General features: G+C 43.6%; 1 long non-coding RNA gene across 1 annotated transcript in view; it reads right to left on the bottom strand.

The window, feature by feature from the left end:
• Positions 1 to 70,603: 70,603 nt before the first annotated feature.
• LOC123050698 (uncharacterized) overlaps positions 70,604 to 72,089 on the bottom strand; it is a 3,215-nt gene continuing 1,729 nt past the window's right edge. Inside the window, exons 2-3 of the long non-coding RNA XR_006423820.1 lie at positions 71,906 to 71,969; positions 70,604 to 71,235 (exon numbers count right to left, since the gene is read on the bottom strand). This is a non-coding gene — a long non-coding RNA (uncharacterized lncRNA). The remainder of the gene's footprint in view (positions 71,236 to 71,905; positions 71,970 to 72,089) is intronic.

Below are 72,089 nucleotides of genomic sequence, written 5' to 3'. Positions count from 1 at the left end.
CATATTTCAAGCGCTACTACTAGGGTTTTCCCTAGTAGTGTATTCGCGGGACTTTTACTCTAGGCTTCACCACATGGGCCGAAAAAATGCTGAATCGCGGGATATTTTTTGGTTTGTTTGGCCTGGCATTTTTTGGTGCGCCAAGACTATGTGCCACGCTTATCGCGAGCCCATAGCGGCAGCTAATCTGCGCCAGTCAGTGCGTTCCCATATTAAAAAAGCAGGTATATTTTTAAAACTTGAAAAACATATTTATGGTGTTCATTTAACAATATTAATTTTGTGATAATAAACTGTATTAATATAATGCGTATTTACATAAAATTATTCATGCATATTTGTATTTCATAATATTCATGTAGTTGAAAAATGGTTCAATTTTTTGGGAAAATGATCATGCAATTCAAAATAATGTTCACATATTTTAAGAAATGTTCTTGTAATTTAAAAAATTAAAATTTTTACTCCAAAAAAATGTTTGTGTAAATAAAAATGCTTCTAATAACTTCAAAAAATGTTGACATATTTTTAAAAGTGCTCATAATGGTTTCAAAAATTATAATATGTGTCAAACAATGTTCACACCTTTTTTTAAAGGTTCACGTAACTGAGAAAACACTAAAACTGGTTATGTATTTTAAAACGATATACACATAATTCTAAAAACCATGCACACATTTTAATGAAATATTCATGTAAACTTATAATTTTTTCGTGTATGTTCAAAACAATGTATTTATAAAAAAAATTAAGAAAAAAAGGAAGAGGAAAAAAAGAAAAAGGAAACAATAAATAGCTAAAAGGGAAAAACAGACAATAGAAGAAGAAGAAGAAAAACGCGGAGAAAACATCAAAATCCTAAAACAAGAATCTAGCTGACTACCAGTCGCCCACAGGGTTTAGCGAATAGTGGCCATCGGATCGTTTTGCTTGATGCAATCCGGGCCGTCGGATCTCGCCCTGGGAGGAGGCCAGGAGGATCGACGGGAGGAGGCCAGGCGGATCGACAAGAGGAGGCCAGCCGGTGGAGGCGCACCATCGCCACCAGCTAGCGCGTCGACGGGAGGAGGCCAGGTAAGAGCATCTACAACCGTACTTTGCAAATCCGACCCCTTCATTTCAAAATTTATTATTTTATTCATTTCAAAAAAAATCCGACCCCTCAAACGCTCGCAGACACTGACCGGTCATGCCTCAAATTAGCCACTTTGCATCCGCCTCTCTCATATTTCAACCTCTAGATGCATACAAAGCATGCAAAAGAAATCTTACATACTACATACTACGTACTACCCTAACTACTCTTCATCATCGAAGATGTCCACAATGAAGGTGTTGGGCGCCGGCTGGACGGGCGTGTAGGAGAGCTCCAACTCATCCTCTTCCCGCTCGACCTCATCCATGTAGGCGAGCATCTCCGCCTCCCCCGCGGCCTGCTGTGCCTCCATCTCCTGCCAACGACGGGGTGTGGCCTCCACAGAAAAAGGTGGGACATAGCAAAATACGGAGACCAAGGACTCACCGTCGGTGCTGGGTTCCCGTGGCTGTAGGGCGCCTTCCCGAACTGCCACTTCTCCTTCATCCCGGCCTTCGAGATGTCGTTAACCCGACCGGCGACCTGGTCCTGCGTGCACGTACTGATCACCATGACCATCACCATCTTCTTACTTGGTCACTAGTATTCACCTCAACTTCATTTTCTTGGCTACACTAGTAGAAAACAGGGCTATCGTCCCAGCCGGATCGTAGCAATAGTCCCGATCGCGTTACGAACCGGGACTAATGTGAGCATTACTCCCGGTTCGAGCCGCGCAGGCATCAGTCCCGGTTCGAACGGGACCTTTAGTCCCGGTTGGAGACACTAACCAGGACTGAAGGATTTGCGACCGGCTTCGAACGGTTCGAGCCCCTTAATTTAGTGTCGGTTGGAGATACCTACCGGGACTGAAATTTTTTTCAACTTTTTTTTCAAATTTCAATTTTTTTCTCCCAGCCCTTTAGTCCCGGTTGGTGTCTTTAACAGGGACTAAAGGTCTATCTTTAGTCCCGGTTGGACGTACTAATCGGGACTAAAGCCTTTTACCACATTAAACTTGGAAAAATCATAACTAAATCATCCTAATTCAGAAAAATACAAATAATATATCAAAATTTGCAGAACAAAAAGATTTATCCAAAGCAAGATGGCTGACGCAGGAAGATGATCTACCGGCGGCGAACTTGCCATAGCTTATAATGTACAATTATATATCCATGCATGAGCTGCCATTTTAAAAAAATTCTTTGTTGAAAATGGAATATATCAGCTAGCTATTTGATTATTTAAGCTCAAAGCATCATACTTGAGATGAGTATTTAGGAGCAGCAATACATAATACCACTTGGAAGAAAACGTACGCATAAGATAAAATTTTGAAGATGAAAGTTTAATGCCCACTAAAGGCTTGATTGTTGAGATAGTGAAAAATTTACGAGCAGGTGCAGTAGCATTGTCGAGAAAGTCAATAATATATTGAATCGAACGGCAAGAAAGTAAAAACAAACTAATGGCAGTTGTTCAACTTCAAACAGCGGAAGAAAATTGTATTTAAGTAGAGAAAGATTGTGCTATGGCACGTTGAAAGGAGATGAGAAACCTATCCATTCATGTATTTTTCAAGATGGTATATATGCCTCGATCTAGATAAAATCGAACAAACAACTTGAAGAGTGCTTCCATGCTTCACTAAATGAAAACTGACATTTTCTTGAGGACGAATGAAGGTTCAAAAAATAAACCATGATGCATGAAGTCAACTTTACCTCTGTTTCACTAACAAAACAGGTTCTCTTTGACTAACAAAATCCAATGAACAAATCGGTCGATATGCTTGCTTCACTTTTTTTACTTCCTAAGTGAATTACTACTAGTGGATTTCTACCACTAGGATGGATGTTTGTTAACAAGAGCAAATAGCACAAGACAAGAGCATGTATATATACTGGAGGAATCAGAAAAATCGAGATGAGATGCCACAGTGCACACAGTAGGGGAAGGAAGGAAATTGAGATGGGGAAAGCACCTTGATGGGCCGGAACGGTGACCATGGCGACATTCGAGGTAGAGGCGGTGGTTCGGTAGGTATTTACGGGAATTTTACTCTAGGCTTTGTTGGGGATCGTAGTAGTAAATCAAACAAATTCCTACGTGTCACCAAGATCAATCTAGGAGATGCTAGCAACAAGAGAGAGGGAGAGCATCTTCATACCCTTGAAGATCGCTAAGCGGAAGCGTTTCAAGGAACGCGGATGATGGAGTCGTACTCGCAGCGATTCAGATCGCGGAAGACCCGATCTAGCGCCGAACGGACGGCGCCTCTGCGTTCAACAGACGTACAACGCGGGGACGTTTCCTCCTTCTTGATCCAGCAAGGGGGAAGGAGAAGTTGGGGAAGAACTCCGGTAGCACGACGGCGTGGTGGTGGAGCTCGTGGTTCTCCTGCAGGGCTTCGCCAAGCGCTACGGAGGAGGAGGGGTGTTGGAGAGGGGGAGGGCTGCGCCTGGGATGAGGTGCTGCTGCCCTCCCACCCCCCTCTATTTATAGGGAAGGGGGAAGGGGGCCGGCCCTTCTAGATGGGATGTAGAGTGGGGGCGGCGGCCAGGGGGAGGGGGCTTGCCCCCCAAGCCAAGGGGGGCGCCCCCTTTAGGGTTTCCCCCCCAAACCTAGGTGCATGGGCCCTAGGGGGGAATGGCGCCCAGCCCACTTAGGGGCTGGTTCCCTTCCACATACATCCCATAGGGCCCTCCGGGACAGGTGGACCCTCCCGGTGGACCCCCGGAACCCCTTCGGTGGTCCCGGTACAATACCGGCAAACCCCCGAACACTTTCGGTGACCGTATGACGACTTCCTATATATAAATCTTCACCTCCGGACCATTCCGGAACTCCTCGTGACGTACGGGATCTCATCCGGGACTCCGAACAACATTCGGTAACCACATACTATTTCCCATAACAACTCTAGCGTCACCGAACCTTAAGTGTGTAGACCCTACGGGTTCGGGAACCATGCAGACATGACCGAGACACTTCTCCGGCCAATAACCAATAGCGGGATCTGGATACCCATATTGGTTCCCACATGTTCCACGATGATCTCATCGGATGAACCACGATGTCGGGGATTCAATCAATCCCGTATGCAAAACCCTTTGTCCATCGATATGTTACTTGCCCGAGATTCGATCGTCGGTATCCCAATACCTTGTTCAATCTCGTTATCGGCAAGTCTCTTTACTCGTACCGTAATGCATGATCCCATGACCAACTCCTTAGTCACACTGAGCTCATTATGATGATGCATTACCGAGAGGGCCCAGAGATACCTCTCCGTCCTACGGAGTGACAAATCCCAGTCTCGATTCGTGCCAACCCAACAGATACTTTCGGAGATACCTGTAGTGCACCTTTATAGTCACCCAGTTACGTTGTGACGTTTGATACACCGAAAGCACTCCTACGGTATCCGGGAGTTGCACAATCTCATGGTCTATGGAAATAATACTTGACATTAGAAAAGCTCTAGCGAACGAACTACACGATCTTGTGCTATGCTTAGGATTGGGTCTTGTCCATCACATCATTCTCCTAATGATGTGATCCCGTTATCAACGAAATCCTATGTCCATGGTCAGGAAACAATAACCATCTATTGATCAACGAGCTAGTCAACTAGAGGCTCACTAGGGACATGTTGTGGTCTATGTATTCACACATGTATTACGGTTTCCAGTCAATACAATTATAGCATGAACAACAGACAATTATCATGAACAAGGAAATATAATAATAACCATTTTATTATTGCCTCTAGGGCATATTTCCAACAGTCTCCCACTTGCACTAGAGTCAATAATCTAGTTACATTGTGATGAATCGAACACCCATAGAGTTATGGTGCTGATCATGTTTTGCTCGTGGAAGAGGTTTAGTCAACGGATCTGCGACATTCAGGTCCGTACGTACTTTACAAATATCTATGTCTCCATCCTAAATATATTCACGAATGGAGTTGAAACGGCGCTTGATGTGCTTGGTCTTCTTGTGAAACCTGGGCTCCTTGGCAATGGCAATAACTCCAGTGTTGTCACAGAAGAGAGTCATCGGGCCCGACGCACTGGGAATAACTCCAAGGTCGGTGATAAACTCCTTCACCAGACTCCTTCCTGCGCTGCTTCCGAAGCAGCTATTTATTCCGCTTCACATGTAGATCCCGCCACGACGCTTTGCTTGCAACTGCACCAGCTAACTGCCCCGCCATTCAAAATATACACGTATCCGGTTTGTGACTTGGAGTCATCCGGATCTGTGTCAAAGCTAGCATCGATATAACCCTTTACGACGAGCTCTTCAGCACCTCCATAAACAAGAAACATATCCTTAGTCCTTTTCAGGTACTTCAGGATATTCTTGACCGCTGTCCGGTGATCCATTCCAGGATTACTTTGGTACCTCCCCACCAAACTTATGGCAAGGTTCACATCAGGTCTGGTACACAGCATGGCATACATAATAGAGCCTATGGCTGAGGCATAGGGGATGACACTCATCCTTTCTCTTTCTTCTGCCGTGGTCGGGCTTTGAGCTGTGCTCAATCTCACACCTTGCAATACAGGCAAGAACCCCTTCTTGGACTGATCCATATTGAACTTTTTCAATATCTTGTCAAGGTATGTGCTTTGTGAAAGACCGATGAGGCGTCTCGATCTATCTCTATAGATCTTGATGTCTAATATGTAAGCAGCTTCTCCAAGGTCCTTCATTGAAAAACACTTATTCAAGTAGGCCTTTATACTTTCCAAGAGTTCTATATCATTTCCCATCAATAGTATGTCATCCACATATAATATGAGAAATGCTACAGAGCTCCCACTCACTTTCTTGTAAATACAGGATTCTCCCTAAGTCTGTATAAACCCAAACACTTTGATCATTTCATCAAAGCGAATGTTCCAACTCCGAGATGCTTACACCAGCCCATAGATGGAGCACTGGAGCTTGCATACCTTGTCAGCATTCTTAGGATCGACAAAACCTTCCGGCTGCATCATATACAATTCTTCCTTAAGGAAACCGTTAAGGAATGCCGTTTTGACGTCCATTTGCCATATTTCATAATCATAGAATGCGGCAATTGCTAACATGATTCGGACGGACTTCAGCTTCGCTACGGGTGAGAAAGTCTCATCGTAGTCAACTCCTTGAACTTGTCGATAACCCTTAGTGACAAGTCGAGCCTTATAGATGGTCACATTACCATCCGCGTCAGTCTTCTTCTTGAAGACCCACTTATTTTCTATGGCTCGCCGATCATCAGGCAAGTCCGTCAAAAGTCCACACTTTGTTTTCATACATGGATCCTATCTCGGATTTCATGGCTTCAAGCCATTTGTTGGAGTTCGGGCCCGCCATCGCTTCTTCATAGTTCGAAGGTTCACTGTTGTCTAACAACATGATTTCCAGGACAGGGTTGCCGTACCACTCTGGTGCGGAACGTGTCCTTGTGGACCTACGAATTTCAGTAGTAACTTGATCATGATCATCATCATTAACTTCCTCTCCAGTTGGGGCAGGCACCACAAAAACATTTTCCTGTGCTGCGCTACTCTCCGGTTCGAGAGGGGTCATCTCATCAAGTTCTACTTCCTCCCACTCATTTCTTTCGAGAGAAACTCTTTCTCCAGAAAGGATCCATTCTTGGCAACAAAGATTTTGCCTTCGGATCTGAGGTAGAAGGTATACCCAATAGTTTCCTTAGGGTATCCTATGAAGACACATTTTTTCGATTTGGGTTCGAGCTTTTCAGGTTGAAGTTTCTTGACATAAGCATCGCATCCCCAAACTTTCAGAAACGACAGCTTATGTTTCTTCCCAAACCATAATTCATACGATGTCGTCTCAATGGATTTAGACGGTGCCCTATTTAAAGTGAATGCGGCAGTCTCTAAAACATAGCCCCAAAAGGATAGCGGTAGATCGGTAAGAGACATCATAGATCACACCATATCTAACAGAGTGCGATTACGACGTTCGGACACACCGTTACGCTGAGGTGTTCTAGGCGGCGTGAGTTGTGAAACAATTCCACATTTCCTAAAGTGCGTGCCAAATTCGTGACTCAAATATTCTCCTCCACGATCTGATCGTAAGAATTTTATTTTCCTGTCACGTTGATTCTCTACCTCATTCTGAAATTCCTTGAACTTTTCAAAGGTCTCAGACTTGTGTTTCATTAGGTAGACATACCCATATGTACTTAAGTCATCAATGAGGGTGAGAACATAACGATAGCCACCGCGAGCCTCAACGCTCATTGGACCGCATACACCAGTATGTATTATTTCCAACAAGTTGGTTGCTCGCTCCATTGTTCCGGAGAACGGAGTCTTGGTCATCTTTCCTAGGAGGCATGGTTCGCATGTGTCAAATGATTCATAATCAAGAGACTCCAAAAGTCCATCTGAATGGAGTTTCTTCATGCGTTTGACACCAATATGACCAAGGCGGCAATGCCACAAGTATGTGGGACTATCATTATCAACCTTACATCTTTTGGCATTCACACTATGAATATGTGTAACATCACGTTCGAGATTCAATAAAAATAAACCATTGACCAGCGGGGCATGACCATAAAACATATCTCTCATATAAATGGAACAACCATTATTCTCGGATTTAAATGAGTAGCCATCTCGCATCAAACGAGATCCTGATACAATTTTCATGCTCAAAGCTGGTACTAAATAACAATTATTGAGGTTTAAAACTAATCCCGAAGGTAGATGCAGAGGTAGCGTGCCGACGGCGATCACATCGACCTTGGAACCATTCCCGACGCGCATCGTCACCACGTCCTTCGCCAGTCTCCGCTTATTCCGCAGCTCCTGTTTTGAGTTACAAATGTGAGCAACCGCACCGGTATCAAATACCCAGGAGCTCCTACGAGCGCTGGTAAGGTACACATCAATTACATGTATATCATATATACCTTTGACGTTACCGGCCTTCTTTTCCGCTAAGTACTTCGGGCAGTTCCGCTTCCAGTGACCGTTTCCCTTGCAATAAAAGCACTCAGTCTCAGGCTTGGGTCCATGCTTTGGCTTCTTCCCGGCAACTGACTTACCGGGCGCGGCAACTCCCTTGCCGTCCTTCTTGAAGTTCTTCTTACCCTTGCCTTTCTTGAAACTAGTGGTTTTATTCACCATCAACACTTGATGTTCCTTTTTGATCTCCACCTCCGCTGATTTCAGCATCGAATATAACTCAGGAATGGTCTTTTCCATCCCTTGCATATTGAAGTTCATCACAAATCTCTTGTAGCTAGGTGGAAGCGACTGGAGGATTCTGTCAATGACCGAGTCATCTGGGAGATTGACTCCCAGCTGAGACAAGCGGTTGTGCAACCCAGACATTTTGAGTATGTGCTCGCTGACAGAACTATTCTCCTCCATCTTACAACTGTAGAACTTGTCGGAGACTTCATATCTCTCGACTCGGGCATGAGCTTGGAAAACCATTTTCAGCTCTTGAAACATCTCATATGCTCCGTGTTGCTCAAAACGCTTTTGGAGCCCCGATTCTAAGCTGTAAAGCATGCCGCACTGAACCAGGGAGTAATCATCACTACGTGACTGCCAGGCGTTCATAACATCTTGAGTTGCTGGGAATTCGGGTGCGTCACCTAGCGGTGCTTCAAGGACATATACTTTCTTGGCAGCTATGAGGATGATCCTCAGGTTACGGACCCAGTCCGTATAGTTGCTCCCATCGTCTTTCAGCTTGGTTTTCTCTAGGAACGCGTTGAAGTTGAGGGCAACATTAGCGTGGGCCATTGGATCTACAAGATAGATTTGTAAAGACGATTTTAGACTAAGTTCATGATAATTAAGTTCATCTAATCAAATTATATAATGAACTCCCACTCAGATAGAACATCCCTCTGGTCATCTAAGTGATTCATGATCCAAATCGACTAGGCCGTGTCCGATCATCACGTGAGACGGAATAGTCATCAATGGTGAACATCTCCATGTTGATCGTATCTACTATACGACTCATGTTCGACCTTTCGGTCTCTCGTGTTCCGAGGCCATGTCTGTACATGCTAGGCTCGTCAAGTCGACCTAAGTGTTTTGCGTGTGTAAATCTGTCTTACACCCGTTGTATGCGAACATTAGAATCTATCACACCCAATCATCACGTGGTGCTTCGAAACAACGAACCTTCGCAACAGTGCACACTTTAGGGGGAACACATTCTTGAAATTTTGTGAGGGATCATCTTATTTATGCTACCGTCGTTCTAAGCAAATAAGATGCACACATGATAAACATCACATGCAATTCATAAAGTGACATGATATGGCCAATATCATCTTGCGCCTTTTGATCTCCATCTTCGAGGCGCGGCATGATCACCATCTTCACCGGCATGACACCATGATCTCCATCATCGTGTCTTCATGAAGTTGTCTCGCCAACTATTACTTCTACTACTATGGCTAACGGTTAGCAATGAAGTAAAGTAAGTACATGGCGTTTATTATGACTCGCAGGTCATCAAATAAAATAAGACAAATCCTATGGCTCCTGCCGGTTGTCATACTCATTGACATGCAAGTCGTGATTCCTATTACAAGAACATGATCAATCTCATACATCACATATATAATTCATCACATCCTTTTGGCCATATCACATCACATAGCATACCCTGCAAAAACAAGTTAGACGTCCTCTAATTGTTGTTGCATATTTTACGTGGCTGCTATGGGTTTCTAGCAAGAACGTTTCTTACCTACGCATAGCCACAACGGTGATATGCCAATTGCTATTTACCCTTCATAAGGACCCTCTTCATCGAATCCGATCCGACTAAAGTGGGAGAGACAGACACCCGCTAGCCACCTTATGCATCAGGTGCATGTTAGTCGGTGGAACCTGTCTCACGTAAGAGTACGTGTAAGGTCGGTCTGGGCCACTTCATCCCACAATGCCGCCGAATCAAGATAAGACTAGTAACGGTAACAAATTGAACAAATCACCGCCCACAACTACTTGTGTTCTACTCGTGCATAGAATCTACGCATAGACCTGGCTCTGATACCACGGTTGGGGATCGTAGTAGTAAATCAAAAAAATTCCTACGTGTCACCAAGATCAATCTAGGAGATGCTAGCAACGAGAGAGAGGGAGAGCATCTTCATACCCTTGAAGATCGCTAAGCGGAAGCGTTACAAGGAACGCGGATGATGGAGTCGTACTCGCAGCGATTCAGATCGCGGAAGATCCGATCTAGCGCCGAACGGACGGCGCCTCCGCGTTCAACACACGTATAGCGCGGGGACGTCTCCTCCTTCTTGATACAGCAAGGGGGAAGGAGAAGTTGGGGAAGAACTCCGGAAGCATGGCGGCGTGGTGGTGGGGCTCGTGGTTCTCCTGCATGGCTTCGCCAAGCGCTACGGAAGAGGAGGGGGTGTTGGAGAGGGGGAGGGCTGCGCCTCGGATGAGGTGCTGCTGCCCTCCCACCCCCCCTCTATTTATAGAGTGAAAGGGGAAGGGGGCCGGCCCCTCTAGATGGGATCTAGAGGGGGGCGGCGGCCAGGGGGAGGGGGCTTGCCCCCCAAGCCAAGGGGGGCGCCCCCTTTAGGGTTTTCCCCCCAACCCTAGGCGCACGGGCCCTAGGGGGGAATGGCGCCCAGCCCACTTAGGGGCTGGTTCCCTTCCACATACAGCCCATAGGGCCCTCCGGGACAGGTGGACCCTCCCGGTGGACCCCCGGAACCCCTTCGGTGGTCCCGGTACAATACCGGCAAACCCCCGAGCACTTCTGGTGACCGTATGACGACTTCCCATATATAAATCTTCACCTCCGGACCATTCCGGAACTCCTCGTGACGTCCGGGATCTCATCCGGGACTCCGAACAACATTCGGTAACCACATACTATTTCCCGTAACAACTCTAGCGTCACTGAACCTTAAGTGTGTAGACCCTACGGGTTCGGGAACCATGCAGACATGACCGAGACACTTCTCTGGCCAATAACCAATAGCGGGATCTGGATACCCATATTGGTTCCCACATGTTCCACGATGATCTCATCGGATGAACCACGATGTCGGGGATTCAATCAATCCCGTATGCAAACCCTTTGTCCATCGGAATGTTACTTGCCCGAGATTCGATCGTCGGTATCCCAATACCTTGTTCAATCTCGTTATCGGCAAGTCTCTTTACTCGTACCGTAATGCATGATCCCATGACCAACTCCTTAGTCACACTGAGCTCATTGTGATGATGCATTACCGACAGGGCCTAGAGATACCTCTCCGTCATACGGAGTGACAAATCCCAGTCTCGATTCGTGCCAACCCAACAGATACTTTCGGAGATACCTGTAGTGCACCTTTATAGTCACCCAGTTACGTTGTGACGTTTGATACACCCAAAGCACTCCTACGGTATCCGGGAGTTGCACAATCTCATGGTCTAAGGAAATGATACTTGACATTAGAAAAACTCTAGCGAACGAACTACACGATCTTGTGCTATGCTTAGGATTGGGTCTTGTCCATCACATCATTCTCCTAATGATGTGATCCCGTTATCAACGACATCCTATGTCCATGGTCAGGAAACCATAACCATCTATTGATCAACGAGCTAGTCAACTAGAGGCTCACTAGGGACATGTTGTGGTCTATGTATTCACACATGTATTACGGTTTCCGGTCAATATAATTATAGCATGAACAACAGACAATTATCATGAACAAAGAAATATAATAATAACCATTTTATTATTGCCTCTAGGGCATATTTCCAACAGGCTTCACCACATGGGTGAAAAAATGCTAAACGGTGGGACATTTTTTTGGTTTTTTTGGGCTGGCATTTTTTGGTGAGCCAGGACTATGTGCCACTTAACGCGAGCCCATTGCGGCAGCTAATCTTTGCCAGTCAATGCGTTCCCACATTAAAAAAGCATGTATATTTTTTTGAAAACTCGAAAAACATATTTATGGTGTTAATATAACACTATTAATTTTGTGATAATAAACGGTATTAATGTAATGCTTATTTACATAAAATTATTCATGCATATTTCTATTTCATAATATTCATGTAATTGAAAAATGGTTAATTTTTTTGGGAAAATGATGTTTACATATTTTAAGAAATGTTCATGCAATTCAAAATAATGTTTACATATTTTAAGAAATGTTCTTGTAATTTACAAAGTTAATTTTTTATTCCAAAAAAATGTTTGTGTAAATAAAATTGCTTCACATAACTAAAAAAATGTTAACGTATTTGTAAAAGTACTTATAATTGTTTCAAAAATTATAATATGTGTCAAACAATGTTCATACATTTTTTAAAGGTTCATGTAACTGAGAAATCACAAAAACTGGTAATGTATTTTAAAACGATATACACATAATTCTAAAAACCGTGCACACATTTTAATGAAATATTCATGTAAACTTATAATTTTTCCATGTATGTTCAAAACAATGTATTTATAAAAAAATTAAGAATAGAAAAAGACTGAGGAAAAAAAGAAAAAGGAAACAATAAATAGCTAAAAGGGAAAAACAGACAATAGAAGAAGAAGAAGAAGAAAAAACACACGAAGAAAACATCAAAATCCTAAAACAAGATTCTAGCAGAGTACCGGTCGCCCACAGGGTTTAGCGACTAGTGGCCATCGGATCATTTTGCTTAATGCAATCCGGGCCGTCGGATCTCACCCTAGGAGGAGGCCAGGCGGATCGACGGGAGGAGGCCAGCCGGTGGAGGCGCACTATCGCCACCGGCTCGCGCGTTGACGGGAGGAGGCCAGGTAAGAGCATCTACAACCGTATTTTGCAAATCCGACCCCTCAAACGCTCGCAGACACTGACCGGTCATGCCTCAAATTAGCCACTCTGCATCCGCCTCTCTCATATTTCAACCTCTAGATGCATACAAAGCATGCAAAAGAAATCTTACGTACTACATACTACGTACTACCCTAACTACTCTTCATCATCGAAGATGTCCACGATGAAGGTGCTGGGCGCCGGCTGGACGGGCGGGTAGGAGAGCTCCGACTCATCCTCTTCCCGCTCGACCTCATCCAGCTGGACTTGCGGCCTGCTGTGCCTCCATCTCCTGCCGGTGACGGGGTGTGGCCTCCGCAGAAAAAGGTGGGACAGAGCAAAATACGAGGACCAAGAACTCACCACCGGCGCCGGGTTCCCGTGGCTGTAGGGCACCTTCCCGAACTGCCACTCCTCCTTCATGCACGTACTGATCACCATGACCATCACCATCTTCTTACTTGGTCACTAGCATTCACCTCAACTAAATTTTCTTGGCTTCACTAGTACAAAACAGGGCTTTCGTCCCAGCCGGATCGGAGCAATAGTCCCGGTCGCGTTACGAACCGGGACTAATTCCCGGTTCGAGCGGCGCAAGCATCAGTCCCGGTTGGAGACACTAACCAGGACTAAAGGGTTTGCGACCGGCTTCGAACGGTTCGAGCCCCTTTAGTCCCGGTTGGCATCTCCAACCTGGACTAAAGGTCTATCTTTAGTCCCGGTTGGAGGTACCAACCGGGACTGAATTTTTTTTTCATTTTTTTTTCAAATTTCAATTTTTTCTCCCAGCCCTTTAGTCCCGGTCGGTGTCTTTAACCGGGACTAATGGTCTATCTTTAGTCCTGGTTGGACACACCAACCGGGACTAAAGCCTTTTACCACATTATACTTGGAAAATTCATAACTAAATCATCCTAATTCAGAAAAATACAAATAATATACCAAAATTTGCAGAACAAAAAGATTGATCCAAAGAGAGATGGCTGATGCAGGCAAATGATCTACCGCCGGCGAACCTGCCATAGGTTATAATGTACGACTATATATCCATGCATGAGCTGCCATTTTAACAAATTTCTATGTTGAAAATGGAATATATCAGCTAGCTATTTGATTATTTAAGCTCAAAGCATCATACTTGAGATGAGTATTTAGAAGCAGCAATACATAATACCACTTGGAAGTAAACAGATGTACGCATAACATAAAAGTTTAAAGCTGAAAGTTTAATGCCCACTAAAGGCTATATTGTTGAGATAGTGAATTTTTTTCGAGGAGGTGCAGTAGCTTTGTCGAGCAGTCAATAATATATTGAATCGAATGGCAAGAAAGTAAAAACAAACTAATGGCAGTTGTTCAACTTCAAACAGAGGAAGAAAATTTTATTTAAGTAGAGAAGACTGTGCTATGGCACATTGAAAGGAGATGAGAAACCTATCCATTGATGTATTTTTCAAGATGGTATATATGCCTCGATCTAGATAAAATCGAACAAGAAAACTGACATTTTCTTCAGGACGAACGAAGGTTCAAAAAATTAACCATGATGCATCAAGTCAACTTTACCTCTGTTTGACTAACAAAACAGGTTCTCATTGACTAACAAAATCCAATGAACAAATGGACCGATATGGTTGCTTCACTTTTTTTACTTCCTAAGGGAATAACTACTAGTGGATTTCTAGCACTAGGATGGATGTTTGTTAACAAGAGCAAATAGCACAAGACAAGAGCATGTATATATACTGGAGGAATCAGAAAAATCGAGATGAGATGCCACGGTGCACATAGTAGGGGAAGGAAGGAAATTGAGATGGGGAAAGCAACTTGATCGGCCGGAACGGTGACGACGGCGACGTTCGAGGCAGAGGCGGTGGTTCGGTAGGTATTTACGGGACTTTTACTCTAGGCTTCACCACATGGGCCGAAAAAATGCTAAACAGTGAGACATTTTTTTGGTTTTTTTTGGGCTGGCATTTTTTGGTGAGCCAGGACTATGTGCCACTTATCGCGAGCCCATAGCGACAGCTAATATGTGCCAGTCAATGCGTTCCCACATTAAAAAAGCAGGTATATTTTTTTGAAAACTCGAAAAACATATTTATGGTGTTAATATAACACTATTAATTTTGTGATAATAAATTGTATTAATGTAATGCTTATTTACATAAAATTATTCACGCATATTTCTATTTCATAATATTCATGTAATTGAAAAATGGTTCAATTTTTTGGGAAAATGATCATGCAATTCAAAATAATGTTTACATATTTTAAGAAATGTTCTTGTAATTTACAAAGTTATTTTTTTATTCCAAAAAACTATTTGTGTAAATAAAAATGCTTCTCCTAACTTGAAAAATGTTGACGTATTTTTAAATGTGCTCATAATTGTTTCAAAAATTATAATATGTGTCAAACAATGTTCACACATTTTTTTTAAAGGTTCATGTAACTTAGAAAACACAAAAACTGGTTATGTATTTTAAAACGATCTACACATAATTGTAAAAACCGTGCACACATTTTAATGAAATATTCATGTAAACTAATAATTTTTTTGTGTATGTTCAAAACAATGTATTTATTAAAAAAATTAAGGATAAAAAAAGGAAGAGGAAAAAACAAAAAGGAAACAATAAATAGCTAAAAGGGAAAAACAGACAATAGAAGAAGGAGAAGAAGAACAGGAAGACGAAAAACTCAGAGAAAACATCAAAAATCCTAAAACAAGAATCTAGTTGAGTACCGCTCGCCCACAGGGTTTAGCGACTGGTGGCCATCAGATCGTTTTGCTTGATGCAATCCGGGTCGTCAGATCTTGCCCTGGGAGGAGGCCAGGCGGATCGACGGGAGGAGGCCAGGCGGATCGACAAGAGGAGGCCAGCCGGTGGAGGCGCACCATCGCCTCCGGCTTGCGCGTCGATGGGAGGAGGCCAGGTAAGAGCATCTACAACCGTAGTTTGAAAATCTGACCCCTCAAACACTCGTAGACACTGACCGGTCATGCCTCAAATTACCCACTCTGCATCCGCCTCTCTCATATTTCAAGCTCTAGATGCATACAAAGCATGCAAAAGAAATCTTACGTACTACCCTAACTACTCTTTATCATCGAAGATGTCCACGACGAAGGTGTTGGGCATCGGCTGGACGGGCGGGTAGGAGGGCTCCAACTCATCCTCTTCCCGCTCGACCTCATCCATGTAGGCAAGCATCTCCGCCTTCCCCGTGGCCTGCTGTGCCTCCATCTCCTGCCAGCGACGAGGTGTGGCCTCCGCAGAAAAAGGTGGGACATAGCAAAATATGGAGACCAAGGACTCACCACCGGCGCCGGGTTCCTGTGGCTGTAGGGCGCCTTCCCGAACTGCCACTCCTCCTTCATCCCGGCATTAGAGATGTCGTTAACCCGGCTAGCGACCTGCTCCTCCGTGCACGTACTGAACACCATGACCATCACCATCTTCTTACTTGGTCACTAGCATTCACCTCAACTTCATTTTCTTGGCTACAATAGTAGAAAACAGGGCTTTCGTCCCAGCCGGATCGAAGCAATAGTCCCAGTCGCGTTACGAACCGGGACTAATGTGAGAATTAGTCCCGGTTCGAGCGGCACAGGCATCAGTCCCGGTTCGACCGGGACCTTTAGTCCCGGTTGGAGACACCAACGGGGACTAAAGGGTTTGCGACCGGCTTCGAACGGTACGAGCCCCTTTAGTCCCGGTTGGTATCTCAAACCGGGACTAAAGGTCTATCTTTACTCCCGGTTGGAGGTACCAACCGGGATTGAATTTTTTTTCAATTTTTTTTCTCCTAGCCCTTTAGTCCCGGTTGGTGTCTTTAACCGGGACTAAAGGTCTATCTTTTGTCCCGGTTGGACGCACGAACCGGGACTAAAGCCTTTTACCACATTAAACTTGGAAAGATCATAACTAAATCATCCTAATTCAGAAAAATACAAATAATATATCAAAATTTGCAGAACAAAAAGATTGATCCGAAGCAAGATGGCTGGCGCAGGCTGATGATCTACCAGCGGTGAACCTGCCATAGGTTATAACGTACAACTATATATCCATGCATGAGTTGCCATTTTAACAAACTTCTGTGTCGAAAATGGAATATATCAGCTAACTATTTGATTATTTAAGCTCAAATCATCATACTTGAGATGAGTATTTAGGAGCAGCAATACATAATACCACTTGGAAGAAAACAGATGTACGCATAAGATAAAAGTTTAAAGCTGAAAGTTTAATGCCCACTAAAGGCTTGATTGCTGAGATAGTGAAAAATTTACGAGCAGGTGGAGTAGCATTGTCGAGCAGTCAATAATATATTGAATTGAATGGCAAGAAAGTAAAAACAAACTAATGGCAGTTGTTCAACTTCAGATAGAGGAAGAAAATTTTATTTAAGTAGAGAAGATTGTGCTATGCCTTAATGTATTTTTCAAGATGGTATATATGCCTCGATCTAGATAAAATTGAACAAACAACTTGAAGAGTGCTTCCATGCTTCACTAGAAGAAAACTGACATTTTCTTTAGGACGAATGAAGGTTCAAAAAATAAACCATGATGCATCAAGTCAACTTTACCTTTGTTTGACTAAGAAAATAGGTTCTCTTTGACTAACGAAATCCAATGAACAAATCAATCGATATGGTTGCTTCACTTTTTTTGCTTCCTAAGGGAATTACTACTAGTCGATTTCTAGCACTAGGATGGATGTTTGTTAACAAGAGCAAATAGCATAAGACAAGAGCATGTATATATACTGGAGGAATCAGAAAAATCCAGATGAGATGCCACCGTGCACACAGCAGGGGTAGGAAGGAAATTGAGATGGGGAAATCACCTTGATCGGCCGAAACGATGACGACGGCAACGTTCGAAGCAGAGGCGGCGATTCGGTAGGTATTCGTAGGACTTTTACTCTAGGATTCACCACATGGGCCGAAAAATGGTAAGCCGCGGGACATAATTTTGTTTTTTTGGGCTGGCATTTTTTGGTTAGCCGGGACTATGTGCCATTTATCGCGAGCCCATAGCGGCAGCTAATCTGCGCCAGTCAATGCGTTCCCACATTAAAAAAGCAGGTATATTTTTTTGAAAACTCAAAAAACATATTTATGGTATTAATTTAACACTATTAATTTTGTGATGATAAACTGTATTAATGTAATGCTTATTTACATAAAATTATTCACGCATATTTCTATTTCAGAATATTCATGTAATTGAAATTTTTTGCCATTTAGGTCATATTGGTGTAAAGCGCATGAAGAAACTCCATGCGGATGGACTTTTGGAATCACTTGGTTATGAATAATTTGATACTTGCGAACCATGCCTCAGGGGAAAGATGACTAAAACTCCGTTCTCCGGAACAATGGAGCAAGCTAATGACTTATTGGAAATAATACATACCGATGTCTGCGGTCCGATGTGTGTTGAAGCACATGGCGGTATCATTATTTTCTGACCTGCATAGATAATTTGAGTAGGTATGGGTATATTTACTTAATGGAACACTAGTCTAGAATATTTGAAAAGTTCAAGGAATTTCAGAGTGAAGTGGAGAATCATCGTAACAAGAAAATAAAGTTTCTACGATCTGATCATGAAGGCGAATATTTGAGTTACGAGTTTGACCTTTATTTAAAACAACGTGGAATTGTTTCACAACTCACGCCACCTGGAACACCATAGCGTAATGGTGTGTCCGAACGTTGTAACCGTACTTTATTAGATATGGTGCGCTCTATGATGTCTCTTACCTATTTACCACTATCGTTTTGGGGTTATGCATTAGAGACAGCTGCATTCACGTTAAATAGGGAAACATCTAAATCCGTTGAGACGACACTGTATGAACTGTGGTTTGGCAAGAAACCTATGTTGTCGTTTCTTAAAGTTTGGGGGTGCGATGCTTATGTCAAAAGGCTTCAGCCTGATAAGCTCAAACCTAAACCGGAAAAGTGTGTCTTCATAGGAGACCCAGAGGAAACAATTGGGTACACCATCTACCACAGATCCGGAGGCAAGATCTTAGTTTCCAGGAATGGGTCCTTTCTTGAGAAGAAGTTTCTCTTGAAAGAAGCGAGTGGGAGGAAAGTAGAACTTGATGAGGTAATTCTACCTTCTCTTGAATTGGAAAGTAGCACATCACAAACAACTGTTCCAGTGATGCCTACACCAACTAGAGAGGAAGCAAATTATAATGATCATGAAACTTCAAATCAAGTCCCTACTGAACCTGGTAGGTCGACCAGAGCATGATCCGCTACAAAGTGGTACGGTAATCCTATCCTGGAAGTCATGTTACTAGACCATGGCAAACCTAAGAACTATGAAGAAGCTATGATGGGCCCAGATTCTGAGAGATGGCTTGAGGCCATGAAATCTGAGATAGTATCCATGTATGAGAACAAAGTATGGACTTTGGTGGATTTGCTCGATGATCGGCAAGCCATAGAGAATAAATGGATCTTCAAGAAGAAGACTGACGCTGATGGTAATGTTACTGTCTACAAAGCTCGACTTGTCGCAAAAGATTTTCGACAAGTTCAAGGGGTTGACTACGATGAGACTTTCTCATCTGTAGCGATGCCTAAGTCTGTCCGAATCATGTTAGCAATTGCCACATTTTATGATTATAAAATCTGGCAAATGGACGTCAAAACTGCATTCCTTAATGGATTTCTTAAAGAAGAGTTGTATATGATGCAACCAGAAGGCTATTGTCGATCCTAAAGGTGCTAACAAAGTGTGCAAGCTCCAGCGAGCCATCTATGGACTGGTGCAAGCATCTTGGAGTTGGAATATGCGCTTTGATGAGGTGATCAAAGCATATGGTTTTATACTGACTTACGGTAAAGCCTGTATTTACAAGAAAGTGAGTGGGAGCTCTGTAGCATTTCTGATATTATATGTGGATGACATATTATTGATTAGAAATGATATAGAATTTTTGCATAGCATAAAAGGATACTTGATTGAGAATTTTTTAATGAAAGACCTTGGTGAAGCTGCTTACATATTGGGCATCAAGATCTATAGACATAGATCAAGATGCTTGATAAGACTTTCCATGACACTACAAGAAATACGTCAACTTGCGACCATCACTATTGGTCACTGAATGGTCATTGTTTTCCATTTGGGACCTTTTTCTGACCAAAAACAGATGGTCAAAAGCCAGCCGTCGTAAACTGAAATTAACGACCTTTCTTCTGTAATGGTCGTAGACGTTTACGACCAAAAAAGGTCATAGATTCAACGACCAATTATTTTGGTCACTAGCAATCCGCCCACACCACGTCAGATCCACCGTGGCAAGCTGACGTGGCAGAATTACGACCAAATGAAAAGGTCATAAATTAGAATTGGCCCGGTCCAATTTGGTGTCTTACATGGGCCGAGCCCAACAATTCAGCCTTTTTATATATATTTTTCTTATTAATTTTGGTCATCTATATGGGCCGGGCCGAACTATTCAGCCTTTTTGTTTTCTACAATGTAGCGTTTTCTTTTTGGGCCTCAAGCCTTTTACAGTCCATTTCCTTTTGGGGCCTCGGCCTTTTTACAATCCTTTTTCTTGGGGCCTTTTACAATCCTTTTTTGGGCCTCGGCCTTTTCACACTCGATTCACTTTTTGGGCCTTTGCCTTGTTAGTCCAACTCATCAGTTTTCTATTTCTCACATTTTCACAGTACACACATGACAAATATTTCAAATGAAACAAACTGAATTCTTCAAACGATAGCCAAAATTAGCCTATTAGTGCCTTTACGTAGTGTTCATACAACTAGATACACTATAATTAGCTACGGAGTATAACTAGAACATGAGGCAGATTGATAGAACATCGTCTTCCTCCAACTTGTGAACATCGTCTTGCAAAATGTCATGTCATTGCAAGGTGCATCCATCTTGCAAAACGGATCAAACACAAATAGTAAAGAAGATTAGACAACGAGACATAATCGGAAGACAATACAAACACATGAAACAGTAAAGAAGTTTGTTTTGCTTACTGCTACCTAAGCATAGAATCAGTGGCATAAGAAGCAACATCATGAACATTTAATCAACAGTGGCACAAGCATAAGCATTGAATCAGCAGTAGCAGCACAAGAATGAGCAGTAGCAGCACAAGTAGCACCACCACCAGCACAAGTGCACACCTATTCAAGCAAGTAGCTAGCAGCACAAGCATTCAAACAGCAGCAGCACTGTCACATGCCATATCTTATAAACTTAGGCAAGTGTTCTCAGGTTATCCTTAACATCACGCACTAACTTTGGTAATTAGCAGCAAACAATACATATTAGTACAAGGCTAGGCAACCAAAACTACTGAAACTACAGATGATCCTTTAATTAACTAGAAAATTTCATTAGGTTTTTGTTAAAGGAAAAGTTTCATTTAGTTCCAGCAAGCAAATGATTGAACAACAAGTTGCAGTTACTTGGAGTAACATTTGGTTTTAATTTACTTGGAGTAGTGTCTAGAGCAAGAAGAGATAAGAGGGTACTCTAGTACTACAGCAATCAATCCACTAGGATTACTCCAACAACACTACATCATCTTGTCACATTAGCATTACTCCAACAGCAGCAATCCGCTAGCATTACTCCAACAGTACTCAGACAAACACCACACCACAAGCAAGATGACCACATGAGCAAGATTCAACAAAACAGCAAGCAGAAAATTAAATTTTCAGTTATGGAAGCAATACTCCTAGACTGCTGCAAAACTACTCCTACTGGAATGCAAATCACTGCCCATTAAATGGAATATAACTACACTACTTTTTTATGAGTGTTACAGATTCTTCAGTGCCCTGTTATCTCATGCAAACTTTAGTACATTCATCAGAGAAGAAAGTGCTCTACATATGAAGAAAGTGAACTGAATTTCAATGTTCACAGAGTACAGAGAAGGAGGAAGTGAAGAAAGTGCTCCAACTTTAACAATAGCTACTGGAGTACTCCATTTGAAGCTACTGAAGCTACTCTAACTACTCCATTTTACTCTAACTATTCCATTTTGGAGTAAGTATTAGTAACAAAGATGCTACTCCAACTACTGTATCATTTTGGAGTATAGGATATCATTTTATTAATTCAGAATTGGGATGGTCATTTTTATTCTGTAGCTACTCCTTTTTATTAGTTCATAATTGGGATGGTCATTCTTATTTCTCTGAAAACAAAACAATGAATCACACTACAAGCTGCACATCATTGTTATCACAAGAGTCACTAGTAGAAAAAGGGCCTAATGTGAAGCACATTAGTCCTGGTTTGTAACTGAACCAGCACTAATGTGCTCATTAGTGCCGGTTCCAACGGCTAGGCGGGCGCCCATCATTAGTACCGGTTCGTGGCGAACCTTTAGTACCGGTTCGTGCCACGAACTGATACTAAAGACGTGGTGGCACGCTTGTGTCAGGATGGGGCCCCACCAGCACCTTTAGTACCGGTTGGTTATACGCCAACCGGGACTAGAGATGCACCTTTAGTACCGATTCGTATAACCAACCAGTACTAAAGGTCATCCTATACAAACCCTTTTATCGAGCCTGAGCACTCTATTCTTCCCCTTTCCCCTCTCCTCTGTTTTCTTCCCCTTCCTCTCGGGCTCACACTCCATTTTTGCCAAAATTTAGCAACTTTGTCCCTTCATCTCTCATTGCTAGATTAGCTCTTACAATGCTCTTAAGTATAGTGATTTGTGGGTTTTATTTTGGGAGGAATTATATGTGGTAGTATTTGATTTATATGCAGTTTGAGGTCAAAATAACTCTTAGTTTGCATATGTAGGTGTGGTTTACTTAGTGCCTTCCCATCTCCATCCTAACCACCATCGATCGCCCGCACCGTCCCGTCGCCGGCACCACCTTGTGGTGAGCCTCTTGTTCTTATCTTTTTTATATAAAAAAAATCATGTTTGTGTGATTTAGATATATAGTTACTCGTATAATTATCTTACCCGTATGTTGTTTGTTATACATAGTGCCATGATTTTGATATCCGTCCCCGTCGGCCCTCGTCCGGGTTATGATTCGGATGTGGTATATTCTCTTTTATAACTATTTGTTGCATTTCGTGTTTATGACAAATTATGCCCTTCAAGTTGACATAGATATTTTTATCTAGGAGGTATGTGAACCGGAAATTCCAACTGACCCTATTGTCGAGAGGTTAAATTTAGTTGAAAGAGAAAACGAGTATTTGAAAGAAAAATTGAAAATAATTGAGGGGGAGAAGATGGAATTGGAGTTGCATGTTGCCGATGTCGTCGATGATCACAAGATCAAGATGGAGAAAATGCGCTTGAAGATTAGAAAGATTAGAAAATATGCCATTGATAGTGAGGCTTGGTATCATTATGCTGTTGGATCAATTGTTACCTTAGTTGCGATCTAGATCGCATTTGTTGTTGCATTTAAATGCTTTACCTGGAGAGTTTGTATGTTGTTTTATTAGAATAAGTGCGTAGGAACTTTATGTATGAACTTGTATTAATTTGGTCTATTCGGTGTTGTGTAATGTAGATGAGCCGGCAATGGATGTATGATGACCGATGCTCTCCCGTGTTCGTTAATGGCGTGCATACTTTTCTGCTTGTGGCTGAGTCAAACAAGCGGTCGGATGGTTTTATGCCTTGTCCATGTGTCGGCTGTAAGAATGATCAGAATTACTCTAAGTTAAGAACCATTCACGTCCACCTGTTTGAGTCCGGTTTCATGCCCCACTATAATGTTTGGAAAAAAGCACGGAGAAAGAGGGGTTATGATGTAAGACAATGAAGAAGAAGAGGACGAAGATAGCTATCCTGGCCATGGGTTCCCTGAATACGATGGTACAACAATGGGGGAAGAAGCTGAGCCGGCACTGCGAGAAGAAGCTGAAGAAGAGGCACCGGATGAGCCCGCTGATGATCTAGGTCGGCCCATTTTCGATGCAAAGAGAAACTGTGCAAGTGAAAAGGAGAAGAAGAAGTTGCAGCACATGTTAGAGGATCACAAGAAACTGTTGTACCCGAATTGTGAAGCTGACAAGAAAAAGCTGGGCACTACACTGGAATTGCTGCAATGGAAGGCAGAGAATGGTGTATCAGACAAGGGATTTGGAAAGTTGCTGATAATGTTAAAGAAGATGCTTCCAAAGGACAATGAATTGCCCGAGAGTATGTACGAAGCAAAGAAGGTTGTCTGCCCTCTAGGGTTAGAGGTGCAGAAGCTACATGCATGCCCTAATGACTGCATCCTCTACCGCGGTGAGTATGAGGATTTGAATGCGTGCCCGGTATGCGGTGCATTGCGCTATAAGATCAGCCGCGATGACCCTGGTGATGTCGAGGGCGAGCACCCCAGGAAGAAGATTCCTGCCAAGGTGATGTGGTATGCTCCTATAATACCATGGTTGAAACGTTTGTTCCAAAACAAAGAGCATACCAAGTCGATGCGATGGCACAGAGAAGACCGTAAGAAAGACGGGAAGTTGAGAGTACCCGCTGACAGGTCGCAGTGGAGAAAAATCAAGAGAAAGTACACGGAGGACTTTGCAGGTGACACAAGGAACGTATGGTTTGGTCTAAGCGCAGATGGCATTAATCCTTTTGGGGAGCAGAGCAGCAACCATATCACCTGGCCTGTGACTCTATGTATGTATAACCTTCCTCCTTGGTTGTGCATGAAGCGGACGCTCATTATGATGCCAGTGCTCATCCAAGGCCCTAAGCAACCCGGCAACGACATTGATGTGTACCTAAGGCCATTAGTTGAAGAACTCTTACAGCTGTGGAATGGAAAATGTGTATGTGTGTGGGATGAGCACAAACAGAAAGAATTTGACCTAAAGCCGTTGCTGTTCGTGACCATCAATGATTGGCGTGCTCTCAGTAACCTTTCAGGACAGACAAACAAGGGATACCACGCATGCACGCACTGTTTGGATGATACCGATAGTATATATTTGGATAATTGTAGGAAGAATTTGTACCTGGGACATCATTGATTTCTTCCGAGCAGGCATCCCGTAAGAAAGAAAGGCAAACATTTCAAAGGTGAGGCAGATCACCGGATGAAGCCTCGCCACAGTACTGGTGATGATGTACATGATATGGTCAAGGATTTGAAGGTAATCTTTGGAAAGGGTCCTAGCGGACAATCTGTTCTGAATGATGCTGACGGACGCGCACCCATGTGGAAGAAGAAATCTATATTTTGGGACCTGCCCTATTGGAAAGACCAAGAGGTCCACTCCGCAATCGACGTGATGCACGTGATGAAGAATCTTTGCGTGACCCTGCTTGGCTTCTTGGGCGTGTATGGGAAGACAAAAGATCACCGGAGGCACGGGAGGACCAGCAACGTATGCACGGAAAAGACGGCGTACATCAGGGTCATGCCAGCTATGCTCTTACCAAAGAAGAGAAGGAAATCTTCTTTGAATGCCTGCTCAGTATGAAGGTCCCGTCTGGCTTCTCGTCGAATATAAAGGGAATAATAAATATGGTAGAGAAAAAGTTCCAGCACCTAAAGTCTCATGACTGCCACGTGATTATGACGCAACTGCTTCCAGTTGCATTGAGGGCGCTTCTACCGGAAAACGTTCGATTAGCCATTGTGAAGCTATGTGCATTCCTCAATGCAATCTCTCAAAAGGTAATCGATCCAGAAATCATACCAAGGTTAGAGAATGATTTGGTGCAATGTCTTGTCAGTTTCGAGTTGGTGTTCCCACCATCCTTCTTCAACATCATGACGCACGTCCTAGTTCACCTATGCGAAGAGATTAACATTCTGGGTCATGTATTTCTACACAATATGTTCCCCTTTGAGAGGTTCATGGGAGTCTTAAATAAATATGTTCATAACTGTGCTAGGTCAGAAGGAAGCATCTCCAAGGGCCATGAAAATGAGGAGGTCATTGAGTTTTGTATTGACTTTATTCCCGACCTTAAGCCGATTGGTGTTCCTGAATCACGGCATAAGGGCAGACTGGGTGGAATTGGCACGCTAGGACCGGAACAAATAATATGTATGGACGGGCATTCTCTCACTCAAGCACACTACACAGTTCTACAAAATTCTGCCTTGGTGGCTCCGTATATGGAGGAACACAAGAATTTTCTATGCTCCAAACACCCGGAGCAGTCTGACGACTGGATTACACGTGAACAAACGGGGACTTTCGTCGGTTGGTTGCAGACACGTGCCATGCATGACGCCGCTATTGAAGATGACCTGTACTTGCTGTCCCAGTTACCATCTTCAAATATAATGACTTTCAAAGGGTATGAGATAAATGGGAATACATTTTACACGATCGCCCAAGATAAGAAGAGCACCAACCAAAACAGTGGTGTCCGCTTTGATGCAGCAACCAAGAGGGGAAAGGACACATATTATGGTTACATAGAGGACATATGGGAACTTGACAATGGACGTGGTTTGAAGGTCCCCTTGTTTCGGTGCAAATGGGTCAATATGACACGAGGCGGGGTAACGAAAGACCCACAGTACGGAATGACAACAGTGGATCTCGACAATCTTGCGTACGCGGACGAACCATTCGTCCTAGCCAATGATGTGGCGCAGGTTTTCTATATGAAGGACATGTCTACCAAACCGAGAAAAAGAAAAGATAAGGAAGCGAATACATCATATGATCAGCCAAAGCGCCACATAGTTCTTTCAGGGAAAAGAAACATCGTGGGAGTGGATGACAAGACAGACATGTGAGAAGATTATGAAAAGTTTGATGAAATTGCTCCATTCAGAGTGAATATTGACCCGAGCATCCAGTTAAATGATGCAGATTGTCCATGGTTACGGCGCAAAGGGACACACGCGAACAAAAAGTTTCACACCCAAAGATCCCACTCTGGGATGTGATCGGCTTCACTGTCATCACTTTCTTCTCTAGTGAGTTTCCGGACTTGTATATCTGGAAAGTCCCACTTTGGACAAACCGTAGGGAATCTTTGTAATAGTTAGGGTGCTTATGTGTTTTGGCATTTGAAACGTGTACTTTTGTGCTTCGGACAAACGTGTACCTTTCTGACATCATTGCTATTTTTCAGCTCATTTACTGATTTTTTTTAGAGCTAAATGACCCTGAAATTGAAAAGCACTACAAATGAACTCTGAAAAGGTTGAAAGTTGGCATGGTATCATCATTTCACCCACATAGCATGTGCAAAAATGTAGAGAGGGTTACGACAAAAACTGGATGCACTTCGTGTACAAAATGGACAATCTCTTTCGAAGTATCAGGGTTTCGAACGAAAAATCGTCTGTTACAAAGGCATTTCATTTTTTAAACCTATTACAACTCCAGAATTTTTGTGCGTTCAGTATGCACCATTCAAAGCCACGTCATCAACTTTCAACCCTTTCTGACATCATTTGCTATTTTCATGCATTTACTGATATTTTGAGCTAAATGACCCTGAAATTGAAAAGCAGTACAAATGAACTCTGAAAAGGTTGAAAGTTGGCATGGTATCATCATTTCACCCACATAGCATGTGCAAAAAATTGAGAGGGTTACGGTAAAAACTGCATGCATTTCGTGTACAAAATGGACAATCTCTTTCGAAGTATCAGGGTTTCGGACAAAAATTCATCTGTTACAAAGGCATTTCATTTTTTTAAACCTATTACAACTCCAGACTTTTTGTGCGTTCAGTATGCACCATTAAAAACCATGTCATCAACTTTCAACCCTTTCTGACATCATTTACTATTTTTCATGCATTTACTGATTTTTTTGAGCTAAATGACCCTGAAATTGACAAGCAGTACGAATGAACTCTGAAAAGGTTAAAAGTTGGCAAGGTATCATCATTTCACCCACATAGCATGTGCAAAAAAGTAGAGAGGGTTACGACAAAAACTGGATGCACTTCGTGTTCAAAATGGACAATCTCTTTCGAAGTATCAGGGTTTCGGACAAAAACTCATCTGTTACAAAGGCATTTCATTTTTTTAAACCTATTACAACTCAAGAATTTTTGTGCGTTCAGTATGCACCATTCAACTCTCAAACGAAATGATGTTTTTGAACTCCTATATAACAGAGTTTCATTGATGCCAAAGGGGTTTTTCCTCAAACGATTGGAACCATCATTGTTGATAGGTTCTTTAGCTCCTTCCTCATCCGTTATATCTTTTTTCTTGGATTTCTTATTATTCTGGAGTTTTTTATCATCATCTTTTTCCCTGTCTCTATTGTATAACGAGTTAAGTATCTTCTTAATGGATTGAAAGAATTTATTCATGATAATAGTATTTTCTATTACTCTCTTATTGGTGGATTTCCTCCGCTTAATTTCGAAATTTACCTAGCCTTTTGTGTACTAGGATCTCCCCCTTACCCTAGCAGATCGGTACCCAGACCATATCCTTGGGCAGCCCAGATGTATCTATCTTTTCGTTCAGATCACATCATCTCGAGCGCGGAATCTTATTAGTGGATCAGAAGACTATGGTGACCCGTAGATCTTCAGATGTTGATTTGCAGAGCAGGGATTGCATTCTTCGAAAAGTATCATATCTTCTTTCCCTAGGGAGAAAGCAGAAACCAGAAACGAGTGGAGGTTCGATCTCTCACCCAAAGCAATTGGGGCTGGTGGAATCTTCCCCTATAGACTCCGAAAAATCATCATGTACCTTTCCCCTATAGACTCCGAAAAAGCAGCGTGTACCTTTCCCTAAATCCTTCTCCCGTGCATGCTATTCTCGTGTTCCGTGATTAGAAAAGACATGTTTCTTGTTTTCTTTGAGGTAATAAACGAGCTGTATCCCGCTTTGCCTATCTTGATGTGGAATCTATCATTGAGCACCCATGAATGCAGGTAGAAGGTGTTTTTCTTAACTCTTTCCAAGCCTCAGCTTGATTGGACTTCGTCAGCTCTTGTTGTTCAGCTTCCTCTCTCCTCTCTCATCTAAGCCACGTCATCAAATTTCAACCCTTTCTGACATCATTTGCTATTTTCATGCATTTACTGAATTTTTGAGCTCATTGACCCTAAAATTGAAAAGCAGTACAAATGAACTCTAAAAAGGTTGAAAGTTGGCAAGGTACACTACTGGAATCAGGAACTTTGCCGTCAGCCGTTTCTTTGCCGTCAACTAGCTGATGGCAAAGATGGTCTTTGCCATACGCTAGAAGAAACCTGACGACAAAGAAGCAGTTGACGGCAAAGAAAGTGTTTGCCGTCAGCTCCATCTTTGGCGTCAGCTAGCTGACGGCATAGAACCTTTGCCGTCCGCCAGCGGACGGCAAAGAAGCAGGGTGGGCCGATAGGGAGGGGCAGCTAACGGCCACTTTCATTGCCGTCCGCTAGCAGACGGCAAAGAAAGTGGCCGTTCTAACGTCCGTTAGCTAGGCTCTTTGCCGTCAGCTAGCGGACGGCAAAGAGCCTAGACCTATATGTATCAAGATGCCCTCGCACCCTGCCCCTCTCTCTCCCTCTCCCCTCATCCCAACCCCGCACCGCCGCCTCGCCCCGGCCGACCCCTCGCCGCCGCCCCAACCCGGCCGCCCCCCTTACCGCGCCGCCCCGGGCCGCGTCGCCGCCCTGGCCGCCCCGATAGGCCTCGCCGGCCCCTCCCCTCCGCGCCGGCCCGCCCCGCCCCGGCTGCCCCGCCGGACCGCCCCGACGCGCCGCCGCGCCGAGTCGCCGCCCCGGCCGCTCCAAGGTCAGGCGTTTTCATTTTTTTACTGCTTTTTTAGATTTAGTTTAATTAGGTTTAGTATAATTTAGTTTAGGTTTTGTTTAGTTTAGTTAGTTTAGTTTAGGTTTAGTTAGTTTAGTTTAGTTCAAGTTTATGGTTTAATTTAGGTTTAGTTAGCTTAGTTTAGGTTTAGTTTAGTTTACTTTAGGTTAAGTTTCTGGTTTATTTTGAACATGTGAAATTTGTTGTTATTTTTTTAGTTCAAGCATTTATTCCCGCTTCGACGTCGACGATGCCTATCCCGCATCCTCATCATCGACTCGGCGAAGGAGGCCTGCTTGATCAGAGGGGCCATGTCCAAGACTAGGCTTCGCCGGGCTGGTACTAGGAGGTTCTACCTTACGGGGGCGCAGGTTGGTGAGGAGTCAGCCCGTCGTTGACCCGAGCCTTGTTTGGTGGCGGTCGCATGGGCCAGTGACGGTGCCGAGGCTTTCAGACACTACGGAGGTGGTACGTCACCGTGTAAGCGAGGAGTCGCTACATGGTTGCGTTGGAGGGCAGGTTGGACAATACCTGGCAGGTTCTTCAGGGATCTCATTGGAGCTATGATCCTGTAATGGTTCCTTCTCTTTGGGTGTCCACCGCCCGCGCCGATACCCGTCGTTCGCTACGGTTCTAGCTGTATTAGCGCTGCTATATGTATGATACTATTTGAGATGTATTAGTGATAATATTCGACGATGTACGGATGCAAGAGATGATGTAGTTTTTCTTATTGAATGCATGCTAATTTAGTTTGCCCGGCGACGAGCGGGTTAGGGGGTTCCTCGGTATCGATGGTACCCTAAATAGCAAGTATCGTCAGTGCGGGATACATGTGGCCGTCGGTGTAGAATACTACATCCACGTCCCACAAGTGACACAGGGGTCCTTTGTCCCGCAGCAACAGTTCTCGACGTCGATGGCGGTCGAACACCATTGCGAATTTGTCTGGCAGCCTCAGAGATGACGATTGAAAGCTAAGTGCTGAAACTTGAAACACCCAAACTGACTCAAGACGGTTTGGTTGTTTGAAATTTCAAAACTTGGCTTTAATCCTCATCGCAGAGGCTGCCAGACAAATTTGCCAAGGTGTTCGACCGTCATCGGCCACCAGAACTATTGTTGCGGGACACCGGGCGCCGCCATCACTTGTGGGACGTGGATCTAGTGTTCAACGCCGAGCGCCTCATGTATCTTGCACCGATGGTAGTTGCTATTTAGAGTTCTATCGACGCCGAGGAACCCCTGACCCGCTCGTCCTGTTGTAAATATTTAGTTAGGTTGACGGAAAAAACAATATTGCTATGAAACTCATCTTTCGATTTAAATGTGCAGTTTTTTCGTCGCTGCAAGGGTCTAGTGTTCGACGAGCTCCGCCCCTGTGTTCGTGGGTTAGCACAAATGACATCTCCTCCCCCCTTGATTTGCTCTGTTCCGGTGTTCGTGCTGATGAAACTTGCTAGCTATAGATGTCTTCAATCATCAGTATGCGTGACCACTATGCGTCTCCCGTTCGAAAGGGTTACATCTATAAATATGCATGCATTTGCATATTTATAACCGTGATTCTTTCGAATTGTCCAACGTTATCCATGGACAGCCCGAGTATGTGTAGATTGGGTTCGTTTTCCCATATGCTTTGCTCCGGATCCGATGCAGAATTTCGTCAGTGCCTCCCTATTGTTCTCCGGGTACACATCCTCTCTGCTTATTGCCGAGACGTGTATCAGGAGAACAGCGGGGAGGTGCTGACGAAATTTTGCGTCGGATTCGGAGCAGAGCATGGGAAAATGAACCCAATCTACACATACTCGGGTGGGATTAGGACCAATCTTTACCTATTAGCGTCTAGGTTGCATGGACGTAAAAAAAGTGACAAACTCCATTAACTGATGAATATATACATGCTGATTTTTATATATATATATATATATATATATATATATATATATATTTCTTATGTGTCCATTAGCTAGGCAAGATGACTGATCGTGCGTGGATGTACACCGGTCACACTAGTCAGAAAGACATGTCCACTGAATGGTTAACAAAAACCAAGGGGTTTCTGAGAGCCGCATTTGCAAATGGCCAGAGGACAACATGGTGCCCCTGCGCCGGGTAGGGATGGCAATTTTATCCATGGATCTGAATATCCACGGATACCCGACCCGGTTGGGCAAGGGTATGGAGCGCATTTCTGCCCATGGATCCGTGGATTTGGATACCCGCGAAAAGTCGGGTTGGGCATAGATATAATTTCTGCTCCATGGATATCCAGTGGATACCCGTATGATAGGTGGGGCCATATGTTAGTCACATTGGACAAAGCAAACGTCCAACCCCCCAAGTGGTCGTGATCAAAGTCCAGGGCCCCGGCCCATGTTCATTGATCCCCCACGACCCCACTAACCTATTTATATTAAACCTAATCTAGTCAACTCCCAATCATCCCGAGTCTCCAGCAGTCCAGCTCCCTCCATAGCCTGGCATCGCTCTGCGTCTGACAAATCTCAATCGTTGCCCCCGCCTCTCCATGGATATCCACCCCATACCGTCTACTGTTTTTTGATGAAATAAGATAAGATTGAAGACAAATTTTTTACTATCGACTATTTGAGCTGTAATTGTGTGTGTGGACAATGTTTGAACAGTATACTTGCTGCTTACTTATGCTTATACCTTATGTTGTCACTTGTGAATGAACGATGATAAGTTAATTTGATATTTGGGAAGGCTTCATGCTGATTTTTCTATGCCCATGAAGCTCCACGAGTATCTGGACATCCAATGGGTTTGGGCATGGGCACAAGTTGTGCCCATGGATACTTTGGTGGATGGGTAGAAGGTAGGAAGAAGGGTCATGGGTTGGATTTGGACCAGCTCCACCCGCCCCAAACCCGACCCATTGCCATCCCTAGCGTCGGGTGCAACAATTGGCACAAGAGGACAGAGGATGAAATGGGCAAACACCTGCAGAAGTGGGGTTTTACGCCAGATTATACAGTGTGGACATTTCATGGTGAGTCCGCCCAACGTGCCAGAGCTGAGGTGCTTCATCGTCGCACCGACGAGCATGGTACCGGGATGCAAGACATGGTGCAAGACTTTGATGATGCTCGGGACTCGGACGATGAGATGGAGGAATCTGCGAAGGCCTTCAATGAAATGTTGGAGTCTTCAAAACGTCCTCTCCACGAGCACACCGAGCTTTGTCAGCTGGATGCCATCTCACAAATAATGGCTCTGAAGGCACAATTCAACTTGGGCAGAGAATGCTATGACGCAATTATGACAATATTTGGACGTTTTCTACCCAAAGGCCATGTACTACCTGCAAACCTGTACCAGTCAGACAAAATTCTCCGTGCTCTTGAGATGCCCTATGAGAAGATACATGCCTGTGAGAAAGGATGTGTCTTATTTAGGCTTCAGTATGCGGACTTGAACTATTGTCCCATTTGCAAGTCATCCAGGTATGTTGTGGTAGACAACAGTATGGGTGAGAAGACGCAGACCAAAATCCCCGTTAATGTTCTTCGGTATATGCCAATCGTACCAAGACTTCAACGTCTTTTCATCGTTGAAGAGATGGCACGACAGATGACATGGCACGAAATGGGCAAAAGAACCCAACTAGATGCAGATGGGAAGCTGATGATGGTGCACACATCGGACAGTGAAGCATGGAAGAGCTTCGATGCATTACATGATGACAAAGCGGCAGATCCGAGGCATCCTCGAGTCAGCATCAGCATGGATGGGTTCAGTGTGTTTGGTCTGACGGCAGCCCAATACAGTTGTTGGCCCGTATTTGTCTTTCCACTCAATCCCCCCCGGACAGATTATGCAAAGAAAGAACATTTTCCTGACGTTGATAATTCCAGGGCCCAACTATCCGAGGAAGAATATGAATGTGTATATGCAGCCGCTGAAGGACAAATTGCAAGAAGCCTAGGATAATGGGTTCAAGACATACGACGCCTTTAGCAAACGGAACTTCATAATGAGTGTCTGGTACATGTACTCGACGCATGACTTGCCGGCGTATGCGCTATTCGTTGGCTGGTGTGTGCATGGAAGGTTCCCGTTCCCCACATGTAAGGGAGCTCTTGATTTTCGTTGGCTTCAGGCCGGTCGCAAGTTTTCTTGCTTCGACATGCATAGACAGTTCCTGGATCCTAGCCATAAGTTCAGGAAACACAAGAAGAACTTCATCAGAGGTAGAGTTGTCAAAAACTCTGCACCTCCTGCGTTGACAGGCCAAGAGACACTAGATCAGTTAAATGCTCTCGAGCTAGATCCAGAGCATCCAGGGTATTTCAAGGGGTATAATTCGAAACATGCCTGGACTCACAAGACATGCTGGTGGGATCTGCCTTACTTCAAAGACCTCCTTTGCCCACACAACATCGACGTGATGCACACTGAGAAGAATATCCCCGAGGCACTTTTTGGTACATTGTTCGGCATAGATGGGAAGTCAAAGGATAATACTAAGGCTAGAGTTGATCTGGAGACGCTATGTGATAGGCCTTTACAAAACATGAAAGAACCGAAAGGAAAGCAGAACTGGACGAAGCCAAAGGCATGGTTCAATCTTGGAAGGCCAGCTATGAGGGAAATTATCTTGTGGGTGCAATAGCAGTTGATGTTCCCTGATGGGTATGCAGCGAATCTAAAGAGGGGAGCGAGTCTTGATAAATTGAAGATATTTGGCCTCAAGAATCATGATTGGCACATATGGATTGAGCGGGCAATGCCGGTGATGTTGCGTGGCTTCATCCCTGAGGATGAATGGCTAGTACTGGCAGAGCTGAGCTATTTCTTCCATGTTCTCTGTGCGAAAGAACTATCGCCTGGCCTGCTAGAAGAAATGGAAGAGTTGGCATCGGAGTTGATCTGCAAGTTAGAGAAGATCTTTCCGCTGGGCTTCTTTAATCCAATGTAGCACTTGATTCATCTCCCAACCGAGGCAAGATTGGGGGGGCCTGTGCAAAATCGTTGGTGCTACGCCACTGAGAGGATGCAGAAGACGCTACGAGCAAAATGTAAAAATAAACGTAGAATTGAAGCATCGATGGCTGAGACATTCATTATTGAGGAGGCGGCAAACTTCGTGACAACACACTACGAAGCCAAAAATCGTCATTTGCATAATCCGAAGCCACGGTACAATGCTGACGAACCTAGAAAGGGTGGATCCAACCTCAGCCTATTCAAAGGGGATCTCGCACCAGCCGGTGCTTCTAATTCCTTAACGTTGGATTTCGAAGAATGGCAGATCATTCCGTTGTATATCTTCACCAACCTAACAGAAGTGCGGCCGTACATTGAGTAAGTTCTCGGTACATTGTTTCGCAACTTCTAATTCCTTTGAACTACTCTTATTCCCGGATAAATTTGATACAGCCGATAGGTCGCCATATTCTCGTATGGAGCGGTGATCCAAAAGGATTCCGTCGAAGAGTATGAGCTTCTAGCAAAGCATGGACGCGGCTATCCCGGTTTCATCTCTTGGTTCAAATAAACAGTAATTTCCATTAGACAATTTCATTTCTTCGTCTAATTTGTGGCTAATGCAATAATCCCTTTCGTATTAAACTTGTAGGCTAATTCAGAGCTTATGGACGCCGAATTGAGACAAGTCGCTAATAGTTTTGACTATAAGGTCCGTTCATTTGACAAATACGACATCAACGGGTATCACTTTCGTACCTATGGCAAAGAGCTATCTATGGCCTACCAAAAGTCTACAAATTTGTTGTGTCTCTGCTATCGGCGAAGGAGATACCGAGTATTATGGAAGAGTTGAAGCAATTTATGAACTTGAATTCTATGGTGCAAACCCACCAAACGTCTTAGTCTTCAACTGTTATTGGTTCCAACCGAAGGAGACTAGAAGGACTCATGAACATATAGGGCTAGTGGAAATCAATCAAAGCACCCATTTGGATGTTCCTGATGTCTATATTATGGCTCAACAGGCAACCCAAGTTTTCTATCTACCGTGGGCCTGTCAAAGTGATCCAAATCTCAAAGGTTGGGATGTCGTTTATGAAGTGCCGCCACATGTTAGACCACCTCCCCCCAATGAAGATGATTATGCACTTCACATTAACCCAGACACATATGAGGAGAATTCTTCCAAAAAACACGTCTTTCCAAAAAACGTTTCAAGAACCGCTCTACTTCACCCCAGAACATTGAAGTAGACAGCAACAGTGAACCCGACTTCACCCCTCAGCCGAAACAGGAAGAGCCTGAACTAGAAGAGGTTACTGCCGCGGATGACCTGACAATGCTTGAGAGATTACGTAGAGGTGGCCTTCCACATGATGATGATGCATTTTTAATGATGATGCATTTATTGATCCCGAAGCATTTATTGAACCGGATTATGACTAGGTATTCAATTTTTTATGTTGTACTTGATTTATATAGTTACTTGTATGATTGTATGATTTATATAGTTACTTGTATATTTTTCCTACTTTGTATGACTGTTTCTTATACATAGTGCCATGGTCTTGATGTCCGTCCCCGTCGGCCCTCGCCCGCTTTATGATTCAGATGTGGTAAATTCTCTTTCATAACTATTTGTTGCATTTATCATTTATGACAATTATGGCCATCAAGTTGACATAGAGATATTTTAATCTAGGAGGTATGTGAACCGGAATTTGAAACCGACCCTCTTGTCGAGAAGTTAAATTTAGTTGAAAAGGAAAATGAGTATTTGAAAGAAAAAATTAAAAGAATTGAAGAAGAGAAGATGACATTGGAGTTGTATGTTGTCGATGTCGTCGATGATCACAAGATGAAGATGAATGCAATGCGCTTGAAGATGGATGAAATGCGCCTGAAGCTTAAGAAGATTAGAAAATATGCCATTGATCATGAGGCTTGGTATCATTATGCCGTTGGATCAATCTGTACCTTAGTTGCGATCTTCATCGTATTTGTCGTGATGAGGCTAAGTTTTCTCTAGTGTTTTGCTTAACAAAGGAATACTTAGCTTACTTTCCTGCTAAATGGCATAACTACCTAAGTTAGACAAAAAATGAGCTATACTTAGCTTTCTTTCCTCAAAAATGTCATGATAATGTTTGTTACCTCCAAAATGACATAGATTTACCTTACTTTCCTCGAAAATGACATAATAACCTTAGTAAGCTCCAAAATGACCTATTTACCTACCTTAGCTCTAAAATGACCTACACTTAGCATTTTTACCTAGCTTAGCAATAAAATGGCATTTTTACCTACCTTAGTTAGAAGAAGAAGATAAAATAGAGGAGAGGAGAAAAGGAAAGAGAAGAAAAAAGTCTTCTTCTTCTTCTTCCTTTTCTTCCTCTTCTTCTTCTTCTTCTTCTTTTTCTAGATAGTCTTCTTCTTCTAACTTGCTTCTTTCCCAATTTGCAGATTTGCTTTAGATGAGGAATCTTGCGTTGATGGAGTCTACTATTCTCTTTTATGCTTCCTTCTTGTTTTGATTTTGTACGATGAACAATGTCAAACTTGCTACCTATATATGTATGTATGGATGAAACCATTGTATGCTTGTTGTTGGATATGTCGGCTATGTATATGTGTTGGATGAAACCATTTGCTATGTATATGTGTTGGATGAAACCATTTGCTATGTATATGTGTTGGATGATCATACCCATATGACAGGGATATGATTTGGTATGTATATGTGTTGGTATGCTTGTCGAAAGTATTTTCATATGTGTGTGTGTGTGTGTATGTGAAATTCTGTCAAATTGAATGATTTCAAGAAAAAAAACAGAAAAAACAGGGGCTATCTAGACTCTTTGCCGTCTGCCAGCAGACGGCAAAGCTTTGCCGTCTGCTAGCGGACGGCAACCATGCCACGTGTCAGCTACCTGTGCAACCTGGGGCAGTAGGCTGCCTATTTGGTAGCTTTGCCGTCAGCCAGGGGACGGCAAAGAACGTTTAATATTTGCCGTCAGCCAGCTAACGGCAAAGGGGCTAGCCTATTTGGTAGCTTTGCCGTCAGCTGGCTGACGGCAATGATTCAATGTTGTTTGCCGTCCGCTGGTGGACGGCAAAGATACAAAGGTCTTTGCCGTCCACCAGCCGGCGGCAATGCACGCTGTTAACCCCTTAATGGACCTAAGCTGACACGTGTGCCGTCCAGGCTCTTTGCCGTCAACTGGCGGATGGCAAAGACCTTTGTATCTTTGTCGTTCGCTAGCTGACGGCAAAGAAGCCTTTGCCGTAGCCTATTCAGCTAGACGTGTTGCCGTCAGCTGGCTGACGGCAAAGGTCTTTGACGTCCGCCATGTGTGCCTTTGCTGTCGGCCATGGCTGACGGCAAAGTTCCTGATTCCTGTAGTGGTATCATCATTTCACCCACATAGCATGTGCAAAAAATTGAGAGGGTTACGGCAAAAACTGGATGCACTTCGTGTACAAAATGGACAATCTCTTTCGAAGTATCAGGGTTTCAGACGAAAACTCATCTGTTACAAAGGCATTTCATTTTTTTTAAAACCTATTACAACTCCAGACTTTTTGTGCATTCAGTATGCACCATTCAAAGCCACGTCATCAAATTTCAACCCTTTCTATGTGAAGGACATGTCTGCCAAGCCGAGAAAAAGAAAAGATAAGGAAGCGAATACATCATACGATGAGCCAAAGCGCCACATAGTTCTTTCAGGGAAAAGAAACATCATGGGAGTGGATGACAAGACAGACATGTCAGAAGATTATGAAAATTTTGATGAAATTGCTCCATTCACAGTGAATATTGACCCGAGCATCCAGTTAAATGATGAAGAATGTCCATTGTTACGCCGCAAAGGGACACACGCGAAGAAAAAGTTTCACACCCAAAGATCCCATTCTGGGACGTGACTGGCTTCACTGTCATCTTTGTAATAGTTAGGGTGCTTATGTGTTTTGGCACTTGAAACGTGCACTTTTGTGCTTCGGACAAACGTGTACCTTTTTGACATCATTTGCTATTTTTCATGCATTTACTGATTTTTTTGAACTAAATGACCCTGAAATTGAAAAGCACTACAAATGAACTATGAAAAGGTTGAAAGTTGGCATGGTATCATCATTTCACCCACATAGCATGTGCAAAAAAGTTGAGAGGGTTATGGCAAAAACTGGATGCACTTCGTGTACAAAATGGAGAATCTCTTTCGAAGCATCAGGGTTTCGGACGAAAACTCATCTGTTACAAAGGCATTTCATTTTTTAAACCTATTACAACTCTAGACTTTTTGTGCATTCAGTATGCACACATCATCAACTTTCAACCCTTTCTGACATCATTTACTACTTTTCATTCATTTACTGATTTTTTGAGCTCAATGACCCTGAAACTGAAAAGCAGTACAAATGAACTCTGAAAAGGTTGAAAATTAGCATGTTATCATCATTTCACCCACATAGCATGTGCAAAAAATTAGAGAGGGTTACGGCAAAATCTGGATGCACTTCGTGTACAAAATGAACAATCTTTTTCGAAGTATCAAGGTTTCGGACGAAAACTCATCTGTTACAAACGCATTTCATTTTTTAAATAACCTAAGTATTACCAATTTGAATATAATGATAAAACACACTAATATTAAACATAAGAAAAAAGAGAATAAATAAAGTTTGTAATTTGAAAACTATTCAAATAATTCACAAACTAGTGATTCACACAAATTTAAAATAATTCAAATTTAAACTATTCAAATTTGAAAACTACTGGCACTAATAGAAAGTTTGTAATTTTTTGTACCTAAAGCAAAAATACTCACAAAGAAACTCTAAATACAGCAAAAAAAAACTCAGAAATAAATAAAAGAAAAAATAAAGCAGAAAAGAAAAAAAAAACTAAATTAAAAAACCCCGCCTACTGGGCCACAGCGGCCTGCATACGATTAGAAACCCAACCTGTAGTTGGGCCAGGATGCAGGCCCGCAAGGCCCAGTAGGCCCACAGGGCAGCGCGGCAGAGTTAGGCCCAGAAGCCTGCTATAGAGAGGAGTTCGAGACAGCAGCCACGCCGGGGCTTTTAAACTGGTGCGGGCGCCCCTCGGCTAGCGAGGTGGGACTAAACTTGCCCGCACCGCACCTGCGCCAGCGCACCCCTTTAGTACTGGGTCGTGGGTCCAACCGGTACTAAAGAGGGGGTCTTTAGTATCGGTTGGAGCCACCACCCTGTACTAAAGGGGAGCCCTTCCCGCCGCTCGCCTGGCCAAAACAGCCCTTTAGTATCGGTTGGTGGCTCCAACCGGTACTAAAGGTGCCTTCTATATAAGCAGCACTTACGAATTTCGTCAGTTTTCTTCTCTTCTTCCTCTGCTTCTTCTCCTCTGCCCCGTCGCCGCCGCCCCCCGTCGCAGTCCCCCGTCCCCGTCGTCGCCCGTTGCCGTCCCCGTCGCCACCCGTAGCCGCACCGTCCCCGTCGCTGCCCGTCGCCATCCCCGTCGTTGCCGCCCGTCACCGTCCCCGTCGCCACCACGGCCCGTCGTCGCCGCCCCCGTCACCGCCCCTGTCGCCTCGCCTCGCCGCTGTGAGCTCCTGCCCCGCCATGGCCACACACACACACACATTGTGTTAATTAGTTATAGAAATGTTAGAAATATTTCTGTTTTTAGTTATAGAAATGTTAGTAATCTTATGTTTTTTAGTTATAGAAATGTTAGTTATAGAAATGTTAGAAATTTTTATGTTTTTTAGTTATAGAAATGTTAGAAATTTTTCTGTTTTTTAGTTATAGAAATGTTAGAGATTTTAGAAATGTTAGTTTTAGTTAGATGAATTAGCTAAATCACAATCCAAACATTTAAAATGTTACATTTGCATATAGTATTTGTTCTCGACGTCAACGATGCCCGGCCCGCATTCTCGCTGTCGACTCGTTCGCGACGACGTCCTGCTTCAGAGGCGCCATGTCCAGGACTGGGCTCCGCCGGGCTGGCACTAGGAGGTGCTACCTCCAGGGGCGCGCCGCTTGGTGAAGAACCCGGCACCGGGTCCCGTCGTCGGCCCAGAGCTCCTTTGGTGGCGTTCACATGGGACACTTTTGGTGCGGAGGGAGCCAGCCCCGCCAGAGGTGGTACGTCGCCGTGTCAGCGAGGAGGACGAGCACGTCCGTCGCTACATGGCTACTATGGACGTCAGGTTCTCCAATACCTTGCAGGTTCTTCGGGGATCTCACCCGAGCTATGATCCTGTGATGGTTCCTTCTCTTTGGGTGTCCACCGCCCGCGCCTCAGGAATCGCGAGTGAACTAGATTATTTGATAGTATTCGATCTAGATTAGATAGCTAGTGATGTATTCGATAATATTCGAGATGATGTATTCGAGATTATATATATTATTCGATAATATTCGAGATGATGTATTCGAGATTATATTCGATGATGCATATTATCTACTATGATTTAGTTTTATCTTTTGAGATGCATATATATTATCTACTATTATTCGAGATGCATATCAATTATCTACTATTATTTGAGATGTCTACTAAATTGTTTTATATTTCTTCTAGATTAGTTAAATAAAAGCTATGGCGGATAATACCGGCAGAGAAGGAGAAGAGGCCCTGTTCGAGATCATACGCTCCCCTCGCCGGCCAGATGATTAGAATGAAGAAGATGACGGGTCCCAATATCTGAACAATACCGGGGAGGGTGATATGATATTCGATCAAGACGACCGAATTGATGAAGTCCAGAACTATGATTATGATGACGAAGAAAATGTTGATCTTGAAATAACAGAGACCGGCGAGGTATATTTATATAAGCAGACATCTGGTGATCATCACATGTTTTAAATGATTTGAAGATATATTAATGAATAGATCTTTCTTCTTTTAGCCCTCCGGATCGAGCAAATCTTTTACATGCAGCAGGACAGTGCGAGGCCCAGCCAAAAAGTTGAAGGAGGGCGTAAAGTACAACATCGATGTCCTCAAACCTAATGGCGAACCAAGCGAGCCTAAGAAGAATGCGAACAAGTTCCTTCGTCAGTGCAGAGTTCTTGTGAAGGACCAAATCCCGATCTCCATGCAAGAATGGAAAAAGGCAGCAAAGCAACGTCCAGATCTTACTTCTGTCGACCAAAGAGCAAAAGATCGGCTTTGGGAATCTCTCATGGAACATTTCACCCTACCAAATCATTTCACAGAAGCATATGTGCATAAAGTCAAGGACGCTGCTCTTAGGAAGATGGAAATTGCATTCAGCACCCACAAGAAAACTATATGGGTCAAGTACGTCGAAGGAGAAAAGAAGACTCCAGAATTCTAGGGAACACTGGAGAAGCAAAGAGATCACTAGCCCGCTTTCGTGAAATTCAAGGAATCGGAATTATCTAAGGAACGGTCGAGAATAAACAAGATCAATGCCGCAAAGAAGCAGCATTTCCATACGCTGGGGCCAGGTGGCTACGCGGTGTCCCGGCCTAAGTGGGATAAGTCTGAGCAACAGATGCTGGATGCAGGGGTCACTCCAGTTACATTGAGCTGGCCGGAAAGGTGCAGGACTTGGTTCTATGCGCATGGGGGGATGTTGGACCCAAAGACATGCCAGGTTTCGAAGAAGGCAAGTCTTAAAGGAGCCGATGACAAGTTACTTATTGCAATAGAAGAGGCTCGAACGGGGGTGTTCACACCCAACAGAGAGAACGATGACTTACGCGCGCCCAAGGAAATCTTGAACACCCGGGAAGTACACGAGGCAAAGGCGTTGTTCCGTGGTATGAGGGGTTTGCGGACTGGAACACCGACTACAGAAGCCGTGCGAGAAGGAAGATGGAGGAGGAGAAGAAGAGGAAGCTGGAGGAGGAGCAGAGGAAGCAGGAAGAAGAACGCCTTAGAGGCCTAGAATCAACACACGCAGAGTTGGCACTCCAATTCCAGTGGCAGCAGCAGCAGATCGACTCACTTAGCCAAGATAGGGGGTCTCAGCAGCGGCAGCGGCAAGCGAATGATCCAGCATTGGATAGCACCGTCCCATCCATGCGGAGAAGCAGCATGGGTTCCGCCCCGGGCGAGGCACTGCTGGATAGATACCATGTGGATGACATCATGGAGAACACTAATTGTGAGCTACACTTCAAAATGAAGAACATATCCATGAAGGTGGCGGACGCCGTCGCTTATACAAATCCCCCTTAAGCAACCTTCCGTTGCAACACGATTCCAGCTGGCTATGCTCGTGTCGTGGTTGATGAAGTGGTGGCACAATATTCGGGGCTAGAGCTTGACATTCCTGGAGGTGACGACGAGCACACACTGGGAGAGGCCATACATCATATCATCCTATGGAGAAAAGATTGCATCATCTTTCCAAGGCCACTAACACCGCGTCAGCCGACTCCTCCTCGAAGTCCACAACCGCGTCAGTAGACTCCCGCTCCTCCAAGTCATAAGCCACCACCTCACCAGAGTCCTGCTCCTTCAAGTCCGCCAACGCGTCAGGCCACTCCTCCTCCTCCAAGTCTGGCACCGCGTTAGGCCACTCCTCCTGCTCCAAGTCCGGCACCGCGTCAGCCCACTCCTCCTCCTCCAAGTCAGCCACGTCAGCCGTCTCCGCCGCCTCAGCAACAGTTGAAGAGAGCCGCCGCAGCTATGGTGCATAGCGGTACAAGTCAAGGTACAGGAGGTACAAGAGGCAAGTGCTTTCAATATGGTCCAAGCAGCCTCGCGCCTCTTCTGAAGAGGCCTTATGACCTAACTCCGGAGGAAAACGAAGCCGAAGTGCAAACCCAATTGGACGCCCATTTTGGACCGAAACCGCCACCGCCGCCAAAGGAGAAAGTGCCTGAGCATGTCGTTGACTACTTTATTCGTATGGCTCAGCACCAGCTCCCAAGCCTGTTGACGATGACTATGAGCGCCAAGTCAGGAAGGCACATCGAGCACAACAAAAGATGGAGTCGAGCTCGAGCTCGAGCCAAGCAGCTGCCAAAAAAGCGAGAAAACTGTTCCCCAGCTGGGAGAACAGGCGGTGCAATCGATCCCCCCGCTCATTGTACCAACACATGCGAGTACCGGCACCGATCAGCTGGTAATAACCGATGAGCATAGAAGGCAGGCTGCAGAGCTTGGCATCACTGTTTATCAACTCCTAGAGATGGAGCCCATGGATACGCTTAGAGAGGAAGATCTAAAACGGAAATATGCCCGCGGCGAACCTTTGGTCAAGCCTGAGGAGGTCAAGAAGCTCCCAACGAGAATGTATCAATTGCATGAATGGTACATGAAAACTGTAAGACTACCAATCGAGAGTCCCTCATGGTGAAATTCTAGGCAGAGCATTACTTCAATGAGACAGCTATGTACGTTGAGTTTACAGAACTGTTTTAGTTATTCAATCAAGACGCACTCGACAAATCTATTGTCAGTTTCTATTGTCTGTAAGTGATTTCTTTCTGTAATTTAAGTCTCAAGCTAGCTGTAGTGCTCGTTGATCATTACCTGTAATTATCCTCACTATATTCTTTTCTGTGGTATTATGCAGGATGAAGATCTATGAAATGAAAAAAGCTGGACGCTATGGCATTGGGTTCATTGACCCAAATACCATTAATCAAGAGACATGGACATATGAATGGTATAAAGAATAAGTAGAGAAAAACATGCTAGAGTTCTTGAAGCGCCTCAACAGCAATCAAGATATACTACTTCCTTACAACTACGGGTGAGTCACACTGTCTTGTACTACAAATTATGTTTTTGCTTACTAGTTAGATGTTAATAAGTGTATAGGGTTTAGGGTAGTTGATGAGTGTTATGCACATGCCCGCTTAATTTATACATGCAAACGTGTGCGCATGCAGTTACCGCTGGATCTTGTTAGTCATTCCAGTTGAAGAAGGAAAAGTTGAAGTAGTGGACTCACTACTTAAACCAGTTACTGACTACGAAATTGTGAAGGGGATAGTCAACAGGTAATTTCAATCATTATTGAACTATATGTCAGCCTCTTTAGTTCATCATTTCCTGATATCAACTAATTAATAACTCCTTTATTCATTTTCTTTGCCGGCGGGCAGGGCTTGGCAAAAGTTCATCAAAGAGGTTCCAGGTGAATGGAAACAAAAGTTGTGTTGGTATCGACCCAAGGTAATTAATTAAGTAGTACTAGCTAGCTACCATCTCTTTCATTCTAGTTTCAATACCATTAATTATCATGCTTGCTTAATTATTATCTGATTGAATTCTATTCTCGTAAAGGCCATGAAGCAGGCGCCGGGGACTGATTTATCTGCATACTATGTTTGCGAGAACATTCGCATGATGGCGTCCGAAAGGAGCAGATCTTCTAGACAGCTATGGGTACGTTTGCCAGAACACTATTCACAATTTTTACATCATTATCGATATCTAATCACACAACTAATACATGCATATTGATCTCCTTCTTAAAAGTTCAATGAGGTGCGGGATAAGCTCCTACCAATGGATCGCGTACGAGCAATTCAAGAGGAAATAGCGGGATTTTTGCTCGACCAGGTCATAGATCCCAAAGGAGAATACCATTACCCACTACCGCAGTAATGCCTCCATGTAGGAGAAATTGTATATACCAAATTGTATATATACATGTGTATGCATGTGTGAATGGTGGTGCGAGACATTCGATGATATATGATCGGTTCTACGAGAAATTCTATTTATATATATGCATATAACGTGTACAATATGTAGTATCGTAAAATACCAGCAAATGAAAAAGAATTAAAGGGAAAACACAGAATTAAAGGAAAAAGAAATCATAAACCCAAAACCCCCTAAACATTTTAGTACCGGTTGGTGTTACCAACCAGTACTAAAGGTCTCCCAGCCCCCGGTGCTGGCTCGTGCCACGTGGTGGCCCTTTAGTGGCGGTTCGTGCTGAACCGGTACTAAAGGGGGGACCTTTAGTCCCCACCCTTTAGTGCCGGTTACAGAACCGGCACTAAAGGGCCTTATGAACCGATGCCATAGCCCGGTTCTGCACTAGTGAGTGCACATCATTGTTATCACAAGAGTACACTGAAAAATTCAGAAAGAGCTTCAAATATCAGGAGCTTTTATTCACAGCGTGCAAAAAATCCTACTCCAAAACAACACAGAAAAGCTACACAATGTGCAATAAAAAAGCTTCAGAGTGTACCAACAACTCCAGAACAGAATTGGCAAAGAAGAAAAGGCACTACACAATGTGCAAGAAGTATAAAATAGCTTCATAGTGTAACAACAACACCTTCATCTACTCCTAAACAGCACATAGCAGAATCCTAAGCAAGTGAAGAAATTGCTCCTTCACCTACTCCTTGTTGCATAATCTCAAGAAATTGCTTAATCTAAAGAAATTGCTCATCACCTTTACAATCAGGAAGTGGGCTCCTCCTCGCAGGTTCTCCTTGTTGCTTCCCTGCTAGAGCCCCCGGCCGAGGTCACCCTCCTGTCATGGTCGTCCTCTTGAGTTCTCTGCTCAAGCACGCACACAGGAGGCACGCAGGAAGATCTGCAGGAGGCACGCATCAGGAGAGATGTGGATCAAAAGAGCAAGAAATCACTCAAAACTCAAAAGGCAGCATCCCCTGCTCATGCACTTGCCCTCTCTTCTTCTCGAGATTCATATCTTTCTTGTACGACGCTGCTCCACTGCTCCGGCGCTCCTCTGCTCTGCCGCCACTCCAGATCGACAGCCTGGGCCGTGCAAATTGCCATCTCGCTGGATGGGATCTGCTTGGAGAGCAATTCGTAGAAGATCCTCAGGGGCTCCCTCTGCCAGTCAAATCGGTACAAAAGCTATAACCCAAGGTGATCTCGCTGAACTCAAGTTTGGTCTGAATGAAAGACAGTAAGTATAAAGTTTGTTTACATACCGGAGCTGCTATTCTGAGTACTTTGTGTGGAGCTCACAACACTTGTTCCAGGACCGGCACCCATTGAGCATGCACTGCGCAATGTAGATGGTCATCGCCGCCAGAAATGATGGCTAAAACCTAAGCATCTTGGTAGTCCACGAGGCTCGGCTCGATTAGGAAGAATGAGAGCAGCTCCAGCTGATTCACAAGACATTAGCACATTTGTCAGATAAATAATGCTAGTAGATATAAATTACAGTTTGTAAAACAAGGAAGGGGATATAATGGTTTCCCTTGGTCAGTTTCTTAAGCCTACATATACCATTAGTTTTTGAAAGCACACATCACACATATTTCTAATCTGCAGCTGCCCATTCAATAGAACCACACATATCACTAGTTGTGCTATTTGATAATACTTGATAGTATTCTTTTTCCAGATAAAGAGTTGATGCTACTACATGATAGCAAGTATATACTACCATAAAAGAAGTGTTGTTTCAGAACACTCCCTTTTCCAAATCAGTTCAGCTATGCATGGCAATTCTATTGCTAGCATTTTTTTAAGAGCTAGCCTAGTGCAAATTGCATTAGTATGTCGTACAATCAACCTGAGTATGAATGATGGATCTGATGTAGACAGTTAACCTGGCGAAACTAAACAACTACCACGATTTCAGAACGGATCACATCATGTATTGGACAGATGATTATTCATGAGAACAATCAAACATGGTTTTCTCATGCGTTTGTACTGATCCATGACTGAACTTGATTCGAAAATGTGATCAGTTATAGGATCGAGCTACATGATACACAGACCAGTGGTCCAGCGCAAAAATCAACCAGGGATTATCAGACAGAAAGAGTAGTGTCGGAGTAAATGACCACGGGTAGCCTCGTCGGCCCCCCTTGGTATTTCAAGACATCGGGGCTAGCCGCGCCCCTCCCACTGCCAAGATGGACGACCGCCTTCTTCGGCCGGCTGGTCCAACTGGTCGGCTGGTAGGAAGAGGCAGGATCCCTAGAAGCCGGTGATGAGGAGGCCGGTTCATAGCAGGCGGCCCCCTCGAGCCCTCAAAGTCTGCGCTCCCGTAACACTGATGGGACGGGGCGTGGCAACAGCGCGGCCAGTCGCCCCCGAATCCTGGGTTGACCGCGGCTATAGTGAGGAACCCCGGGCGGACATCCCTAGCCCGGCGCGGCACTGTAGCCACGCGACCCATGACATCATCCACGCTAGGCAGAGCCATGCTCCCACGACGGGCGGTCGATATGGCCCGCAGGCGGCGGGCCCTACCTGTCCGTGAGCTACCAGAAGGCGGCAGACCCTGAGCAGATGGCACAAAGGGCGGACCGCCTTCTAGCAGGCGGCACCCCCTTCCATCGGGGTCTGAGCACCATTAACTAGGCGTGGCAACAGTGAATGCCCACCAGGCGGCGACACTGTAGCCACGCTCCCTCCGACGAAGCCCTCGTCATCCGAGGCAAGGCAACAGTGTCGAGTAGTTGGCATGGCCCGCAGGCGGCGGACCGTGCCTGTCGGCTGAAGCCCTGACAGCCCGTGGGGTCCACCAGGCGGCGGCCCCACAGCCGGCAGAGAAGCCGGCGCCCAGAGACGCTGACGGCCGGGACCCATCCCGGTCGGATTACCATTGTACCCCTGGGGGGTAGGCCTATATAAACCTCCCAGGCTAACCCATGCAAAGGGTTCACGACCTGAGAGAGCTCATACCCACGTAGAGGAAGGAAAGACAGAGCTAGCCTTGCCTTTCTTCCACCTCTAGCTGATACAGCTCAAGGAGCAATCTTGTAGCTACGGTATCGAGATAGTGATCATGCGGAGACCCTGTAGAGCAGGACTAGGGGTGTTATCTCCGAGGAGAGCCCCGAACCTGGGTAAGATCCGTAGACTCATGCGGTCTCACTCACTCCCGCTTTTAGAGCCTGGCGACGTACTTTTGACCCCCACCATGATAAGCCATCCTTTGGCATATGTTGCACCAAACCCCCGACAAGTAGATTATGGCTGGCATGGGGGGCACGCAGGTCATACCTGTGCGGGCATCGGTACTCGTGGCAGCGGGGCACGCTGTCGGCGTCGCGGTAGAGCACGAGCTCGCGGTCGAACACAGTGAGCGGGAGCGTCGCGACCTCGGGCACCTCCTTGGACAGGTACATCGGGTACCACTCCTCCTGGCCACCTCGCTCCCCTCCTTGGGCAGCAGCACACCGTCCTCCTACGCACCGGCCTCCTCTACTGTCGCCGCCAAGCACCTCCCGACGGCTCGGATCCTCCCACTCCTCCCGTCGATCCCGACCCCCTGCCACCACACTCCACGCGTTGGGCTCGTCGCCGAGATCTTGAGCGCGGTAGAGGAGACCGCGAGCAGGAGGGAGGGGCGTGGCGGCGTGGTGGAAGGGGAACTGCTTGCGATCTGGGTGGAGAGGACAGGGCGGGGGCAGAGACGGTGAGATTTGGGATTTGGTGGGCACGCGGTTGCGTGATTTGTCGGTAAAGGTAGCCGGAGGCGGCGGCTAGGGTTTCGGCGAGCGGGTGCATGGGGATTGGGAGGGAGAGAGAGAGGGCTCGCGGTGAGGGAAGGGGATGGGAGAGGGAAGGAGGGCGTGGGGGAGGCCATGGATGACGGGGAGCTCCGCTGGAGGGAGCTGGTGGCGGCGATCTGGAAGGGAGGAGGTGGCGGCTGCGATCTGGAAGGGAGGAGTGGTGTGCGGGGGAGAGAGGGGCTAGGGTTCACTACGCTTGGGAGAGAGAGGAGCTGGCAGTGGGTTTTGAATTTATTCTGATTTTTTAGGGTAGCTCGCGGTGGGTGGGTGAGAGGGTGAGGGGGTGTGGGCCGTTGGATCTGGCAGTATCCGACGGTCTCTGATGCTTGATCCGCGTGACATGCCCATAGACCAATCAGAATGAAGTACAGGCTTTGATGATGTTATGACCATCTAAATTGGTCGTAATCGATCCACAATAGGTGCTACCCGTCAGCCATATGATTTTGTCTAGAAATCATCCACCTAGTAACCATATGATCTGCGCATTGGTGGTCGCCTGATCACATCAATATGTCACGACATCATCGAGCGTGAAAAAGCTTCAACGCGGCACCAATGACATCCCCCACGAACCTCCGTTGCAGCTCTCAACGGCACACCAAGAGCTCCAATGCAGGACCACGGCGCCCGGCGAAGCTCCACATTCATGGCATAGTTTATTCAAATGATCTCATATTGTCCACAAGGGTGCATCTTGGAGTGGCAAACAATGTTGCCTATGGGAGTTTTCATTTTCTTTGGACGGAAAATCAATTTTCCATTTTCTAAGAGCCCAAAATGAGTTTTTTGTGAAGGACCTACCATATATTTGTTGAAAAATTGTATCAAATCAATTTTCTAAAATACTAGGCCATATTTAATGCACAATTGATCAAATGGTTGGGTGTCAAAAGTTTTGATCCACCTCTGGTGAAAAAGACAAATTTCCGCCGATTCAGTAGGAAGCGGGTCAAATTTCAACTACAGCTGCTTCATAGTTTGCTCTTTATTTTTTCCAAAAATCATTTCTAGGTAAATAAGTATCAATTTAATCAGAGAAACACCAAAAAATTCCAAGGTTCAACAACTAGCTAGGAACGGTCATTCCCGCCGTTTTGACCACATTTTGAAATGGGCATAAAAAATTCAAAAAAATCAAAAAATTAGAAAACCTTCGCACTGTGTCATTATATGTGACCAAGTTACCAGGAAAATAATAAACTTGTAATATGGCAATTATTTTAAAAAGCGTTCTCAGAAATGAGCTATCATTTGTGAAGATTCATGGCTTTCAAGCCAAATGATCAATCTTATGGCCACATTCATGGCATAGTTTGTTTAAATGATCTCATATTTTTCACAAGGGTGCATCTTGGAGTAGCAAACAATATGGCCTAAGTGAGTTTTCATTTTTGTTGGACAGAAAATGAATTTTCCATTTTCCGAGTGCCCAAAATGAGTTTTTCTGTGAAGGACCTACCATATATTTGTTGAAAAATTGGAACAAATCAATTTTATAAAATACTAGGCTATATTTAATGCACAATTGACCAAATGGTTGGGTGTCAAAAGTTTTGATCCACCTCCGGTGAAAAAGACAAATTTCCGCCGATTCAGTAGGAATCGGGTCAAATTTGAACTGCATCTGCCTCATAGTTTGCTATTTATTTTTTCCAAAAATCATTTCTAGGTAAATAAGTATCTATTTAATCAGATAAACACCAAAAAAAATCCAAGGTTCAACAACTAGCTAGGAACGGTCATTCCCGCCATTTTGACCGCATTTTGAAACGGGCATAAAAAATTCAAAAAAAATCAAAAAATTGGAAAACCTTCGCATCGTGTCATTATATGTAACCAAGTTGCTAGGAAAAATAATAAACATGTAATATGACAATTATTTTAAAAAAAGCGTTCTCAGAAATGAGTTATCATTTGTGAAGATTCATGGCTTTCAAGCCAAATGATCAATCTTATGGCCACATTCATGGCATAGTTTGTTCAAATGATCTCATATTGTTCACAAGGGTGCATCTTGGAGTGGCAAACAATGTTGCCTAAGGGATTTTTCATTTTCTTTGGATGGAAAATCAGTTTTCCGTTTTCCCAGTGCCCAAAATGAGTTTTTTTGTTAAGGACCCACCATATATTTGTTGAAAAATTGTACCAAATCATTTTTTAAAAATACTAGGCCATATTTAATGCACAATTTACCAAATGGTTGGGTGTCAAAAGTTTTGGTCCACCTTTGGTGAAAAAGACAAATTTCCGCCGATTTAGTAGGAATCGGGTCAAATTTGAACTTCAGCTTCCTCATAGTTTGCTCTTTATTTTTTCCAAAAATCATATCTAGGTAAATAAGTATCTATTTAATCAGAGAAACACCAAAAAAATTCCAAGGTTCAACAACTAGCTAGGAACGGTCATTCCTGTTGTATTGACTGCATTTTGAAGCGGGCATAAAAAATTCAAACAAAATCACCTTTGCATCGTGTCATTATATGTAACCAAGTTGCTAGGAAAAATAATAAACTTGTAATACGACAATTATTTTAAAAAAAGCATTCTCAGAAATGAGTTATCATTTGTGAAGATTCATGGCTTTCAAGCCAAATGATCAATCTTATGGCCACATTCATGGCATAGTTTGTTAAAATGATCTCATATTGTTCACAAGGGTGCATCTTGGAGTGGCAAACAATCTTGCCTAAGGGAGTTTTCATTTTCTTTGGACGGAAAATCAATTTTCCATTTTCCCAGTGCCCAAAATGAGTTTTTTTGTGAAGGACCCACCATATATTTGTTGAAAAATTGTACCAAATCATTTTTATAAAATACTAGGCCATATTTAATGCACAATTGACCAAATGGTTGGGTGTCAAAAGTTTTGATCCACCTCTGGTGAAAAAGACAAATTTCCGCCGATTCAATAGGAATCGGGTCAAATTTGAACTACAGCTGCCTCATAATTTGCTCTTTATTTTTTCCAAAATCATTTCTAGGTAAATAAGTATCTATTTAATCAGAGAAACACAAAAAAAATTCCAAGTTTCAACAACTAGCTAGGAACGGTCATTCCCGCCGTTTTGACCGCATTTTGAAACGGGCCTAAAAAATTCAAAAAAATCAAAAAATTGGAAAACCTTCGCATCGTGTCATTATATGTATCCAAGTTGCCTGGAAAAATAATAAACTTGTAATACGTTAATTATTTTAAAAAAGTGTTCTCAGAAACGAGCTATCATGTGTGGAGATTAATGGCTTTCAAGCCAAATGATCAATCTTATGGCCACATTCATGTCATAGTTTGTTCAAATGATCTCATATTGTGCACAAGGGTGCATATTGGAATGGCAAACAATGTTTCCTATGGAAGTTTTCATTTTCTTTGGACCAAGAAATCATTTTCCATTTTCCGAGTGCCCAAAATGAGGTTTTTTTGTGAAGAACCCACCAAATCATTTTTATAAAATACTAGGACATATTTAATGCACAATTGACAAAATGGTTGGGTGTCCAAAGCTTTTAACCACCTCTCGTGAAAAAGACAATTTTTGGCCGATTAAGTAGGAAACAGGTCAAATTTCAACTGCAGCTGCTTTATAGTTTGCTCTTTATTTTTTCCAAAAATCATTTATAGTTACATAAGTATCTATTTAAGGAGAAATACATGGTTTGGTGGCGATACGTTGAGGTTTGGACGGTGGCCCAGGTCCCCAACTCCAAACGCATAAACTTGCATGCCCGCCGCGTGACCGTGGCGTTGCCATGCATTCTGGGCGACCTAGGCATGTCTAGTGGGTTGGAAACTCCCTAGGTAGGTTCTAGAAAGAAAATGACAATGGAAGAATCTCAGGAGGAGACCGAACTATGCTCAAACATGAATTAGCAGCCAAGTGTTTGATTAGCGGTACGGGTAATGCACATGGCCAATGCGCTTCAGTTTTGGCTGAGGATGATCATCTACTAGGGAGACTGTCTTGGCAAATTTTCAGCTCAAATGGAGGAGCTTAGATGGCACTTGCTTTGCGAAATACCACATCGCGCAGAAATATGGATGTTGAAGCTGGGCTCAAATGGATAAATGGATTGAGCTGAAATTTTGTGGAGTATGGTCATTTGGGCATAGTAAAGCACTGTCAAAATTTTATACAATTTGGATAATCCTAGCTTGTACTTCCTTCACAAAGCTTCTCTATGGATAGAAATTTGGAAATTTGCTGAGGAAGATTTAAATGGAAAATGGAGCTGAATATTGGAATGTGGCAATGAATTGGATGTGTAAGATGGCACAAAAAGTTTGAGGACAATAGGAGGTGTCTAGATAGTACTTTCTTTGCAATGTGCCAATCTGGACAGAAAATAGAAATTGAAGCTGGGCTTACATAAATGATTGGATTATGCTGAAATTTGGTGTAGGGAGTTTCTATGGTCAGGATAATGTCCTGGTAAATTGAAAGTAATTATAAAGAAATATAAAAGGTAGTTGCTTCACAAACTGGAAATATTACCAAAAACAAAGATTCGATGTTGAGCTTACATGGATTGTTAGATAGAGCTAAAAATTTATGTAGAGATATGACTTTGGCATATAGAATATGTGGCAAAAATTCAACTCATTACGATATTCCTATCTAGTACTTCCTTCACAAAGCTTCTAGCTGAACAGAAACTTTGGAAATTTTCTGAGGAAGATTTACTAGGCAAATAGAGCTGAATATTGGCATGTGCCAATGATTTGGATATGTAATATTGACCAAAAAGTGAGGGCAATAGGAGGGGTATAGATAGCACTTGCTTTGCAATGTGCCAATCTGGACAGAAAATAAAAATTGAAGCTGGGCTCGCATAGATGATTTTATTGAGCTGCAATTTGGAGGAGGGTGATAATTTGGGAATATGAAGGCACTGTATAAATTTCATGCCATTTGCATATATAAAAAATGGTACTTCCTTCACAATGCTCTCCACTGACCAGAAAATTGGGAAAAATATTGAGGGAAAATGGTTATATGAGATGAGCTAAAATTTGGTGGAGGGAGGTTCTATGGGCAGGGTCATGTCCTGGTAAATTTTCAGCAATTATAAAGCAATATAAAATATAGTTGCTTCACAAACTGAAAATATTACTAGAAACAAAGATTGGATGGTGAGCTCTCATGGATTGTTAGATGGAGCTAAAATTTTGTGGAGAGCAACTCATTAGGATATGCATAGATAGTACTTCCTTCACAAAGCTTCTAGCTGAACAAAAACTTTGGAAATTTGCTGAGGAACATTTACTAGGCAAATGGAGCTGAATTTTGTCATGAGACAATGATTTGGATAGGAAAGAGTGCCCAAAATTTTTGAGGGCAATCAAGAATATATTAAATAACACTTCCTTCACAAAGTGTTGTTCTAAATATAATAGGAAAATGAATATTGTTGAATTATATTTGAACTAGGTGAGGAAGGTTTTTTACATATTTGACGAAGATATGATCCAAAGAATTTATGAAATTTTTTTGGGAATTTTCGGAATAACAGAAATATAGGTTGCTTCACAACCTAGGGCAAAAATTGACACATGGACATGACACATAGGCAAAACTGATGAAGTGGCGCCTAGTCATAGCAATGCGCCACAATTTACAAGGTTATGACCATTTATATTGGTCGTGGTCAGCTAGAAATAAGGCAGTGGACCAGTGTTGTCTGCTTTACGACCATTTTGTGTAAGGAAATTACGACCTTTCTGACCAAAATGGTCATTATAGTTTAGGGTTAGGAGCCCTCCGAACAGCTTACGACTAATTGGTCTCAAATGCTCGTAGATTTATGACCATTTCTTCCAGGGTCATTGACAGAAGGTCACGAGTTGACATATTTATTGTAGTGTGAGTACATACCTTGACAAGATTTTGAAGGAGTTCAAAATGGATCAGTCAAAGAAGGAGTTGTAGCCTGTATTGTAAGTTATGAAGTTGAGTAAGACTCAAAACCCGACCACGTCAAAAGATAGAGAGAGAATGAAAGTCATTTCCTATGCCTCAGTCATAGGTTCTATAAAGTATGCCATGATGTGTACCGAACCTGTTGTGTACCTTGCCATGAGTTTGGCAAAGGGGTACAATAGTGATCCAGGAATAGATCACTGGACATCGGTCAAAATGATCCTTAGCTACCTAAGAGGACTAAGGAAATATTTCTCGGTTATGGAGGTGATAAAGAGTTTGTCGTAGAGGGTTACGTCGATGCAAGCTTTAAACACCAATTCAGATGACTATGAGTCTCAATCTGGATACATATTGAAAATGGGAGCAATTAGCTAGAGTAACTCCATGCAGAGCATTGTAGACATAGAAATTTGCAAATTACATATGACTCTGAATGAGGCAGACCCATTGACTAAACTTCTCTCACAAGCAAAACATGATCACACCTTAGTGCTCTTTGGGTGTTAATGACCTGATGATGTGATCTGGATTATTGACTCTAGAAAACCCTTTGGGTGTTGGTCACATGGCGATGTGAACTATGGGTGTTAATCACATGGCGATGTGAACTAGATTATTGACTCTAGCGCAAGTGGGAGATTGAAGAAATATGCCCTAGAGGCAATAATAAAGTTGTTATTTTAATTTCCTTATTCACGATAAAGATTTATTACTCATGCTAGAATTGTATAGATCGGAAACTTAAATACATGTGTGAATACATAAACAAATACCAGTGTCCCTAGTAAGCCTCTACTAGACTAGCTCGTTGATCAAAGATGGTTAAGGTTTCCTAACCATAGACATGTGTTGTCATTTGATAATGGGATCACATCATTAGGAGAATGATGTGATGGACAAGACCCATCCATTAGCTTAGCATATTTATCGTTCAGTTTATTGCTATTGCTTTCTTCATGTCAAATACATATTCCTTCGACTATGAGATTATGCAACTCCCGGATACCGGAGGAATGCCTTGTGTGCTATGAAATGTCACAACATAATTGGGTGATCATAAAGATGCTCTACAGGTATCTCTGAAGGTGTTTGTTGAGTTGGCATAGATCGAGATTAGGATTTGTCACTCAGAGTATCAGAGAGGTATCTCTAGGCCCTCTCGGTAATACACATCATAAGCTTGCAAGCAAATAACTAAGGAGTTAGTTACGAGGGTTATGTATTACAGAACGAGTAAAGAGACTTGCCGGTAACGAGATTGAACTAGGTATAAAGATACCGACGATCGAATCTCGGGCAAGTAACATACCGATGGACAAAGGGAATTACGTATATTGTCATAATGGTTCGACCGATAAAGATCTTCGTTGAACATGTAGGAGCCAATATGGGCATCCAGGTTCCGCTATTGGTTATTGACCGGAGAGGTGTCTCGGTCATGTCTACATAGTTCTCGAACCCGTAGGGTCCGCACGCTTAACGTTCGATGTCGATTTGGTATTATATGAGTTATGTTGTTTGGTGACCGAATGTTGTTCGGTGTCCCGGATGAGATCACGGACATGATGAGGAGCTCTGGAATGGTCCGGAGGTAAAGGTTGATATATAGGACAATGATATTTGGTCTCCGGAATGGTTTCGGAATGCACCGGAAAGTTATCGAAATACCGGAAGGGGTTCCGGAGGCACCGGGAGTGTATTGGTCCTTGTTGGGCCATGTGATGTCCACTACGCAACTTTATTCTTGTAGACTCGTGTTGGGCCTCCAAGCGCAGAGTTTTGTAGGACAATAGCAATTTTCCCTCAGGTGGATGACCTAAGGTTTATCAATCTGTGGGAGGTGTAGGATGAAGATGGTTTCTCTCAAGCAACCCTGCAACCAAATAACAAAAAGTCTCTTGTGTCCCGAACACACCAAATACAATGGTAAATTGTCTAGGTGCACTAGTTCGGTGAAGAGATGGTGAAGTGTAATATGGATAGTAAATATTGATTTATGTAATAAGAAAAATAAAAAACAGCAAGGTAACGAACGATAAAAGTGAGCACAAACGGTATTGCAATGCTTGAAAACAAGGCCTAGGGTCTGTACTTTCGCTAGTGCAATCTCTTAACAATGCTAATATAATTGCATCACATAACCATCCCTCAACGTGTGATGAAGAATCTCTCCAAAGTTCCTATCTAGCGAAGAACATAAGAATAAATTGTTTGTAGAGTATGAAACCACCTCAAAGCTATTCTTTCTGTTCGATTTATTCAAGAGTTCGTACTAAAATAACATAAATCTATTCTTTCCGTTCGATCTATCCTAGAGTTCGTATTCAAATAACACCAAAGCAAATTCATATTCATAATACTCAATCCAACACAAAGAACTTCAAAGAGTGCCCCAAGATTTCTACCAGAGAAACAAAGACAAGAACGTGAATCAACCCCTATGCATAGATTACCCCAATGTCACCTTGGGAATCAGCGAGTTGAGTATGAAAACATATATCAAGTGAATCAATACGATACCCCATTGTCACCACGAGTATTAAATTGCAAGACATATATCAAGTGTTCTCAAATCCATAAAAGTATTCAATCTGATAAAACGAAATCTCAAAGGGAAAACTCAATTCATCACAACAAGGTAGAGAGGGGGAAACACCATATGATCCGACCATATTAACAAAGCCCGCGATACATCAAGATCGTGACATCTCAAGAACACAAGAGAGAGAGAGAGAGAAATTAAACACATAGCTACTGGTACAAACCCTCATCCCCGAGGGTGGACTACTCCCTCCTCATCATGGTGGCCATAGGGATGATGAAGATGGCCACCGGTGATGATTCCCCCCTCCGGCGGAGTACCAGAATGGGGTCTAGATTGGTTTTCGGTGGCTATAGAGCCTTGCGGCGGTGGAACTTCTGATCTAGGGTCACCCCGATGGGTTTTGGAATATTTGGGAATTTATAGGGCAAAGAGGGGGTGCGGGAGGCCACCGAGGTGGGCACAACCCACTTGGGCGCGCCTGGGCCCCCAGGCGCGCCCTGGTAGGTTGTGCCCCCTCGGGGCACCCCCCCCAGGTGCTGCTCTGGCCCATTGGTGGTCTTCTGGTCCATAAAAAATCCACAAAAAAGTTTCGCGGTGTCTGGACTCCGTTTGATATTGATTTCCTGTGATGTAAAAAACATGCAAAAAGCAGCAACTGGCACTTGGCACTATGTCAATAGGTTAGTACCAAAAAGTGATATAAAATGACTATAAAATGATTATAAACATCCAAGAATGATAATATAACAGCATGGAATAATCAAAAATTATAGATACGTTGGAGACGTATCAACATCCCCAAGCTTAATTCATGCTCGTCCTCGAGTAGGTAAATGATAAAAATAGAATTTTTGATGTGGAATGCTGCCTATCATGTCATCTCATATTCTTTTCTTTATAGCATGGACATTTGGACTTTTATATGGTTCAAAGCAATTGTCTAGTTTTCACATGAGACTTAAATACTCAAGCATATGAACAAGCAACCATGTCTTTCAAAATATCAATGCTAAAATAAGTTATCCCTAGCCCATCATGCTCAATCATTAATCCATTCATGAAACACATTCGCAAATTAGCTACACCCAATGCTCAAGTACGATCATAGTGCCCCCTAGTTGGTGCTTTTATAAGAGAAGATGGAGACTCAAATTAAAAATAAAAATTGCATAAAGTAAAAGAAAGGCCCTTCGCGGAGGAAAGTAGGGATTTGTAGAGGTGACAGAGCTCAAAGCAAAAATTGAGAGATAAAAATATTTTGAGGGGCATACTTTTCCCACCAACGAAAACGACTTAGAGCTCCCAACACTTTCCATGCTAGATATATCATAGGCGGTTCCTAAACAGAAAATAAAGTTTATTCCTTTTTCCACCATACTTTCACTTTCCATGGCTAACCGTATCCACGGGTGCCCTCCATACCAACACTTTCCAAGGAATTTATTATTTGACAACATAAAGTAAATTCATTTTTCATTTTGGGACTGGCATCCCTAATACCTTTGTCTTACTCTCGTGCAACGACAAGTGAATAAACACTCATCGTGAGAATAACACATCTAGCATGGAAATTTTTGGCCACCTCACACCGCCTCGCGAGCGGTACAAGCACACAAAAGAGAAATTTATTTTGAAAATTAGAGATGGCACATACAAATTTTCTTAAAACGGCAAAAGAATACCGCATATAGGTAGGTATAGTGGACTCATGTGGCAAGAACTGGTTTAAAGGATTTTGGATGCACAAGTGGTGATCATACTTAGTGCAAAACGAAGGATAGCAAAAGACTGGGAAGCGGCCAACCAAGAAACGAATAATCTCATAAGCGAGCATTAAGCATAATTAACACCGAATAATGCACCACAAGTAGGTTGTAATTTCATTGCACAAGTATTGACTTTCGTGCTTGCATAGGGAATCACAAACCTTAACAGCAATATTCTTACTAAAGCACAATTACTCAATAACATGACTCACATATCACATCATCATATCTCAAAACTATACAAGGAACCAAGTTTATTTTGTCCAATGATCTTCATGAAATTTTTTATTGTATCCTTCTTGAATATCTATCACTTAGGGACTAATTTTCATGTGTTGCTTTTGATAAGCTCAAACAAATATAAGTGAAGATCATGAGCATAATATTTATTTATCTCAAATTAATATAAGTGAAGCAAGAGACAATTTCTTGAAAAATACTAAAGCACACCGTGCTCAAAAAGATATAAGTGAAGCACTAGAGCAAATGACAAACTACTCCAACAAGATATAAGTGAAGATCAAACGAGTAGTTAAGTAAATGGGTAGCTAATTGAGGACTCTATCTTATTTAAAACTTTCAGATCTAAGTATTTTATTAAAACAGCAAGCAAAATGAAAATAAAATGACATTTCAAGGATAGCACAACTCATGTGAAGAAGCAAAACTTAGGATCAACCGATACTAACCGATAATTGTTGATGAAGAAAGGTGGGATGCCTACCGGGGCATCCCCAAGCTTAGATGCTTGAGACTTCTTGAAATATTGTGTTGGGATGCGTTGGGCATCCCCAAGCTTGAGCTTTTGTGTCTCCTTAATTCCTTTTATATCACGGTTTCCCTAAATCTTAAAAACTTCATCCACACAAAACTCAACAAGAACTCGTGAGATAAGTTAGTATAAACCAATGCAAAAACCTTATCATTCTCTACCGTAGAAAATGACTAAAATTATTATTCAACATTGAATACTAAATGCCTCTGCATATTTAATACTCCTATCCTCAAATAGAATCATTAAACAAGCAAACATATGCAAACAATGCAAACATAACAGCAATCTGCCAAAACAGTACAGTCTGTAAAGAATGCAAGAGTATCCATACTTATTCAACTTAAAAAAATCTGAAAAATTAACAAACTATAGAAATTTTATCAGAGCTTATTATACAAAAAATTTCAACATTGTATCATATTCTGACTTTTCTAGGGAATTTTTGCAATAGCGACAAACTTTCTGTTTTGAAACAGCAACATGTAGACTTGCAAAATAAGCATGACAAAGGCTATACTTGACATTTTTATTGAAGTAAAAGATGCAAAACATTATTATAGATAACATCTAGCAAATTATAACAAAATAAAATGACGCTCCAAGCAAAACACATATCATGTGACGAATAAAAATGTAGCTCCAAGTGGGGTTACCGATAATTCTGGAGACGAAAGAGGAGATGCCTTCCGGGGCATCCCCAAGCTTAGTTGCTTGGATCTTCCTTGAATATTAACTTGGGGTGCCTTGGGCATCCCCAAGCTTAGGGTCTTGTCACTCCTTATTCTCCTCATATCGATATCTCACCGAAAACTTGAAAACTTCAATCACACAAAACTTAACGAAACTTCATGAGATAGGTTAGTATGATAAGGAGCAAACCATTTCACTTTGGTACTGTCAAAGACAATATTCATAATTGTTTCCACACAATGCCTAATGTAGCATATAATTTCCACAATTTATATTGAGCAATATAAGCCATAGAAACTAGGAAACAAGCCAACTATGCATTGAAAACAGAATCTGTCAAAAACAGAACAGTCTGTAGTAATCTGTACTCCAACCATACTTCTCAAACTCTATAAATTCTGAAAAATTAGGAAAACGTATAGAATTTGTATATCAATCATCTGTAAAAATTTCAGATCAAAATCACGTTCCAGTGAATTTTAGAAATTCCTGGAGCGTGCGCAAAAGTTTCTGTTTTTGCACAGAATCAAGTCAACTATCATCCACACTATCCCAAAGGCTTTACTTGGCACTTTATTGAAACAAAATCAATAAAACATGATTAATACAGTAGCTTAATCATGTGATCACACAAAAATAGTAGGTAAAATTGTTGGGCCGTCTCCCAACAAGCGCTTTTCTTTAATGCCTTTTTAGCTAGACATGATGATTTCAATGATGCTCATGTAGAAGATAATAATTGAAACATGAAGAGAGCATCATGAAGCATATGACTAGCACATTTAAGTCTAACCCACTTCCTATGCATAGGGATTTTGTGATAAAACAACTTATGGGAACAAAAATCAACTAGCATAAGAAGGCAAAACAAGTGCAACTTCAAAACTTTCAACATAAAGAGAGGAAACTTGATATTATTGAGATGTGTAAAAGCATATGTTCCTCTCTCGTAGTAATTTTCAGTAGCATAATGAATGAATTCAACAATATAACTATCAAATAAAGCACTCCTTTCATGATGCATATAAGCATAGAAATTTTATTACTCTCCACATAAGCAAATTTCTTCCCATCAATAGTAGTGGGAGCAAACTCAACAAAATAACTATCATGTGATTGAAAATTAAAATCATGATGACAAGTTTCATGGTTATCATTATTATTTATAGCATACATGTCATCACCATAATCATCATATATAGGAACTTTGTTGTCATAATCAATTGCAACCTCTTCCAAAATAGTGGATTCATCATTAAATAAAGTCATGACCTCTCCAAATCCACTTTCATCAATATAATCATCATAAATAGGAAGCATGCTATCATTATAACAAATTTGCACATCAAAACTTGGGGAACAAGAAATATCATCTTCATTAAACATAGCATCCTCAAGCTTATGGCTTTGCATATCACTAGCATCATGGATATTCAAAGAATTCATACTAGCAACATTGCAATCATGCTCATCATTCATGGATTTTATGCCAAACATTTTATTGAATTCTTCTTCTATCAATTGAGCACAATTTTCCTTTCCATCACTTTCACGAAAGGCATTATAAAGATGAATAATATGAGACCACCTCGATTTCATTTTTTTGGTAGTTTTCTTTTTATAAACCAAACTAGTGATAAAACAAGAAACTAAAAGATTCGATTGCAAGATCTAAAGATATACCTTCAAGCACTCACCTCTCCGGCAACGGTGCCAGAAAAGAGCTTGATGTCTACTACGCAACTTTATTCTTGTAGACTCGTGTTGGGCCTCTAAGCGCAGAGTTTTGTAGGACAGTAGCAATTTTCCCTCAAGTGGATGACCTAAGGTTTATCAGTCCGTGGGAGGTGTAGGATGAAGATGGTCTCTCTCAAGCAACCCTGCAACCAAATAACAAAAAGTCTCTTGTGTCCCCAACACACCAAATACAATGGTAAATTGTATATGTGCACTAGTTCGGCGAAGACATGGTGATAAAAGTGTAATATGGATAGTAGATAATGATTTTTGTAATAAGAACAATAAAAAACAGCAAGGTAACGAACGATAAAAGTGAGCACAAACGGTATTGCAATGCTTGAAAACAAGGCCTAGGGTCCGTACTTTCGCTAGTGCAATCTCTCAACAATGCTAATATAATTGGATCACATAACCATCCCTCAACGTGTGATGAAGAATCACTCCAAAGTTCCTATCTAGCGGAGAACATAAGAATAAATTGTTTGTAGGGTATGAAACCACCTCAAAGCTATTCTTTCCGTTCGATCTATTAAAGAGTTCGTACTAAAATAACATAAAGCTATTCTTTCCGTTCGATCTATCCTAGAGTTCGTACTAAAATAACACCAGAGCAAACTCATATTCATAATACTCAATCCAACACAAAGAACTTCAAAGAGTGCCCCAAGATTTCTACCAGAGAAACAAAGACAAGAACGTGCATCAACCCCTTTGCATAGATTACCCCAATGTCACCTCGGGAATCCGCGAGTTGAGTACGAAAACATATATCAAGTGAATCAATACGATACCCCATTGTCACCATGAGTATTCAATTGTAAGACATATATCAAGTGTTCTCAAATCCATAAAAGTATTCAATCTGATAAAATGAAATCTCAAAGGGAAAACTCAATTCATCACAACAAGATAGAGAGGGGAAAACACCATATGATCCGACTATATTAACAAAGCCCGCGATACATCAAGATCGTGGCATCTCAAGAACATAAGAGAGAGAGAGAGAGATTAAACACATAGCTACTGGTACAAACCCTCAGCCCCGAGGGTGGACTACTCCCTCCTCATCATGGTGGCCATAGGGCTGATGAAGATGGCCACCGGTGATGATTTCCCCCTCCGGCGGAGTACTGGAACGGGGTCTAGATTGGTTTTCGGTGGCTACAGAGCCTTGCAGCGGCGAAACTTCTGATCTAGGGTCACCCTGATGGGTTTTGGAATATTTGGGAATTTATAGGGCAAAGAGGGGGTGTAGGAGGCCACCGAGGTGGGCACAAACAACCTGGGCGCGCCTGGGCCCCCAGGCGCGCCCTGGTGGGTTGTGCCCCCCTCGGGGCACCCCCCGAGGTGCTGCTCTGGCCCATTGGTGGTCTTCTGGTCCATAAAAAATCCACAAAAAGTTTCGCGGTGTTTGGACTCCGTTTGATATTGATTTCCTGCGATGTAAAAAAATGCAAAAAACAGCAACTGGCACTTGGCACTATGTCAATAGGTTAGTACCAAAAAGTGATATAAAATGACTATAAAATGATTATAAAACATCGAAGAACGATAATATAATAGCATGGAACAATCAAAAATTATAGATACGTTAGAGACGTATCACCATGTAAAGGGGAACACACCAGTCCACATGGGCTTGTGCGCCCCCCTTGAGGCAGCCGCACCTAATACATGGAAAAGGGGGGCGCCACCCCCTCTTACCATATCCCGGAGAAGGGAGGAAGGAAAGAAGGGGGCGCCTCCCCCTTTCCTTCCCCCTTGTTCCATTATTTGGCAGGGGGCGCACCAAAGGGAGAAGCCCTAGGGCTGCCGCCACACCTCTTGGGGCGCCCTAGGGGCTGCCTCCTCCCCTCCCACACCTATATATATATTTGGGGAGGGGTGCCACACAAGAGACATCATATTCCACGCCGTGTGTAGGCACCCCTCCGCCTCTAGTTTACTCCTCCGCTCTAGATAGTCGCAGTGCTTAGGCGAAGCCCTGCGGGATTGCTTCACCACCACCGTCAACATGCCATTATGCTGACGGAACTCATCTACTACCTCGCCCCGCTTGCCGGATCAAGATGGCGAGGACAACACCGAGCTGAACGTGTGCAGAACTCGGAGGTGCCGTACGTTCGGTACTAAATCGGTTGGAGCATGAAGAAAGTTCGACTACATCAACCGCGTTGTGAAACGCTTCCTCTTACAGTCTATGAGGGTACGTAGACACACTCCCCCCTTGTTGCTATGCATCTCCATGGATAGATCATTGCGTGTGCGTAGAAAAAAATTGTTTTCCATGCAACGATTCCCAACAAGGATGATGAAGATGGCCTCCGGTGAGGATCTTCCCCTCCGGCAGGGTGCCAGAGAAGGCCTCCATATGAGATCGCTTTGGTACAGAGCCTTGCAGCGGCGGAGTCCAAGTTCTAGGTTATGTTTCGGGGGTTTCTCTATTTATAGGTATTTTCAAAGTTGGAATCACGCAAAAAGGTGCCATAGGGGCCCACTAGGTACCAGGGCGCGCCCACCCCTGGGCGCGCCCTGGTGGCCAGTGGGTCCCTCGTGGCTCTTCTGGTCCTCTTCGAAGCTTCGGGGGGGGGGGGTCTCTTTCCTTCCAGAATAAATCATCAAAAAGTTTCGCTACATTTGGACTTCAGTTGATATGGATTTTCTGGAAAACCAAAAACAAGCAGAAAACAACAACTCGCACTGGGCACTGGGTTAATATGTCAGTCCATAAAATCATATAAAAGTCATGTAAAAGTGCACCAAAACTATATAAAACTATTGTAAACATGGTATGGATACTTTATAAATTATAGATATGTTGGAGACATATCATTACCTCCGGACAATTCCGGAGCTCCTCATGATATCCCGGATCTCATGCGAGACTTCGAACAACATTCAGTCACCAACATCAATTATCCCAATACTACTCTAGCATCATCGAACGTTAAGCGTGCGACCCTACGGGTTCGAGAATCATGTAGACATGACCGAGACTCCTCTCCGGTCAATAACCAATAGTGGGACATGGATGCCCATATTGGTTCCCACATATTCCATGAAGATCTTTATCGGTTGAACCACGATGTCAAGGATTCAGTTAATCCCGTATGCAATTCCCTTTGTCTGGCGATATGTTACTTGCCCGATATTAGATCGTCGGTATCTCCATACCTAGTTCAATCTCATTACGGGCAAGTCTCTTTACTCGTTCCATAATACAAGATCCCATGACTAAACACATCAGTCACATGAAGCTTCTTGTGATGTTGTGTTACCGAGAGGGCCCAAAGACATCTCTCTGTCACACGATGCGACAAATCCCAGTCTCGATCCATGCAACTCAATGAGACCTTCAGAGATACCTCTAGAGCACTTTTATGATCACCCAATTACGAAGTGATGTTTGGTAGAACACAAAGTATTCTTCTGGTATCCGGGAGTGGCTTGATCTCATGGTCTAAGGAAAAGCTGCTTGGCATGAAGAAAGATGTAGCAACTAAACTAATTCATACGATGTGATGCTAAGCTTACGGTTGGGTCTGTCCATCACATCATTATCCCGTTATCAAATAAAAAGTCATGTCTATGGTTAGGAAACCTTAACCTTCTTTGATCAACGAGCTAGTCTAGTAGAGGCATACTAGGGACACGTATTTGTTTATGTATCCACACATGTATCTGAGTTTCCGTTCAATATAATTCTAGCATGAATAATGAACAATTTTCATGAACAAGGAAAACATGATAGTAACTATTTTATTATTGCCTCTATGACATATTTCCAACACATACCTATCTAGATCCAGATGGTCATAGTATCAAGCAGCGCCATGGGGGGTTTGGTCATTCCATCATAAGGAGATATTACAACAATGTTTTCCCTAAAATTCCACAGACCTTCCTGCATCAAGCGCTCGCAATCGCCAAGACAGAAAATTGCATGGTGTACAAATTATCTTCCAGCGGGCGAAACTTCACATCGTGAGCGAGATCCCAGGTTGCATGCATGTTCCTGAAGAACCATGATTGACTATATGTTTTATCGATGTGGACGCGGGCGACTACAATCCACATGGTTGCCTTTGGCGGCGCTTTCTCTTCGTCATAGATGACGTCATCCAAGGCCTCTTCATGCAGGCCAAGCTTGGCCATCATCCTCTCCAGTGGCGAAGCCAGGAAATATGTATTAGGGGGGGGGGGCAAGTGCTGCTAAAAAAAGTTAGGGGGCAAACTATAGGAAAACATATTTTTAGCACCAAAAGATTATTGATTATGTCACTGTTCACAACAAATTAGCAACAAAATCCAAATGTTAGAGGGGGGGATCTGCTGATCCCGCTTTCTCCGACACTGGTCTTCTCGACCTCTGACGCAGAACTTGATCTGGAGTCAGCCTCGGCCTTCGATCCATCTGTCGCCATGATTTGAAACACTTGCGAGAGAACAATCTAGACCGGGCATGATAAGGGGAGAACCCTAACTCCCTTCTCACCCCTGAGAGCAGACCAAGTCCGGGCGGTGATCTAGGGATCACCCCATAATCAAACCGAGTTGCTACGGTCGGAGAGGGATCGGGGGATGGAAAGTGAAGCTACTCAATGGCGGCGAGTCGCCAGCCGAGAGAAAGAAATCCTAGCAAGAGGGAAAACTAGCAGCAGTATAGTATGTTTTTTAAGCTTTTTTTTAGAGAAATGTTTTTTTCAGTATAGTATGTTTTTTTGAGAGAAATATTTTTTAAGCAATAGCAGCAGTATAGTATGTTTGTTTGTTTTTTAGTAAAAGCAAAGTATGTAAAGAATCAAATTTAGTACTCGTAATGGAAGGCCCAGCCCATGAACAACAGCACGCGGGGGTGATAAGGTGTGACGACCAAGACCTAGACCTACCTCCCATTCCTACTAGTAGAGTGCCCGTGCGTTATCACGGGCTCTTGAAATAGTTTGCAAGAGTTACATGTTAACTTTCTAAGGCCTCGCCCTGCCGTAGATCCAGACCCCCGCCACTGATTCCACCCCACCTAGGCCGCCGCCCGCCGCCGCGCCGCCCCATCGCGTTCGCCTCCGCCCTGCCCCGACCCCGCCTGCCTCCTCTCCGGCCGCCCCCGCCTCCGGTCCATCCTCCGCCCGGCCCCGCTCCGTCCGCCTCCTCTCCGGCCCTGCTCCGTCCGCCTCCTCTCCGGTCTGGCCGCCGCCCCGTTCCGTCCGACTTCGCCCCGCGTCGCATGTCGCCGCCCCGCTCCGTTCGCCTCCGCCCCACGCCGCACGTCGCCGCCCCGCTCCCCGCTCGGCCGCCGCCCGCTCCCGATGGCGCCGAAGAAGACGCCGAAGGGCAAGTCCGGTTCCTTCGGCATGAGGGCGAAGCCCTCCGGGAACTTCGGACTGGAGTTCTCCGACGCCGGGCAGCGTTGGTGGCTCGACACGTATCCCACCGCCGATGAAGCCGCGCATGCCTACGACGTGGCGGTGTGGCATGCCGGATGGCCGAAGACGAACCTAAACTTCCCGGAGGTCGAGTCCCAGGCGGTGGCGGAGTGGCTCGTGCTGTGGCTAGTGTGAGTTTGAGGTCCTCGTGCATCCTATTTAAGTCAAAGTAGAGGGAGCCGCCAGATCAGTGCAGTCCTTCTCTTGCCCCCAGTCGCCCCGACAAGCCACAAACCCTAGCCGCATGGGCTTCCATGACAAGTTGAGTCACGATGGCAAGCATGACCTCGAGGCATCCTCCTCGAGGTGAGAGCGGGCGGCGAACTTCACAATTGCTCCTCCGCGGTCGCCATGTGAGCCTCGGCCACCACGGTTGCGCCTCTACCTCCCCGTTCACCACTGCCGGTATCACTGGCAACACCGCATCTCGGCGCCATGGCCTGATGTCAACCTGATGCCAGTCTAGCATCTCAACCCCGACAGGGTGCCACTGATCACGTCTGGATTAGATCCGCTGGCGTCGTGCTGAGCTTGTGCGGAGTTGCGCTCACCCAGATTACGCGGTGGACCCTGTAACGGGATTCCTCCTGTTGCACCGCCGGTGGTCGTGAAGGAGGAAGCCGCACTTGGCCGCCCTCGAGGAAGCCAACCGACGCCATATCAAGGAGTCCGAACGCTTGGAGGAGTCATACTGGCCTGACATGGCGCGGTCGATGGGCCGATAGCGTTGTCGGCGTTGGGGCCAATGCACCACCGACGCCTCCCGTGCCAGGCGTAGAGGCCAGCGCCTCCTCCGGCTGAGGTCCAAACGTACATGTGGACGTCCAGTGTGCCCGTGTATGTGGCCGCTCCGCCTGTTTGGCTGGGCGTGACAGAGGAGTGCCAACACCTCCTGGAGTGGGAGTCACGATCAATGGCAGCGGAGCACGAGCGCATGATGCAGGTGGAATGCCAGCTAGAGCTTGACGTGGAGGCCGAGCACCGCGAGCTCGAGGAGGAGGCGGCCCTGAGGGCGGCGACGACTCAGGCATCCCAGCAGGCGAAGGCTCCGGATGCGTACCAGGAAGCCTTTCCATGGGCGCAGGCGCCAGAGTACGTCGACCTCACCAATGAGGACGACGACTTCTAGATGCACCCTAGATCCGCCGACCACCGTCTTTTTTTTGTTCTTTATTATTAATGTAAGTGGACTTTGGGGACATTTAAGTTATTAACTTTATCTACTTTAATTTTATTTTTGATTTTAACTTTCTTTTGGTCGCAAATTTGGAGATGCACCTGCTACGTTGATGCAGAAAACCACATTCTGGCTATTAACCGGTCTGTTTTCACGACCCAAATAAACAAAATCCCGACAAAACGTACGTCTGTTTGTTGTCGTGCGCGGTAGAGTTGGCCTAAGTCTTAGGCAGTTTTGGCGTTGAATCGTTGTTGTCCCTTGGATCTGGAATGGACGTTGGATATATAGGTGCATATTACACAAGGCAAGTCACCTGATCTCAGTCCACCGCAGCTACTGCTCTCATTTTCTCCCCTCACAGCCGCTCCTCTCTCACTCTCAGGCTCTCAGCCACTCATCTCCATGGCGCCCCCCCCCTTCCCCCCCAAGTCGTCTGGCCCCTCCTCTTCCCGCCACGGTGTTGACCGACCCCTCCTCTCCCCACCTCGGTAGCGAGCACTCATATATATGTGCATACACGCACTCCTATGAACGCACACACGCACATCCTATCCCTATGAGCGCCTCCGAGAGACTAAACCGGCATATCAACCTTGGAATGAGATACTTGTCATAGTATGTTTGTGCACGTACAAGTCATACATGTATCTATGCATGATTGGCTTATCCACCTTCTTGACCTCATCTCCCATGAGCATCCCATCATCATTGTTCTTGTCACACCTGTTAATGTCACACACCCAAATGAATTTATTTTTAGTAGATTCGATTGATTTAGTCCAAAATGGTGATGCAAACATAACTTCGCCCAACAATGTGGAGTTAAAGATTCCCGCAAAAAAAACTACAAATCAAAGATGTGGCCAATTGTCTCCATCCAGAACTCCTTGAGCTTATCCTTGTTAAGGCATTCGTCCAGCTCGATGTTCCTCTTGGGCATGGATGACGAGGTCTTTTGATCGATGGATGGGTACAGGGTCGAGGGAATCAATTCAGTTTTACTGGGAGGGAGAAAAACCAGCGGGGAGGAATGATGGTAGGAGGTGAGGCGGAAATAAACTATGGACGCCAGCCTACCAACTCAACAATTCAAAAATAAGCCTGTGGCAACCATGAAGAGTTCTTAGTTAAATCCCATGAGGGCATGCCATTGAACAAAATTCAAATGAACCAATTCAGCTCACCTACATAAAAGCATGCCCTCATCCATGAAGTATGTGGAGATCCGACAGAATAAGTACCAAAACAAAGTGTTACTAGTTAGATGCCCGTGCGTTGCTATGACTACAATGCAAATATGAGTTTCTAGAACTACTTCTTTAGACTGTAATATTGTCCAATGGCATGACATCTGGTAATTTTTTTTTCTGCCCCAAAAATCAACATGCTGGTGTTTAAGCATAAGGACATTCAATAATCAAGGAACTGATGGTAACAAATAAATATCAGTGATATAATTCATTCCTTTGCAAAGTTGTGAAGTAGCAGCACATCACATCACAGAAATCACAAGGGTGCAAAAAAGATAGTGTCACAACATTACTGACTACCAAGAAATTAAAACATAAATCGCTCTCCGAGGTTGAAAGCGTAACAAGAAACCCAATAATCATTACTGGCCAGTGAGGCGCAAGCTGGTAATATACATATACACGTGGCAGAAGAGACGACCTTGAACCATGCCTCCTCTCCTGCACACCCTGTACACGGCGCAAGCCCGATGTCGCCCATCCTTTGTGCGCCTTGCTGCTCTGGTGGCGGCACGCGAATGTGGGGAAGTCTTTCGCGCGAGGCACGGTCAGGTTCTCCCGGCACCCACGCCCGGGCCTAACATCATGAGCTCGGCGGGGTTGGGATGGTTGGAAGAGAAAATGTGTGAAAGTTACTTGCCTACATCAAGCCACTGTAACTTGAGCATCCTAATGTATGACCTGCTTACTTGAGGGGACAGAGAGAGCCTATGGAACGAAAGTTCCTTGGATAATATTGAGTTTCCATCAATGTTTCCAAAGGGGGATTACTCCAGCTAACTGGATTTCAGAAAAGAGCATGATTCTGAGGTTCTCCAACCGCAACCTCTGTTAATATTTTATTTTCCCATTGTTCCTGCATTTTACCCCATGTACTGCAAATTTTGCGAGTTAGTAAATAATTAAGTAAACCAATATCTAAAATTTATGGCATAGCCTATATGAACATAAATAGTGAATAACATTTTACGTGTTTCCACTATTTTTGCTCTCTAATTCGTAGGTACTTGTTATATTCAGTTTGTCACGATGAGATATGCTAATAAGCACGGACTGGACATAATTAAACCTCATCCGTTGTTCACAACTTTCATTTATTTACTTCTCTCTCTCTCTGTCATGAGATAGGGCAATAACCACAAAGGTGTACGCTATTGATCTGCTATTCACATCTTGCTGTCAGGTTGCTCAAAGTCTAAACTAATAATATAATGCTACATTATTCTCAACTAAAACCATGCCAACTTCTGAACTCCAGGCTACAGAGGTGTAGGTTGCTTACTACCTAAACGAAACTGATGAGTTCAAGAAAGATTAATTATACCATTAATCGATTATGAGAATGCATGTAGCACATCTTTCAGTTACATGCATCAAATTAAGGTTATTTAGCTTATACCCAAAACTGTACTGCATAGCATAATGTATCTCAGCTAATGATCGTGGGTGGAAACCCCATAAGACCAGGATAGAACAACATAATATATCCATGAAGATTTTCTCAATACAACAGTGTTCATTCTTAGCCCGGTAAGCCTGTAGTACCTGAGGAATGTGCGGCATAAAGTCCTTCTATAACTCCCAATCATGTGGGTTGAGTAATAACATCCTGGAAATGTAGACAAAAAATTATACCATAAAATATTTGTTTGCAAAACAGCTATTATACACATGAGGAGATGAGAAACTACTAAACTGAATCCAACCTTTGTTGCATTAATAGAAGCAT

Source organism: Triticum aestivum, chromosome 2D (genome assembly GCF_018294505.1).
Source record: "Triticum aestivum cultivar Chinese Spring chromosome 2D, IWGSC CS RefSeq v2.1, whole genome shotgun sequence".
NCBI lineage: Eukaryota > Viridiplantae > Streptophyta > Magnoliopsida > Poales > Poaceae > Triticum > Triticum aestivum.
Note: the sequence above shows the minus strand (reverse complement) of the source record. Positions and strands in the feature narration are given on the sequence as shown.